Raw genomic sequence first — 72,089 nt, 5'->3', positions numbered from 1 at the left:
TATGTACACAGAACTGCAACTTAATCTCTGCTTGCACTTTCAGTATGACATTCAGAATTGGTAAATTGGTTTCATTTCATCCCTCAGAATGATATGAATCTTTGGCCTTCTGTTTAGGATAGTGGCCTTGGAATTTCCAGCCTGTCAGTTGGATTACCTTGGTAGGAGGAGGCAACAGGCAGGAAATTAGTGATCTGGCCATAGCCACGGCACCAAAGTAGGACTGTTGAACAAATGAAACTCTAAAGTAATGAAGGGCCAAATCACACAAATCCGTAAAATGCATTACTCTCTGCGAATTCCTGTTTAGCAGTCATCCAAAGATACCTCCCATGTGTTGGAATCCTGTGACGGTCCCTGAAAGTCAGAGTTGTTCACGGCAGCTACTTGTTCTACCGTAAATCTTGGTGTTGCATGACTGACTGCAATTTTATGTCTCAGAAAAGGAACAACATGAATGTCTTTGAATGATTTATGATTTCAGCCTGTTATAAATCGTACTGACAAAGAACTGTGTCACCATACCATCTGGAGTTGATGGTACAGCTCTTAGATCCTGATTCTTCAGTTTCTCACCCTTCGATACAGTACATTATAGAACATAGAACATTACAGCATGGGAACAGGCCCTTCAGCCCACTGTGTCTTTGCTGACCATGATGCCAATACAAGCTAATCCCATATCATTAGAGAGATATAGAACTTATAAACATAATTAGGTCATCAGGTGCATACATTTATGCAGAACCAATCAGCGAGACCAGGAATGTTTTTCTTCAATTCAGCTCATAAGGTACACGTGCCCATTTCCTGTGAGAGGTTAAGGCAATGGAATATCAATTGCATGCCTCCCAATGTCAGAACTCAGCAGCAATGAAGGAGGAGTGGTTCATTTCACAACTGAGATATTTCTCAAATATAAGTAATGGCTGCACAAACAGAAACTTTTACACACTATGACACAACCAAATACTTCTTTTTAATGAATTTAGTTGTTTTTGGAGACACGGGGAAGTGGGACACAGAAGCACCTCCCTTGAGATTGATGAGATTATTCTTAACGTAATAGGTGAGGTTTCCGCATTCTTGTGCCTTATTTTATTAAGTACATATTGCATTGTTCTTGATAAAGGGGGAGAACGCTGTAACTCCTGAGACCCTTGAACAATGTCAGGTATTTCTGTTGGCGTTCTGGTTGCTCAAACGGTAAATTAGGGATGGACTCCAGTCACAAACAGTTGCCCGATACACTTAGATGCTGCTTGATCTGCTGACCATTCCCAACACTTTCTGTTTTTGTTTCAGATTGCCAGAATCTGTATTTTCTCTTTTGCTTTTTGAGGAATGTTTGAAACCATTTATTGCCGGAGCAAAAATGCTTCTTTGAAGTCTATTCAATTTGAAAGGTGAGAGCACCTAAAGCTGAACTAGATAGTGTGGTGGATGTTCCTAACAACCTCCTCCTCACTTCAAGTATGTCAAGCTGCTAGTTTCAGCCACACCAGGTAACAGTTTCAATTCCACCCTCTCCCTAAAGCATAAAAAACATCTTATTCCAATTTACCGCAGGGTGTGAGTATTGTGTTTCCATAAATGGATGTAAAGTCAGTTGGTTCCAACATCACAGAAACCAGCGTCCCCTCCGTGGACTCTGTCTATACCTCTTGCTGCCTTGGTGAAGCAGCCAACATAATCAAAGACCCCACCCACCCAGGACATTCTCTCTTCTCTCCTCTCCCATCAGGCAGAAGATACAGGAGCCTGAGGACACATATCACCAAGTTCAAGGACAGCTGCTATCCCACTGTAGTAAGACTATTGAACAGTTCCCTTATACGATGAGATGGACTCTTGACCTCACAATCTACCTTGTTATGACTTTGCTCCTTATTGTCTAGCTGCAATGCACTTCCCTGTAGCTGTGACACTTCACTCCGTATTCTGTTATTGTTTTTACCCTGTACTACCTCAATGCACTGTGTAATGAATTGATCTGTACGATCAGTACGCAAGACAAGTTTTTCACTGTACCTCGGTACAAGTGACAATAATAAACCAATACCAATACCATGTGAACAGCTGGCAGCTCCCAATTATCACTCTGCCTTATCCAATATTATTATGATTTTTCAGCCTCTACACAGAAAGTCAAATAACATGGGCTTGTTTGAGCTCTGATTAGCTTAGAATAATCTGTGACTTGGGAGGCACTGTGTAAGTTGCACACGGAATCAAAGTGACGTCTCAAGGTGAAAAAAACAAGCTCAGGACAAGCCTCAACACTGTACATGACACACTGCTAAGGGCACAAAAAACCTGTAACAAACAAAATAGGTTGTTAGACACATGAAAGTGGTAGATCAGGTCCTGTTAGAATTTCACCAACGTTGACCGCGGGTGGGATCACATAGAACATACTACAGTACAGCACAGGTCCACAATATTGTGCTGACATAGCTAATCCCTCCCACCTACAGGATGCCCATATCCCTCCATTTTCCTCTCATTCATGTGCCCATCCAAGTCCCTCTTAAAAGATCCCAATGAATTTGCCTCCACCACCCTATCAGGCAACGCATTCCAGGCATCCACCACTCTCTGAGTAAAAAACTTACCCCTCACGTCTCTTCTGAACCTACCCCCTCTCACCTTAAATGCATGCCCTCTGGTATTGGATCACTCAATAATGGGAAAAAGATTTTGCTCGTCCACCCTATCTATACCCCTCATAATTTTATACACTTCCAACAGATCACCCCTCAGCCTCTGCTGCTCCAGAGAAAAGAACCTAACTTTGTCCAGCCTCTCCTGATAGCACATGCCCTCTAATCCAGGCAGCATCCTAGTAAACCTCCTCTGCACCCTCTCTAAAGGCTTGACGTCCTTCCTAGAGTGAGGTGACCAGAATTGCATGCAATACTCTAAATGCCGCCTAACCAGAGTTCTGTAGAGATGCATCATAACTTCTTTACTCCTATACTCAATACCTCGATTCCATAAGCCTTCTTAACCACCCTATCTACCTATGTAGCCACTTTCAATGAGCCATGGACTTGCACACCAAGGTCTCTCTGCTCTTCAACACTGTTAAGGGTCTTGGCCTTAAGAGTGTAGTGCCTCTTGATATTAGTCCTACCAAGATACAACACCTCAAATTTATCCAGGTTAAACTCCATCTGCTATTTCTCTGCCCACATCTGCAACTGATCTATATCACACTGTATCCTTCGCCAGTCTTCTACACTATTCACAACTCCTCCAATCTTGGTATCGTCTGCAAACTTACTAATCCATCCATCAACATACTCATCCTGGTCATTTATGTACATCACAAACAGCAGAGGTCCCAGTACAGATCCCTGCAGAACACCACTACTCACATGCCTCCTGCCTGAATAAGTCCCTTCAACCACCACCCTCTGTCTTCTATGGGCAAGCCAGTTCTGGATCCACACAGCCAATTCTCCACTGACCCCATGCACCTGAACTTTCTTGATTAACCTATTATGTGGGACCTTGTCAAGTGCCTTACTGAAGTCCATCTATATGACCAAGTCCCACATAATAAGTTAATAGTTATGATTGTGGCACTGCAGACACATTCTTGGAATTGCCAATGGTTCTGGAGTCTTCTGGAATTAATGCTTAATTTCCTGCACCTGCTGTGAACAAAATCATTGCCCTGGGAGGAAAAAAAATTCTTTTTTTAATTTAGTTTGAGTTTGTTTTTTTTTAACCTGTATTCTATTTGTTTGGAGCAAACAGAGGGGTTGGCAGGAGGACGTGTTATGATCAAATCTTCAGGAATACATCCAGCCAGAGTTAGCAACTCTAATGCTTCTCCAAGCAAATTTGTTCATCGTCTGAGTGGATTAATTTGATGCTCTGACTTAAACTAATTAATTCAGGACAGATGAGTAATCGAACCTGGGATCTTCTTGGAACATACAACACAATGCAATGAATCTGCTAACTGAGATCTCCTCGTCGATCCCAGCGAAGCCAGTGGGAGTGTTCAACAAACTTTCTGGATGAACGTACCTTGATTTCTTGTCATCAACAGTCTTGGCAATAGTGACAGACAACAGGAAATTAAGGTGTGTTCATCCAGAAGGTTTGCTGAACACCCCCAATGGTTTCACTGCTATTCTGAGTGGCTTTGCTCCTGTAAAACAAACTGGTGGACAGGAGAAGCAAGGGTCTTCTACTTTTGACTGCACATATATGGCTAAGGTTCTTATGAAGTGTGCCACATTTAACTGGTGATGACTCAATGAAAACATGCCTGTGGAATACACAAATTTTCTGGGTGCTCGCCTGACTGTGGGACCCTATTTCAGCAGTGGCTTTTGGAGGCCACGTACTCAGAGAGGATGAAGGGAGAGCCAGCAAGCTTTGCCTTAACCCCTTGAGTACACTGGCAAAATAAAACACTGCTTATTTCCACTTTAGCCTCTTTGGTTCTTCTCATAATTAAATAGGTACAGTCTCAGGGCTGAATGTTGCTTCATATTGCCATAAAGAATTAAATGGATAAATTATGATGACATGTTGCATAGACTTGGAGTAAATTCCCTTGATTATAGAAGATTGAAGGGTGAATTATAAGACCCAATTTGAATGATAAAACGATCTAAATACTGGAATTACCAAATGAAAACCGATGGGCTCACAAGTGATAGTATTTGAAACAGGCCTTCTGGAAGGGAAGTGAGGAAGTGCTGTTTCATATAAAGGTTGGTGACAATATGGATGGCCTCTCCCTGGAGAGCTGTGATGGTTAGAACTTCCAAAATGGATCAATAGATGTTTGTTGAATAAGCAGACCAAGGAATATAGAACTTAGCTGTGAGAAGGAACTGAGGTACAGATCAGCCATGTCCAAATGAGTAGTGGAAGAGGCCCAAGGGGCTGAATGGCTTCAACACATTGATGGCTTTGTGAATGCCCATTCCAGTCTGCCTCCACACACTGCAGCCTCAGCCTTTCTCTTGGATACTAATGTTTCAGTAAAGTTGTCTGTAAGTTTTACCAAAGGGTTCTTGAAAGTGAGGCCAATGGGAGGCAGACACAAGAATGCAATTTAAATCGAAATGTATTAAACTCTTTGAAGATGTATACAAAGAAGGTACTTAATAAAACCCATGGGTATGCAACTGAGCTTGGCACTGCTATCTGCCTCGAAGCTCCTCCTGGGCACTGCTCCTGTTCTCCGTTGATCGTAGTCTGATTTATCAAAGGATGCCAACAATGTTCTTCCCCTTTTCTATCCCTTTTCTCAGAGGTTGGTGCCTTGCTGTTGTAGGGTATGGATTGTTCTAACCACAGTGATGGTTCAAATATGGTCTCCTCAGGGCCCAACATGCAGGGTGCTCTCAATCAGTTCCTGTATTCAGGATGCTCACTTCCCCACTTGAGTCTGTTCCACTCTCTGTTGCCCAGTTCCACAAATGTATCCAGTTATTGGGACCATACGTCAATGCACACCACAGCGCAATCAGACATTAGCCCCGACAGCTAAACTTTCACACCCTCTGGTTACAATCCTTAGTTTAATTCGTTGGTCAAAGATACAAATTATTAATTGATTTAGAGAATTTATTTGCTTGTTCTGTACCAAAACCTTGCCCTTGGCCTACATGTCAGATACATCCAAAGGTAAATTCACGACCAAAATACTAAGGCTATCGAAGAGACGATGTTGTCAGATTTATTAATATTAAATCTGCAATCTAATAGTTGTTCTAATTGGTTTATTACCAAGACTTCACTTCTCAATTAGTGTTGTGTTAAATGTTACATTGATGATGTAATTTCTAACGTTGGATTAGTGCCAGTGGTGATATACAACTCCCAAATGGTAAACATTCAATAGAAGGGCATAAGACACAGTTTTGCACAATATTAAGCAAATGAATTATAAGTTCTGGTCATAAAAACAAAAAATGCTGGAAATATTCACCTGCAGTTCTGATAAACAACTATCAACCTGAAATATCAACTCTGTTTATCTCTTCATAAATGCTAAGCAAGTAGATCCCCAGGTGTCTTCTATTTGCTCTTACATTGATTGGTATTGCAGACCTGCTGAGTATTTCTAGCATTTTCTGTTTTATTTCAGATATCAGCATCAGTGGTATTTTGCATTTGTATCCCAGTAACATTGTCCAAAGTAACCAGCACAGCAAACTATTGCTCAGAATTAACTATAGTTTTTCATTGATTCTTTTGCAGAACTGGAGCGAAGAAATAACCAACTGTCCACTTGTGAAAGAAAGACAGAGTGTTGTCAAAAACCAGTTACCTCACACGATCCCCTTTTCTTCCATCCGTACACCAAAGGGTCCCAGATAAAGCTGGATTCATCCAATCAGTGTGCATGGAGAAAATCTGGATTCTGCAATGGGATCACTTTTACCAACCGTCCCATCCTCATCCAGGAGAAAGTGAAAGTGAAGATCACAAAGATGGATGTCGCATGGAACGGAGCATTGCGATTAGGCTGCACTATATTTAACCCTTCCCTCATAGATCCCAATGCACTTCCAAAGTTCATCTGCCCAGACCTGGAGGATGTTCATGGGTTCTGGGCCAAAGCATTACCAGAGGATTTTATACAAGAGGGAGCCATCATTTCTTTCTGGGTGAACAAGCAAGGCTTTTTCATGTATCATGTGAACGGAGGGAGGAAATACCATCTTATGGAAGGGTTGTTGGTGGATCACCCATTGTGGTTGATGGTGGATGTGTATGGAACAACTCGAGGAGTTCAACTCCTAGGTAAGGGATTAATGGGCATTTGAAAGATGTGATAATGCATTGAATTATATTTTGTTATGCGTTGCATCATACAGTATAGGAGTATTTAGTTCGGCTTAAATCATTTTACTTTACTTATGGTCTCATAATGAAATGTGCAGTGCACTGAGCCATATAGAATAAAAGGGTCTGAGCTTAGTTGCTGGTGTGTGCTCAGATAAATCATCTCAGGCAGACCACATGAGGTGGCCCTAGACCTCAAGACAGGAAAAGGACAATTACCCTTTATTCCTGTACAAGTTGCTATCCATTGGTTTAACCTGGTCACTCTGAATGTGGGAGGAAATGTTGACCAAGGATTTCAGCTTTTATGGCCAACACTCCATATTCAGGCGCCTCACAAGGAGACTCACACCTGGACCTGAGTAGGCTTCCAGAGAACCACTAAACTGTATCTTCAATACCCATGGAAGGGAGTGAGGGAGTTACAAAAAAAACTCTGGCGTCTCTGGAAGAACTCAGTGGGTCAATCAGCAACTGTGGAGGCAAAAGGTGTAAGTCGACATTCTGGGTCAAAACCCTGCATCTGCACTGAGAGGGGGGAGGAAAGATTGCCCGTATATAGCAGTACAAGGGGGGAGGGAGGGGTGGGATAGAGGCTGTTGGTGATGGGTGGAACCAGATGGTGAGGGGAGGGGATGGGAAAGGTGAACTTAGGGAGAAGAAAATTAAGTGGACAGGTGAGTGTGTGTTGGAGGAGAACACTGGGGGTGTGGGTTATCTGAAACTGGAAAATTCAATGTTCATACCATTAGGTTGTAAGCTAAGACGGCGGAGTAAATTAATGAAATATAATTTATAGGTAGGTTGATTTATTTCAAATCTCAAAAAGTAATGAGAACCACAAAATGTTGAAGATTCCAGCAAGAAGGTGCCAAGGTTCACACAACATGGTAGCAATTTGAGAGACGGCCATCATATTTATCAAAAGTGTTCAAAGATTTTGAAATCTTATGGGAACCTATCTAAGTAAAGACCACAGGTCAGTGCAGTGTTGAATAGTATTGAACAGAAGGGTTGTTTACTCTCAAACATTTAGTAAAATATGAAAGAATTTAGACCATTAAGCCACTATTCTTCAATGTTGATATGTTAAGAATTCTGTTAACACAAATTTAACTAATGTGAACTGAGTTGGCAGAACACTGATTTAAGTCTCTGACTTTGTTCCAGAAAGATATCTAGGTAATTGCTTGAGTCTTTCTTTCATTCATTTCTAGTCCATCCCTATTGCCCTTGAAGTGATATTGGTGAACCCCCTTCTTGTATTGCCACTGTACTCCCACAGTGGGCAGGAAGTTCCAGGATTTAGAGTCAGAGAACGTGAAGATCTGGTGATATATCTCCGAGTCAGGATGACGTGCATCTCAGACGGGAACATGTTGGCTTTGATGCATCACTGGTCTTTATCCTTCATGATGGCGGAGATTACACATTTTGAATGTGCTATTGGAGTAGTCTGCATGAGTAAATTTTATAGATGGTACACAGCAGTGGAGGGAACAAATATTTAGGGTGGTGAAGGAGATACCATTTAAGCAGACTGCTTTCTTCTGGGTGGTATCAAGTGTTACTGGAGCTGCATTCATCCAGATAAGCTGAGAGTATTCCATCATGCTTAAACCTTGCAGATGGTGGAAAGGTTTTGGGTGCCAGGCAGTAATTCAGTCATTGTGGGGTGCCCATCCTCTAGTCTGACCTTGTAGCTGCAGCATTAATGAATACCTCAGACTGTTTATCACCACACTGTGGAACTAAGTTCTCTTCCTTTCACCTCTTCAGATCCCTGCATGAAATTTGTATCCCAGAACAAGTTACCAGAATGGCCATCTGTCACTGTCAGAAGTGATGAACCTCAAACATTGCAGACTCGGGCACCTGTTTTTTCTGCAATACCCAACAATGGTAAGAGCAATTAGGAGACAACTGGGACTTTACTTAGGAAATTCCTCAAAAAGCTGCTGTTCATAGGACTGAACAGCATTGTGAAAGGTAACAATGTCTCATCACATTTAGAACCTGGCTTCTCCCTTTCTTCACTTCTCTTTCTCCAATGCAGGGGCTAGATTAGTGACCAATTTCCTTAACGAGCTGACATTTCTAATACGGTTCCCTTGACTGTATCCGCTCCCACTCTACTTTCTGTCACAACTCCATTCCATGTTCCCAGATTCCCAATCTCCATTGAGGCTGTTCTGAAGATTAATCTTTCCACACCAGTAAAATGTCTTCCTTATTCCATAAAAGTGGCTTCCCCTCTACCACAGTTGACACAGATCTTAACTGTGTCTCTATTTCCTCGTACTTCTGTTCTAAACCTCTCTCCTCCTAGACAGTTTTTAGTAACTGCTTCCTTGACAACTTTGCTCTGCAGCCTGTCACAGACATTCCCACTGCCTGTTCCCCTCTCTGCAACTTAAAACATGCTCACTTTCTTACCTTTCCAGTTCCGATGATGGGTCCTTGATCTGAAACATTGAGTGTTTCTCCCTCATGGATACTGCCTGACCTGATTCTGCCTAATCAAGATATTAGCTAACACCAGTTCACTAATTTAAATATTGTCTCGTAGAATTCTAGTGGAATTGAATGAAATTATTATTACTTCTAAATCCATGTTAACTTACAAATTCTGAATATTTGAAGTAACTGTTTATAGTGTTTTAGATATTGATGCATTTTCTCATTTCCCCATAATTCCTAAAATGCAAATAATTTCTTGTTTCATACATTTGAAATATTTATGGGACAACTACACAAGCCTTAAAAATATAACTCCAAACTTTACTAACTTGGTATAAAAATAGAAACCACAAAAAATATTATTTCCACCAGTTTTTCTTTCTGTATCAGATTTCCAGTGTGTGTAATATTTTGCTCTCATTAATGGCATGGATTTGCCACAGAGGACTTAAGGAAAGGCATTCCGCACTTATTTAATAAATAATTAAAACTTTGTTTGCAGGCCATTCTGAACCCAGTCCTCGCATTTCCAAGCCACTGACAAATAACCATCCCCAGAGCTCCAAGTCCCTGGATGAAGACTGTGTAGTTTGTTTCTCACACCAAGTGAACTCTGTTATATACAAATGTGGACACATGTGTATGTGCTATGGCTGTGGGCAGAAGCTCTTCAGCAGGAAATCAACATGCCCAATCTGCAGACAACCGATCAAGGAGATCATCAAGACATTCCGCAGTTAATGCCTCAAGACTAATGCATGGACTTGGTCTGTTGGACAGGACAAGTGACCATCACTTGAATATAAGCAGCTTGGATTACTGCAGTACAAAACACATGTTTTGCGGCAGTTGGACACATAATCCAATAAAAGATAATACAAATATGATTACAAGCAGTACACTTTGTTATGGAAGTCCAATCTAAATGTGACATCTTCAGAGAAGGTTGAAACACAGGAAAGCCGGGAGAAGGATGAGATGGAGAGGACAGGGATGATGATGGAGAAACAGATCTGAAAAGAAGGGGCAGGTTGTGAGGGAGAGGGAAAGCCTGAAATAGTAGTAAAATGAAATTTGGATGAAACAGCAGGAAAGATCAAGGAGTGTCAATTTAGTGAGGACATGTCCCCAGTCAGTGAGGTAGTCGGAAAGCTGGAGCAAGCAGCCAACAATGTTATTAAAGAGGAAGCGATTACAACCAATTAATCAAAGAGAAGTTCATGATTTAGAGACTGCTGAAGGGGACAACTAGGAGAGGTAAAAGGTAAAACAAGCAGATTTCACTGGAAATAAATTGCACCCAGTGTCGATATGTGAGCCATAACATTTCTCAACCCTTTCTGGATCAGTATTGTCCAGAATTTCAAATAATACCTATTTATACTCAGTCAGCTCTCTGCACTTGAGAGACATATTTGCCTCCCTCCTCTTTCGATCAAGCAGCTGGTATGTGGGCTTTATGAAGTCCTGACAAAGGGTCTTGGCCTGAAACGTCAATTGTTCATTTCCCTCCATAGATGCTGCCTTACCCGCTGAGTTCCTCCAGCATTTTGTGTGTGTTGCTCCAGATTTCCGGCACCTGCAGTCTCTCTTATGTCTCCAAAAGTTTGTATTAACCTGTCTGGGGCGGATCAGTGTGTGTGTGGTAAACATTTGGGATTTACAGTAGATCACTAGTGAGGGTTGACATTGAATGATGGGCAACTGCAGGACTCAGATATGTAACATTTTGGTTCAGTACTGTAGCTTTAAACCACAAACCAGCCATTACAGCTCTGAAATGTCAACAACTCAACAGAGCCTGGAGATTGCAATTGAGCCCTTTACTACAAGGGCTTGTAAGTAGTTTTTCTGTTGATAATTGTAAATAGTTTTTCTGTTCCATAACACTCAAGGGTCTCTGCACTCATCCAATCCTCCTTCTTGCACATTCTGAATTTTAATCACACTACCAGGGATGACATTCCTTCACTTGCCAAGGCCCTCACCACTACCATTTGCGCCCCCCCCCCCCAAGCCTCTTGTTTTCAGGTACTCTGCACACCCCCTTTGACCAGACTATTAATCATCGTCCTAATGTCTCCTGCACCTGTATCAGATTTTGTTTTATAATGCAAACACATGCAGGTACATCCACAACCTTGCATTTTGCATCTTTTTGGGATGGTTAACAGGGGCCCTGATTATATCTCCACCCAACGCCACCTGCGCAGGCATCTGGCAAATGGTCATATAAATTAAGTTGTTGTGACATTGTAACTGTGTGACCCCTACAGTATATTTTTAATTGAATTGTAGTGTTATAATGTGGTGCTTTTGTACAAAGGATATATATTTTGATTAAATTGATTTTGATACCATGAGATGCCTTTTTTATTACTAAATTCCTCGTTCCAAGTACGCAGAGAAGCACTCTCTGTAATATCAAGGACCGTACACTTGTGCATTCAGTGGTAGTTGTGAAATGGTTGACTTTTATTGCTGTTCTGATTAATTCACACCACTTGTCAAGCTCCCTTGCTCCCCAGCTATCCTTAGTAGGTGAGCGTATTACCAGATGTAACTACCAACCTGTATCTGTCTGAACATTTTAACTTTCATTTATAAATTCAGTCAGGCAATCTGTTGAGTTACTCAGTTGTGCTGCAGAAAGTGACAATTAATCAATTTCCCTGTGTTAACATTTGCTGGGGAATGTCAATGTGTAGATGTAGGGTGAGAGACCTTTAGTTTTGCTAGAGTTGCCAATGATTGTGGACCCATACAGTAACATGGCCAGTTGGACAGGGCTCTGGAAGCCCAGCTTCACATGAGACCCTGATCACTATAAGTCAATTACTGCTTTCGGAGAAGTTGAAAAAAAACATAAGAATTTCCTTTATTGCTTCACTGTGTTTAAAGAGCAAGTGGTTTGAGGCAGTTTAGGTTTCATTTGTGGTCTATCTCCTGACGGCTTATACTCTATTACAGTCATTATTATTCCATTTCATATAGAAATAAGCTATAAAATCAAACTATGAACTTCCTCATACTGTTGGAGCTGCCTCCACAATGAATGCTCACTCTGTTGATTTCGACTCTCTGTCGTTTACATCCCTGGAGGTTACCTCAGAAGTTTTCGCTTCCATTTTCCATTCTGGAATACCTCTATTATCTATAGAATGTGTGTGTGGGCATACAGGCCCTCCCCAGCATACGAATGCCTGACTTATGTACAGCCCGTACATACAAACGAGCATTTGGGGGACCGGCGGGATGGATTTGCTGGCTGCTGCGGGGCTGCAGGCACCTTCTGCTGCGTGGGAACTCTGTTCGGGCCGCATTTTTGACTTGTGAACCATTTGGGTTACGAACAGTTTGCAGGAATGGAACCCTGCAGTAGCCTGGGAAGACCTGTACTGTTTTCTGTGTATGTGGTCACATTGTAATCCTATAGGACAGGAGAGTCAGGTGTTGTGCCTGCTTTGGAACAATAACATTGACTGGAACAAGTGGGATGCAGCAGGAACTTGAAGACTCAAAACAGTTATAGGTTAAATATTTGGTCTTGCAAATAAACCATTCTCTCTTTTAATATATGTTAATTCTGCCTTAATTTGTTTGTGAAGACATATTATGAACTGATGCTGAGAATTCAGGTAGTTGTCCTTTAGGATAGTTGAAGGACATTATGATTCTCGCTCTACATGTTTGAAGTGAGTTTGTAGCAACAATACTGATTTTCAGCGGTGTCTACCTTGACAACTCATATGGAATTTAATTGGTCAAAGGCCTGCAGATATACTGACAAAGCACAAAGTAAAATAAGCCTCAGTGGCAAGAGGCAGTGGTGTTGAGGTGTAACCAGACCATCTCGCACACCCAACTTAGCTGTTGAAAAGGAATAGGACGACATCAACTGATGGGCGATACCAGGAAAATCACTCAGTTCAAAGATCGAGCAGGTGGATGTGTTCTTTAAAGTGAATGATATTGTGGACATTGAAGGAGGAGGTGATACTGTGAGAGATAAAACGTGTGGCATACGAGAGAGAGAAAGCAATACTCCTGAAGGGATTGGTCCATAAGCCACATATGGTGAAAGATAACTCGATTAAAGATGTTCTGCAGAAACTGGAAGATTAATCTGACACCATTAGAATTAGCTGAAAGCAATAAGATTGGGACAGGGAACAAGAAGCTGGTTGATACAATTAAAAAGTACATTACTTTTGCAAAATAACTTATTCTAAGACTACAATTCTGGTGCCACTTGTGTCTCACGCAAAAGGCCTGTTTATGGACTGCTAGATGCACAAATGCAGTTAAAGGTATACAGCATGGAAAACTGAACATTCAAACATACATGTAGATTTGCCATGCCCGTGAATGCTAGAGAATTTCATCCACCACAAGTGACTGCAAAAGCTGCTCTCTATAGTCACAGATTCATAGCAAAGTCTAATGCCAAAAAAAAAGTCCACTGTATATTGACAAGATCATTGCCGTCAGTTACTATTGCTGCAATGGCCTGCACACAGCACAGCACAGCTCTGTTGGTTTAGAACACCCAAGTGTGTCAGTTGCTAAAGGATCAGATTTCAACAGAGGATCAGACACAGATCCAAGCCTGTCAAACAATGAAAGCAATTTCAGAGGCAATTTAAAGTTACAACAGAAAGGATGACTTCATGGTTGGCAAATTCATTCCGACAATAGGACCTGGGATTGCACTGTATCAACGCCCTAAGCATTAAAAGCAGCTGACAGACTTTCAAGGAAAGGTGTTGATTAACAACCAGTGCATTGATACAAATTGGCATTGCCACAGACTATTTGAAAACGCGTCAGGACACTTATTCGAGCAAGTTCAGCTGAGTACCAGCAAACTGAAAACCTATCCTGATGAAGTTTCACAGACATTAAGGCAAATGGAATGCACTGTGCAACATCATGGACAGTGAGTACAGCTACTTATCACTGGCGCAAACTACAAAATTGGTATTGGTTTATTATTGTCAATTGTACCGAGGTACAGTGAAAAACTTATCTTGCATTCTGTTCATACAGATCAATTCATTACATAGTGCATTGAGGTAGTACAGGGTAAAAACAATAACAGAATACAAAGTGTCACAGCTACAGAGGCAGTGCAGTGCAGGTAGACAATAAGGTCATAACAAGGTAGATTGTGAGGTCAAGGGTCCATCTCATCATATAAGGGAACCGCTCAATAGTCTTATCACAGTGGGATAGAAGCTGTCCTTGAGCCTGGTGGTACGTGCCCTCAGGCTCCTGTATCTTCTGCCTGATGGCAGCGGGAAGATGTGAGAATGCCCTGGGTGGCTGGGGTCTCTGATTATGTCAGCTGCTTCACCAAGGCAGTGAGAAGTATAGACAGAGTCCTTAGAGAGGAGGCTAGTTTCCGTGATGTGCTGGGCTGTGTTCACAACCTTCTGCAGTTTCTTGCTGTCCTGGGCAGAGCAGTTACCATACCAAGCTGTGATACATCCAGATAGGATGCTTTCTATGGTGCATCAATAAAAGTTGGTGAGTGTCAAAGGGGACATGCCAAATTTCTTTAGCCTCCTGGGGAGTAGAGGCACTGGTGAGCTTTCTTGGCCATGGCATCTAGGTGATTTGACCAGGACAGGCTGTTGGTGATATTCACTCCCAGGAACTTGAAGCTGTCAACACTCTCGACCTCAGCACCATTGATGTAGACAGGTGTATGTACACCGCCCCCTTTCCTGAAGTCAGTGACTAGCTCTTTTGTTTTGCTGACACTGAGGGAAAGGTTGTTGTCATGACACCATGTCACTAAGCTCCCTATCTCCTTCCTGTACTCCAACTCATCGTTATTTGAGATGCGTCCCACTACAGTGGTATCATCTGCAAACTTGTAGATGGAATTAGAGCAGAATCTGGCCACGCAGTCATGAGTAAATAGGGAGTAGAGTAGAGCTGAGGACGCAGCCTTGTGGGGCACCAGTGTTGAGAATAATCGTGCTGGAAGTGTTGCTGCCTATCCTCACTGATTGTTGTCTATTGGTTAGAAAGTCAAGGATCCAGTTGCAGAGGGAGGTGTTGAGTCCCAGGTCTCAGAGTTTGGTGATGGGTTTGCTTGGAATTATAGTATTGAAGGCGGAGCTATAATCAATAAACAATAGTCTAACGTAGGTGCCTTTACAGTCTAGATGCTCCAGAGCTGAGTGTAGGGCCAGGGAGAAGGCATCCACTGCAGACCTGTTTCGGCGATAGGCAAATTGCAATGGGTCAAAATTGTCTGGTAGGCTGGAGTTGATGCGTGCCATGACCAGCCTCTCAAAGCACTTCATGATGGTGGATGTCAGAGCCATCGGTCGGTAGTCATTGAGGCATGTTACCTTGTTTTACTTATGTAGCGGGATGACAGTGGTCTCCTTAAAACAGGTGGGAACCTGAGATTGAAGCAGGGAGAGGTTAAATATGTCTGCAAATACCCCCACCAGCTGATCAGCACAATATCTGAGGACATGACCAGGGACACCATCCAGGACAGATGCTTTCCTTGGGTTCACTCTCCAGAAGAGTGATCTTACGTCCTTGACGGTGACCACGGTTCAGTTGCATTGGAGGCTGTTGGGGAAGGACTGGCTGAGAAAACTCATGCTAGATTGGAGGAATGTTTTCAGGCATCAATCTTCAATGTTGTACCTTGACACTTTATCGGAAAGGTATGACAATATGTTGAGGACAGCTACACTGCCATATAAGGTATAATATGCAAATCACTATCAGACAGAAGCAAAAACAATTTATTAAAGCCCAGGTGGTCCCATTGGTTCTAAAGAGACAGGGAGAGAAGGAACTGGGTGGCTAAAATGAGATGGTGTGCTTGTGAAAACCAGTCAGAGTAATTGGGCCACGACATTTTGGTTGTGGCCACATCAGGCATGTTGGACAGCTGTGTGGGGACAATGAAGTTCACCAAAATCAGGCTTCAGGAAATGAACAATATTGATTACCCACCTTGTAAAACTTCTGCTAGGAGTTACTGAATCAAACATGTTCACAAAATTGAACCTCCCCCATGCCTATTACAAAAACAGTCAGCAATACATGATCATCATTGCACACAAAGGGCTCCACTCAAACCCAAGTCTTTGCCCAAGATTTTCCAGGGCACCATGGCCTGTGTAACCAAGAGGAACTATTGGTTGACACAAGTACAAAGAAAATCTGATTTTGAAAGAAGTGTTCAGGAGAACACATGAGCACAAAGTATAGTTGAAGTGAATCAAATGTGAATTTTTGCAATGAGAAGTAACCTACCTTGGTTCCAAGCTTGATGCCAATGACTGTTGAAGGAAAAAGCAGAGACCATTGCTGATGTACCAGAATCCGAAAGTAGAGCAGAACTGGAGTTGTTCCTAGAGATGATTGAACATAGTAGGCAATTTCTTCCAGATCTTGCAGTGGTGCTCACATCGTTGCATCACTTGTTGAGAAAGGATATGAAATGGATGTGGAGCAATGAGCGTCAGGGTGCATATGATAATTTCAAGATTTGCAACTGCTGCTTTTGTTGTCCATCATGTTATGATGCACCTGTTGAAGTTGGTGTGTGGCACATCCTGATGGCATAGGTGCAGTGGTCAGTCACATGGTGGTCAATGGGGAAAGGAAACTCATTGTTTTTGCTTCTTGTATTTTTCCAAGGTATGATCATAATTATACACAAATCAAAAACGAAGCACATTCAATTATTTTAAAAACAAGAAATTCCTTCATTTTTATTTCAGTTGATTTTAGTTTCTAAATCAGTGATATCAACTATGGCAGCATCAAGGATGCAAAGATGGGCAATCCTTCTGTCACTGAACAATTATACAATGGAGTACAGGAGCTCCAAGCAGACACCATTGCTTATGATCTGTCACGTGGACGGCACAAGGACTCTACCGTTGGAAATAAAATTGTAACCTGCACATTACTGCTGTCATCAAGTGTTTTCCAGTAAGCGTGTCTGGAATAGTAGACATAACCCAGTATTGAAAAGGGTCAATGCACAGACATTGAAAGAATGGATAGAATTTGACCAGCACTCGGATGAGGAACTGAAACTATTCCACAATTGTTACAGTGAGCTTTCGTCTGAGCAGGACTGTATCAAATGGGGTCAGACAGCAGAGGTCTCATTTACTTTAAGGGAAAAGGTTTTGGCCAAACTTCATTCTAACTACACAGGAGCTTTGTTTACTAGCCTTGTTTGGAGAGTGGGTATGAATCACTGGTAAGAAGATAGTATTTGTGAAACTGGAGGAACAAGCCATCAAAAATCCCTTTGCAATCAAGGTCGTGGCAAACTAAACCTTTTCAGAATGTACATATAGAAAGAGGCAAAGGTTTTCTAGTATTCATCACTAGCCACAGAGTGGATTGAAGGTAAACATATGGGTTTGTGTACCCTGCTGAACATACTATGGATGAGTTGAGGTGGATATGTCTATGTCATGGCTTACCTGGAGAGCTTTCTTCTGCCAATGACACTCAGGGTCAATCTGTTCTCTTCACAATCTTTATGAATTGGAATGGTATCAAACATACATTGCCTTATATCACGTAACTTCAAGTGGAAGAATGGATGTGTCAATCAGAATGGGTAAACAGGCTTTTGAGAATCAAGTTCATTTTTGTACAGTTTTTGGGACGTGGGCATTCCTGGCAATTGCCCTGATTGTCTTGAAAAGGTGGTGGAAAGCTAGTTTCTTGAACTGCTGAAGTCCTTCCCACAGTGTGGTTGGGGAGGAAGTCCCAGGATTTAGATCCAGCAATGAAGAAGTGGCAGTCGATTTCCAAGACAGGATGATGCATGACCTGGAGGGGAGTATGCAGGTGGTGGTGCTCCTATACACCAGTTCCTCTTGTCCTTCTTGGTGGTGGGGGTCACAGATTTGGGAGCTGCTGTTGGCATAGTCAGGGTGAGTGCAGTTTGTAGATAACGCACATGGCAGCCATTGTATGACAGTGGTGGAGGGAGTGAATGTTCAGAGAAATGAACAGGGTGCCAGATGGAGGAGCTTCTCAAGTGTTGTTGGGGTTGCAGGTGGAGAACTTTCCATTGCACTGCTAATGTGTGTCTTGTAGAAGATGGTATTAAGAAGTGAACCACTTGCCAACGGAGAACCCAGCCTCTGACCAGCTCTGTAGTCACAGTATTTATGTGACTTGTCTGACTTGAGTTTCTGGTCAATGAAGCTCCGCAGGAGGTTGATACTGGGGGCTTTGCGATGGCCTTTGGATGTCAGGGATAGGTGACTAGACCATCTCTAATAGATGGAGATGGTCATTGCCTGTCACTTTGTTGCATAAGTACCTCTTGCCACTTATCACCCATGCCTGAATGCTGCCTAGATCTTGCAGCACATAGACATGAGCTGTTTCATTTGCTGCATTGTGAGTGGAAGTAAACATTGTGGAGATGTTCATTGAGGATTGCGCAATGAGAGCTACCACTACTCATCTGCAGCAAGTTGCCCAAAGCCCACTCCTGATTACTGAGGTCAAATGGAGTGAAGGGACTTCCTACCAGAAAGGGCAGGAACTACCCCCAGGATTGTTCTGACTGCCAGAGAAGCCAAAACTTTAAATACTTGTCACCTCCTGTGACAATTATCATGGAATATCATAAACTGGCAGTTTGATGACATACTGTATACTAGAGTGTGGCAGCTGTCTAGTTTTTCTTGGCAATTCCTCTTGGCAAACAGCTTGAATTATTTTTGTTTCATCTCAAGCTTGGGTATATTACTCCTATTAACCATTAATAAATATCCCCAACAGAAGGATGTCTAAGAGAATCATACAGCTGTCCAATAGAGCAAATGCTGAAGGGTAACCAGGTCCTATACCTCATTTCTTCACTTTTGATATCATGAATTCCCTTGAAGGTCAACATTTGTTTCCTTGTGGAGAGATCAGAGCAAATGTCAACATCCCAGAATACAGTGAGGAGACTAACATGTTCCTGCCCACCAACCCCAATCCTATGAGGAAAACTGCTCAAACTATACAGCCACATTTTGCAATTTTTATACTGTGGATTAAAAACAGAAAAGCAATTTCAATCATTCAAGCACTTCAACATATTTATTAAACATCTGTTATATAACATAAATTATATTATGGGCAACAAAATTAAAGTCACGTAACAGTCTAAAATCATCAGGGCACCAAGCTCCCCAAACTGCTGATTGCAGGGTATTCCATGACCTTTCCTTTGCATTCTTCTGGCTTTTTGGGACGACTTGTGACAAGCAAGCTAGGGCATTAAAATTACAGCTCATGAAATGGTGCATTCTTCCAGGTTTTGTTTTGTATTTATACACCATCCAAAAAAAAAGCAAGAATGTGGTGAGGGATGGTCACTTACCACCCTAGTGATTGTGATGTTTCAGAAATGCCAGAGGAAAATTTACCCACTCCTTCCAATTAAAAACTCCGAGCATAGTTTAAGAACCACGTTCCCCACATTTTGCAGGACTTGCCATCCATAAATTTGTTTAGCAACCATGCTATCCACTATTAAACTCATCATCTCTCTACAAACTGTGCATGCATGTTGGGCATCGCTACTGAATCCATTGCAGCCAAGCCTGGGTTGCACATCCTTGTCCATCACAATTGATTCTGACACTCGAGATGGTTATATTTTAATACTTTTGAAGGCTTTAGACATTGTTGACAATGATGTTGAGCACTTTACATTCAGGTTACATTTCATAACCTAGGGAAACCCTAATGTGTGCTGAAACCTCCCATCTTATGCTATTTATCCTAGTCAAATCATTGATTTCTACCTCTGCTGCCCATCTTCTCAGCACTGCTATTGTGGGGGAGGTGAGCAGGACCCAATTTACTTATCCACAGGGATGGACATTACATAGAAGGAAGCCTTCTTTGTAGGACATTCTTCTAAGTTAATATCTGGTAAAAATATTCAGAGGACAAAAAAAAAAGAAGTGCAGGAGGTTCCTTCAGCTTCTTATGAGAATGGTAGAGGGGGAAAGGTTTTCATCTACTGGAGTTTCTGCTCAATGCCATTTGTCTGACGCAGAGTTTGACCTTTACTTAACCTTCTTGATCAAATTGATTCATCTTCACTCCCATTCTATGAAACTGCCGATCAAACCATTGCATGGTGACCAATTATCTGGGATTTAATGCATGCTTCACGAAGAACAGTTAGTGCTGCTGCTTTTAGGGACAACAGGTTTATAATTAACGGGTAACTGGACTTTCTGAAACAAATGATAAACAACCAAGCACTTTCTTCCCCCCCCCCCAACCCAAGATGCATAGTTACAATCAACGTATTGTAGGTCACGACTGACTTGTCAGTACGCCAATATGTAAAACCAGTGCAAGAGGAAATTATGGTGCTATGTCATGGAAAACAACTATCTGCAATGGCACAGTTAACAGGGACATATAACAACCAAATCAGGAATAGTTATAAAAAAGATAAAGTAGACTTATAAATAAAACATCAAATTTAAAAGCTAATTTCTGAAAAACACTGAATAGCCGTCACAGCTGGAGTGACTCCCCGCTCCAACACCATACCCCACCCTAGTCTCTTCTCGGGGTATTCACACCTACAGTCAAGGAAGCAGTACAATTACAATGCACCCTCCCCTCCCAAGTTGGGGTTGCAGCTGGGGAATGGTTACATGGGGCACTAGCAGATCTCTTGCACATGCACGAACTGCTAGTCTGCATAAGAGACCCCAGACAACACAATAGGCAAACTCAACAACTAGGATGGGTGTCACAGGCACCCTGACGCCCTGACCAACATCTCAAGCTGGATAAAGAATGAGAATACCAAGTAACTTCCCTCGTCTCCCAGCTTCAGAACACAACAGTTCTCCTACTTTAGCCCTGGTTATAAATGGGAACATATCTAAAACTTGGGATTTACTGCATAGTTTGACCAATATGTTCAGTGAGTTGCAGTGGGAGTCTCAGAGCAAAATAATTCTATATTGAATTAATTCTACCGAGTTAATTATATGAAACTGCTGCTGACGAAAGTAACAGGAATAGAGAGACAAATCAGTTTTTCCAAGACTTAGGATTCAAAATGTGCTGCAAGTTATTGTCAAATGTCATCACCACAGTCCATAAAGACCAAGGAAAGGGGGTTTGATATGTATTATAGGTCTACGTGTGAAGGGAAGGAGTTACATTGGTGGGCTTCACCTTGCTCGCACTTGGTGACCGATTTCAGGGAATACAAGAGATGGATCAGGTATAATCCACAGCTCCAGCTCCATTACCAAGCCATGCTCTCCAAACCACTCAGAAATATCAAGAGAGCCTTGTGAAATTTCAATATCCTAAAAGTTTGTAATGCTCACTAGCTTTGAATAGCACTGCAATGCACGTCTCCCCAAACTGGGGTTAGTGATGCTGGTGGGGGAGGGAAGAAGGGAATGGGGGATAAAGGCATCTGTGATCGACATTCCCAAACTGAGCAGCGACAAAAAAATGGAACAAGGTGAACTCAAAAAAACGTACATACCATTCAACTTTATCATAGTGAATAGTGTAAATGTATGTACAGCAGTTAATTAATCCACTGGACCACCACTGGCAGGGAACTACTCCACAGCAAACTGTTTATAATGGGTGCTGCCGATATCAAATGGCAACAGTAATTGTACTTAAGCTACCTGATATTTGCTAAGCATTTGCAAGTGGGACAAAAAAAAAGTTAGATAGGACTTAATGGCTAATCCAGGTTCTAGACTAGTGCAAACGAAGTGCAGATCCCACAGCAGCTGGGTGAGCAGGGAACCATCAAGAAACGTCGGCTACAATCCCCTTTAGCCCCATCAGGGCAAGTCACATTCACACCATCTAGCGGGCTAGGCTGGTCACAATTATACAGACACACCCTAGTAACAGCTCTTCTCCAACAGATAGGCACAATGTCCACTGAGCTCAAATATGGTCTTCAGAAATAGATCTGCTTTGCGTCAGAGGGAGCTTGTTCCATTGGACAATAGGGGCACTTTAATCTGTGCAAAGAGAAACATAAAAGAAATGATACAGGAACAGATCACATTGCTCGAAATAAAGAGTCATTAAATTTATGTTAACCGTGTTCTCAGGCAAACATCATATCACCAGCACAATTCTCTTGCAAGCTATGATCAATGCTTTTTCATAAAGCATCATCAGCAGTGGGTCTTTTTTGCTGCTAGTTGGTTGAACTTCTCCTAGGTGAGCTTAGGAGCTCACCAAGGCAAGGATTAATATCATCCTCCCTTAACATCATCTACTGCATTTGGGGCTCCAAGTGTGGCCTCGTCTACATTGGTGAGACCAAACACAGACTGTTTCACAGAACACCTGCGCTCTGTCCGTAACCGCGATCTGCATCTCCCTGTTGCCAGTCACTTCAACTACTCCCTCCACACTATCACTGATATGACAGTCCTCGGCCTCCTCCTCTGCCAGAATTCCAAGCACAAACTGGAAGAACAGCACCTCATTTTCCACCTTGGAACCTTGCAGCCTAACAGCATGAACATTGAATTCTCCCACTTCAGGTAATATTTCCACCCGCCCCCCCCCCCCTCCCCAACACCATGCTTCTTCTTCTTCCCTTTCCTAGCCTTCCCCCCCCCCCCCCTTTTTACCTTTGACCCATCCCCTGGTGGATCTGCTCTCCCCTCCTCCAACGCACCTGCCTATCTCTATCTCTTACCTGCATCTACCTATCACTACCTTGTGCCCAGCACACCTGCCCTCTTTTGTCCACCTATCACTGCTCTGCTTTTCCCTCCTATATATTGGGCTTCCCCCTTTTCCTGTCTTCAGTCCTGAAGAAGGGTCCTGACCCAAAACGTTGACCGCCTGCTTTTCTCCACGGATGCTGCCTGACCTGAGGAGTTCCTCCAACATCACTGTGTTTTTCATCTAGATTCCAGAATCTGCAGTCCTTTGTTTCTCAAGGATTAGGCCTTCTAACCATGGTGGCGTCAACCCAACACATCACCAGGAAACTGGTGAAGAGCCAGGAGGTTCTTGACTAACACTGAAGTCAATGCAGTGCAGAGGTGGAGTGGGACACACAAACACTCGAGGGAGTGAAACCCAATCACTTCAGCCTATTACGTGCAAGGGAAACAATGGGAAGGAGTAAAACAGAAAATATGGAGGACGATGCTATACTTTACAAGTCAGAGGTATGCATTTCTTTATATCTAACAGCATAAATTATTTCTTCTCATCCCCATTAAAGTCTGCAGCCCCTTTCAGAAACTCACCATTTCTACCAACCACAGGTAGTATCAGTCACTAAGATGCAGCACTGCATTGTGTACATTTTTCCACTGAGGTACTTACTTCCCACCGTTTATCAGTTTGTTCAACGCATCTCTGGAGATCACGTGGCCGCAGATCAGTTTCATCGGAGGGTTGGATTCAGTAGCTTGCTGTCGGAGGATGGGGCAGGCGAACACAGAGTGGTACCAGCACTTCTTCCCCAGCTCAATCTCAATCTGAGAGAAATAAAAGGAGAGTTTTAGATTTTTGTTTTCCTGTCTGGACAAGGGGTAACAAAGTCTGCAGAAGATGCTGGCGTTTGCTTCTATCCAAGCTGTACGACAAGTCAGCTGACACATTGGTTGAACAGCGTTTTGTTTTGAGGTACTGACGTGCCACCAATAGGCAACACTCACCGGAAGCTCGTCCTTTTGGCTCCATATCCCTGTGCATTGTCGCTGTTCAATTACTGCCTTGATATTCAGCAGAACCGGTAATGCCAGACATCCAGCAGAAAAGCTGTGAAGGTAGAAAGAATATGGTCAACTGTAGAGAGCGAGAGCACTAACCAAGTCTCTGGACAAGGATCACGATCAGTTGTGGATTGGAAATGTACTCTTGTTTAACACAAATAGTGACAAAAAAACATCACTTCATGGCACTGCCCACTTCAAGAAACCAGAAAAGCCTTGGAACTGCCAAAAGTTCCACCCCCCACCACCCCATTAACTGACAATCTTACCAGGAAGAATGAAACAGGAGAAATGTTCCTTCACTACAACAGTAGGCTGTTCCCCATTTCTTTTATATTTGAGAGGTTGGAGACTCGAATTCTCTCTCGAATCAAAAGTGGATGATTTGTCATTAGATTCAACACCTACTTGCCCAATATCCAGACCGTCTGTGCTTGTTCCAGGGACAGTTCCATCTCCCATATAGTACAGAGCAACAGCAATTGCCGCTCATACTAAAGTGAATCTAACTAAACAATTTTCATAAGCACAGGCAACTGGAGCCTTACAACACAGAAAGCAGCATTTAGCCCAATGTGCCTATCCCTGCTTTTTAAAAGAGCTATTCAATTAGCCCCAACTTCCTTGCTCTTTATGCAAACCCCCTGCAAAGTTCTTTCTATCCAAGTCCTCTTCCAATTCCCCATGTAAATTTACTCCTGACTCTCGTACCAATACCTGGATAAATTCCAGATCTTAACAGCACATGGCATGAAGACATTTTGTCTCGTGTCCTCCTTTGTTCTCTTCCTAGTTATCTTTTACCACTCTCCCACTGTCAGTGGAAATAGTTTATCTTTGTATTGTCTCAACAAAATCTTTGTTTTGAGCACCTCCATTAAATCTGATTGAAAAACCCTGGCTTCTCTGTAGCATCATAAAGTTTCATGGCAGATTTTAGAAGCTTCCAAATTGTTCAAGGCCCAATCACTGGTTTTCCCACAAACTCAAAAACCATTTAAAGGAGAATACACTTTGGAACCAATTTCTGCTCCAGGCTATAATACTACCTGTGCAAAATCTGAAAACCATCCTATAAAGATTTCTGGCTCCTTAACAAATTGTTCCATTGACCAAATTTATCTCATCTTCCTGAGCAAATATTTTTCTTGCTAATTCCTCACTTAGTTAGCTTCCAATCAAGCCTTGTGCAAGCACATTATTTTGCACCCACTTAATCCATCTAATTGCTTCCATATTTCTTGCACAGAATCCCAGAATTCATATTGCACAACACAATTCTGCCTAATTAATGTTGAATTTAAGATCCATCATCACATCATCCCAGTTTTACAAGCATATCTCTCAAGGAAAAAAAACTTCACTCTGTCAGCTATACGGAAGACAAACAGAAAACGCGCTGCATGATAGTTGCAGTCTAAGCCTCTCAATTAAATTGGGGTTACTGAACAAAGTCATTTATTGAGCCCATTGTCTTATTTCCACAAATGTTGACCAGATGCTGAAAGTCATCTGAGAATTTGGATGAAAAGGTTCCAGAAATTATAAGACTTATGGAATCTGATAAAGACAAGTAATATTATGGGAACATATATTGCCAATCTTCTGTTATGATAGACATATGGAGTTATCTCCCTGGAGCCATTCCTCCCTGGAGATTCAACTGCACAGCACAAAGCTCCTGTGTTGGAAGCTGTTTAAATGATACCCTTTAACAATGTACATCGATCATTCATTTCCAAAGTACAGCCAGAGGACATCATTTAGATGGTGACTGGCAGCAGGGCTGATGTTGTGCTCTCTTCCTGTGGATGCAGATTCCAATTGATGTAATCCTTGCTAGATTCAAGATTGACCAACAGCACAATTTAGGTTTACACCTGGGGCCAGGTGGAGTAGATGATTCAGCCCACAATTTAGAGCATTAACCAATTTGTCCAGTGGAGGAGAGCAGCTGGATTATTTGTCCAACAGCCGAGATTGAAGAAGTAGACAGAAACGTGTGCTCATAATATGTAAAGCTGCAACTTCATAACATCCCACTTTGACCTGTAATACCCAATGGTCAACATTCATAAAAGATCAACAGTGCTGAAAGAAACAACTTTACAGTAAAATTAAAGGTTGTGAAAAGAGAAGGAATGAAACACCTACAAGTTTCTGTGCTCTACAACTATAACTCTATAACAAGAGCTCATTCAGATACAAGATGGGACAAGCAGCCTTCAAATCAGAATATCAAGCAGTGAAAAACTGAGTAGCTATTTAATACAAAAATGAAGGACAAGTTGTATGAATTTGGTCTAAAAACATGGAATTTTTACACCAGTTTTTGCTTGAGTCCTGAATGCTAATCATATGAATCGGAAAACAACCTAGAGCAAAAACAGAACCAACCTCAACAGGAATATTAAACTGCAGTGACACACACTGAAACCAAGAACTGATCTTATCTCTTCACCTGCCAGTGGCTCCCAGGGATTTTACCTTCCCTGCTCTGAGCAGGTTTTGAAAAAGAGATTTCAGTTGAAGTCATGGGAACACAAACAAAAATCGCTGTAATATATTCAAATTCAGAAATTCCCCTTCCTATATTTACAATTGTTGGTTTGCCTGCAACTTTTCATTCCAGAACTGAAGCAGTTGATGAAAATTGGCATTTGATTCCCCCTCCCCACCCCCACCTCAGCTGGTTAAACCTCAAGATTAAGCTGGTTACGTGACGGAGTTAATGGTCACCATTGCTGACAGGACTCTCAACGGCTTCTGTTCCATTTCCTACATTTCTGTTCTCAAATCCTCTCCTCCCAATGCAAAGATAGGGTTCCCCTTGTCCTTGGCTTCCACCCACCAGGCTCCACATTCATCCTATGTAATTTCTGATGCTTTCAATGAGATTCTACCAGACAACTAGTCCCCTCTTGGTACTCCAGAGGGACTGTTCCCTCAGAGCACTTGGTTCACCCATCCTTCTCCATCACTTACACCCAGTCTCATGGCATCTTTCCATGCAATCACTGGAGATGCAACATCTGCACGTTTATTGCTTCCCTTCCCACCATCCATTGATCCAAACAATCCTTCCAGGTGAAGCAGCAATTCATTTCCAATTTGGTGAATTGCATCTGTGCTCTCGATACCTTTTCCTCTGTATTGGAGAAACCAAAGACTGACTGGGTGACCACTTTGCAGAATACCTCCATTCAGTCCACAAGGGTGACTCCGAGCTTTCAGAGGCCTGTTACCCGAATTCTCCATCCCATTCTGATCTCTTGGTCTTTGCCCCCCCCCTTACATTGGTCCAAAGGAGCCCAATGCAAACTTGAGTAACAACTTCTCTTCTTCCACTGAAGCAAGCTTTTGTCCTCAGGACTCACACTATGTTCAACAGTTTCAGATAACCAGCCTTTCCAGTTTGTCAGAACAATTCTCCGTAGGAGCAGAGAATTCTGAGTGCGGTCATCAGGTCCAGCAACATCTGTGGATCTGTGGTGGTGGTGAAGGGGCACAGAAGCATTAGAATTTTCATGACGGGGAGGGGCGAGGGAGGTCATCAACCTGGGCTGTTTCTTTTGCTACAGATGCTGCCTGGTCTACCGAGCATTTAATGAATCCCAGTTTCCAGCAACTGCGGATTTTTGCTTTTTAATCCTTGGTCAGTTCTGTGCAACTCAGTTCTTCTCTCCACAGATGCTGCCCGACCTGTTGGGTTTCGCAGCATTCTCCATTATTTTAGATTTCTGGCAACAACTGTGCTCTTTATTTCAGAGTTCCACCACTTTTATTCTCAACTCTGTTCTCCCTCTATCTTCACCTCCTCCAGACAGATTAGCTGCCATTAACAAGCCATCACTGCCCTTTGTCAACACCAACCTGTGTCATCCATTTCCTCTTGGCCTCCACCCAACCACGGATGATCTCTTTGTTCCCCTCAAGTCCTGCCTGTGATTTAAAACATGCCTGCTTTCTGTATTTTCCCCATTCTGATGCAAAGCCATTGATGGAAACGTCAACAGTTTCTTTCTCCACATGAGTATATCCAGCACTTTGTTTTTATTTCAAGTTTACTGCATCTGAAGATTTTTCTGATTTTCCTTTGCATCACAGAGATAACTAGGTCAATGTAATGAATCTTTACGGCCGACATCCTTATTCTGCAGTTTAACAGTTTCATTCTACAGGGAAATTAACTCAAAAGCACCAAGCCCAACAATTAGCTTAGTCCAGTTCCCAAACACTGTTGGACACTCATCACATGAGCCCACTGTGAACAATACACCGGTATGCAACTTAGTGCTCAGGATTTCTGCAAATGAGAGTTGAGAATTGCATTGGCTCCAAGAGGTATTACTACATGCTATGCTCTCACTGGCTGAGCCCCAATGAGGCAATGCACTCTCACTGGCTGAGGGAACACAAGCAACATGGCTGCACTCAGCAAGCTGGTAACTTATGGTGATTTTATTCATTTTTTTTGTTGAGTATTTTAGTTTTTTTCTAGTAAATTTATCTTTCTTCCACTCTAAAAGCACTATCAGCATTCCTTGAGGTGGTGGTAAACAAGGTAAATTAGGAATAGGTAAAACAATTGTCTTGTTTTTAAAAAAGGATGCATATGATGTCAAAAGTTCAATCACAGAAAATTAGAATATTAAAAGGCAGAGATTGCGGCTCCGTGATGTTGATCTTACCTGACGCTGAGAGGGGACTCAACTGAAAGACCGAGGAGGGCACAGGCATCTCTGGTGAAGATGTCACAGATGTCTGCCCACTGATTTGAATCCAGCAGATGGAGGTATGGGGAGTTTGCAATGCCATGCCGCAGGTAAACCAGGCTTCCCATCAACACTTGGATGTCTGGAATGACAACTCATGTATTACCATTGAGCAATTCATAGAAGAGTTAAATGCCTCAGGCCAAAGCCAACACATTGGAAAACAGGTAGAATAGTGTCTTTCTCCCAGGGTGGAAATGTCAAATACTACAGGGCGTAGCTTCAAGATGAGAGTGGGAAAGTTTAAATTTACAGAGCCAGATTTTTTTTAAAAAGTGGTAGGTGCCTGGAATGCGCTGCCAGGGGAGGTGATGGAAACAGATTCAAAAGCATCATGTAATAGGTATTTATACAGACACATAAATAGGCAGGGAATGGAGGGATATAGACCATGTGCAGGCAGGTGTGCTGTTTTAATTGGCATCAATGTTGGCACAGACATCGAGGGCTGAAGGGCCTGTTCCTGTGCTATGTTCTGTTTCCAGTGAGAATAAGTTAGAAGATCAGTAACTGTTAACAACAACAAAAAGAGCTAGAATATGGAAGCCATGGCAGCGCAAGAGTGAATCCAGGTTTGATCTTGAACCCAGGTGTCAAACTCTCTGGAGTTTGCACATTCTCTGTGACTACATGGGTTTTCCCCGGGTGCTTCACTTTCTTTCCACATCCCAAAGATGTACTGATAGTTAACTGACTACTGTAAACTAAAGGGTGGTTGGTGGGTAATGCAAGCGAGGGTACATTGCAGGGTTAGAGTGAAACAAAAAGGGAGAAATGAGAATGATGGGATTACTCTGCCACCATAAACTCAATGGGCCAAATGGCCTCTGTGTCATAGTAAACAAATACAGACAAAATACACACACCACAATCTAAAATAATGACCCTACTTTCAACCATAAATGTACAGTTAACATCTGTGCAGTTCACAACATGCCATTTGCTCCATGATGCAGAAACACTAAGATGAAACCAGATTTTCCAGGGTTGCTTTGTAAGAATGCTACAAACAAAACACAACCCTTAAGATAGACCAGAACCACGCCAGGGAAGGGCAGCTGTAATGAAACAGGGTGTCAACACCAAGTGCATTAACTGTTGAGAAACCAGTAGAGCAAGTGTGGCTGAAATCTGGTTAGGGAGCGATTTGCTTACAGAGACTGCATGCATTGCATACGCAAAGTTCAGGGAATCTGTAACTGACTGTGGCATGGATAAATGTAGAATTAATTAAATTACTGCCTAATTAAGGCAGGTGTAATGCTTTTTGTATAATTCACAGTAGATATACTAATGCTTTCAGAGACCACTGGCAGAGATGGTTATGTATTTTTAGAAATATTGTATGAACTTTATTCCATCAAACATGAGATTACCTTGATGGACAAAAGTCCTGAATTTACTCCACTGTATTTAGGTATTTTATTATGCTTTGTTACATTAAGTTAAGTGACCATCTTTTACTCCAGTGCCTTAAAACATCATTAAGAAACCTTTAAATATTTCAGTGCTGAATGCTCCCAAGCATTTTGGAAGCCTCATTGAATGCTCAAGGTGAACGGACAGTGCCACAGGTAGGATACACAGGCCCATCCCAGAGAATTATCCATGAGTAACCAAGGAAGGGAGACCTTATTCTGCTCCATTAGCTGATCTCAGTCAAGAGGGCAATTGGAACACAAGACTGGCGATGGGTATCACAGATTCAGGAGATGGATGATCTGCCTGCTCCTACATTCTATACTTCAACCTCTCCTGAAAGTCACCCATTTGAACAGGAGGGGAAAAATGGAAAAGCAACTGAAAGGCCTCACTGTCATACATACACACACACACACACACACACACACACACACACACACACACACACACAAAGAGTAAAATGCTCTTCAAAGCCTAGCAATATTGATGTTCTAAGGAGGAGAAAGACAGAAAGACTGAAACGGGAGGATCCGGTATGGAGAGTCGTGCAGTGCTGGTCTGAGGAAGCAGATGAGCTCCTACGTGACTGCTTTGAGACAGTGGACTGGTCCATGTTCAAAAACTCAGCTGCCAGCCTTTGATGAATATGCCACCACCATCACAGACTTTATCAGCAAGTGTGTGGAGGACTGTGTACCAAAGAAGACAATACAGGTGTTCCCAAACAGGAAACCATGGATGAACTGGGAGATCCACTCCCTACTGAAGGAGAGGACTGCTGCACACAAATCTGGTGATCCTGATCTGTACAAGAAATCGAGGTATGACCTTCGGAAAGCTATCACGGATGCCAAGAGGCAATACCAACTCAAAAGAGAGTCCCTGACCAGCCGTCAGTTATGGCAGGGCTTACATGCCATAACAGGCTACAAGACGAAGTTGGGCTGCATAGCTAACAACAGTGCATCCCTTCCTGATGAACTTAACGCATTCTATGCATGTTTTGAACAAAAGGGAAGTGGATTGTCACCATCCACCCTGACATCCATCAACGCAGCTGAACCTGTGATCACAGTGGAGGACGCAAGATCAGTCTTCCGGAGAGTGAACACAAGGAAAGCACCTGGACTGGATGGTGTCCCGGGCCGCGTACTCAGATCTTGTGCTGATCAGCTGGCAGAAGTATTTGCGGACATATTCAACCTCTCCCTGCTCAATCTCAGGTTCCCTCCTGTTTTAAGGAAGGCCACTATCATCCCGGTACCAAACAAAAGCAAGGTAACATAGCTCAATGACTACCGACCAGTGGCTCTGACATCCACCATCATGCAGTGCTTTGAGAGGTTGATCATGGCACGCATCAACTCCAGCCTACCAAACAACCTGGACCCATTGCAATTCGCCTATCGGCGAAACAGGTCTACAGCGGATGCCATCTCCCTGGCCCTACACTCAGTTCTGGAGCATTTGGACAGTAAAGACACATACATTAGACTATTGTTTATTGATTACAGCTCTGCCTTCAATACAATAATTCCAAGCAAGCTTGTCACCAAACTCCAAGACCTAGGACTCAACACCTCCCTCTGTAACTGGATCCTTGACTTTCTAACAAACAGACTGCAATCAGTGAGGATAGGCAGCAATACCTCTGGCATGATTATTCTCAACACTGGTGCCCCACAAGGCCGCATCCTCAGCCCTCTACTCTACTCCCTATACACTCATGACTGTGTGGCCAGATTCTGCTCTAACTCCATCTACAAGTTTGCAGATGATACCACCATTGTAGGCTGTATCTCAAACAGCGATGAGTCGGAGTAAAGGAAGGAGATAGAGAGCTTAGTGGAATGGTGTCATGACAACAACCTTTCCCTCAATGTCAACAAAACTAAAGAGCTGGTCATTGACTTCAGGAAAGGGAGCAGTGTACACACACCTGTCTACATCAGTGGTGCTGAGGTCGAGAGTGTTCACAGCTTCAAGTTCCCGGGAGTGAACATCACCAACAGCCTGTCCTGCTCAAATCACATAAATGCCACGGTCAAGAAAGCTCACCAGTGCCTCTACTTCCTCAGGAGGCTAAAGAAATTTGATTTGTCCCCTTTGACTCTCACCAACTTTTACCGATGCACCATAGAAAGCATCCTATCTGGATGTACCATGGCTTGGTATGGCAACTGCTCTGCCCAAGACCGCAAGAAGCTGCAGAGAGTTGTGGACACAGCGCAGCGCATCACAGACACCAGCCTCCCCTCCTTGGACTCTGTCTGTACCTCTCATTGTCTTGGTGTAGCAGCCAGCATAATCAAAGACCCCACCCACCCGGGACATTCTCTCTTCTCTCCTCTTCCATTGGGTAGAAGATACAGGAGCCTGAGGGCACGTACCACCAGACTTAAGGTCAGTTTCTATCCCACTATGATAAGGCTTATACAATGAGATGGACTATGACCTCACGATCTACCTTGTTGTGACCTTGCACCTTATTGCACTGCACTTTCTCTGTAGCTGTGACACTTTACTCTGTACTGTTATTGTTTTTACCTGTACTACATCAATGCACTCTGTACTAACTCAATGTAACTGCACTGTGTAATGAATTGACCTGTACGATCATTTTGTAAGACAAGCTTTTCACTGTACCTCGGTACAAGTGACAATAATAAACCAATACCAAAAAATAGAAAGACAACCTAATGCACTTTATTAATTCTGTTATCAGTTTGATTGAAAGGTTCATTCAATCATACTGTCTTACTGTAAATATAGCCACTGTAAGCTTGCTACCTAATTAGCTTTCAATTAAGTCAGCCTTTTAAACAATTGACCAAAGACCTTCCAGCTGACCTCTTTGATGTTGTTGTGCAAAGGGCTGAAAGTTCTTGGCATATTCCAGTGCCTCAATTTGGTTGATGATGCCGCCAGTCAGTAGGCTTATGAAATACAACCTGTGCAATTTGAACTCCAACGTGCTGTTCAAAGCCAACAGCCTGTCCCGGTTTGCCATGGCCCACCTAAAGTGACAGAAACAGAGCATTAAAACTAGACTCAAACAAGAGAAAAAAAAACCTCATTACATTAACTACATTGTTCACGAGCACTTAAAAGAAATTGGACTCAAATGCCAGCAAGGCCCTTGACAAGGTCCTGCATGGCAGGCTAGTCTGGAAGGTTAGATCGCAAGGGTCCCGGGGAGAGACAGCTAATTGGATTCATAATTGGCTCAATGGTAGGAAGTAGAGCGTGATGGTCAAAGGTTGTTTCTCGGACTGGAGGCCTGTGACTAGTGGTGTGCCACAAGGGCACGTGCTGGGACCTTTGTTGTTTGTTATTTATACAAACAATTTGGATGTACACGTACAAGGCGTAGTTAGTAAGTTTACTTATGATACTAAAATAGGTGGTATCATAGACAGAGAAGGTGGTTATCACTTGGTAAGTGGGCTGAGGATTGGCAAATGGCTTTCAATTCGGATAAGTGCAAGGTGTTGCATTTTGGGAAGTCAAACCAGGGTAGGACTTGCACAATGAATGGTCAGGGCCTGGGGAGTGTTATAGATTAGAGGGACTTAGGAGCACAAGTACATTATTTCACTGAAAGCAGCATGAGGTAGACAGGTTTGGCACGGTGGCCTTCATCAGTCAGGGCATTGAGTATAGGAGTTGGGACGTTGCGTGGCAGTTGTACGTGATGTTGGTGAGACCTCACTTTGAGTATTGTGTTCTGTTTTGGTAGCCCTGTTACAGGAAAGGCACAATTAAACAGGAAAGAGTGCAGAGAATATTTATGAGGATGCTGCCAGGACTCGAGGGCCTGAGTTATAAGGAGAGGTTGGGCAGGCTAGCACTTTATTCCTTGGAGTGTAGGAGATTGAGGGGTGACCTTACAGAGGTGTACAAAATCATGTGGGGCATAGGTAGAGTGAACACACAGTCTTTTTTCCACGGAAGGGGAACTGAAAACTAGAGGGCATTGATTTAAGGTGAGAGAATGAAAGATTTAAAGAGAGACCTCAGAGGCAACTTCTTCATGTAGAAGGTAGTGCGTATATGGAATGAGCTGCCAGAGAAAATGGTTGAGGCAGGTACGATAACAAGATTTAAAAGACATTTGGACATGGATACAAAGGGCTAAACATGAGCAAATGGGACTAACTTGGTGGACGCCATGGCTGGCATGGATGAGTTGGGCCAAAGGGCCTTTCTCCATGCTATAATACTCTATGACTCTAATACTTAACACAACAGCTACAAAATTAAAAAAAGGGTTTCACAAATATTATGTTATAAATAACCAACCACTGACAATATCTAAACAGTTAAATTGCTGCTTCATTCCAAGCCATTGGTTGGCATCAAGTTTATCTCGACACTGACAGCCCAAGTGCTTCACAAAGTCACAATCAAATGGAAACTGGCATCAGGTTTTAAAAAAGGGAAATATTGAAGGATGTGGCTGAAGAGAGACGGGTTTTAATGTGGCTGTTAAAAGGAAGGAGACATATGGAGAGGATAATGCACCGGAAGAAGGAATTCCACAGCAAGGTGCCTGAACTCTGCCAACAATGATGGTGCACAAAATGACGGTCATAGGAAACCATGGCCCTGATAGGGTTGCGGAGTGGGAGTGGGCACTGAGAAAGGAAGCAGCAAAAAGGCAGCTAAAAGTGCAAAGCTGATGATTTTAAATTGAAGACCATGGTGGACTGGGAGCTGATAGGAGGTCAACATCACTCAGAGGGGCAATGAGTGAAGAGGACTTGGTGCAGAGTTCTGGCAGAGTTGAGATTCAGAGGGTAGTGCACTTCCAGGGACCCTCCTTACAGCTCCTGGAACACATGTCTGACCCTGACCTCGGATGCTGCCAGTGTGGAGTTTGCACGCTCTCTTGATGAGAGAGTGGATTTCATCAGGGTACTCCGGTTTCCTCCCACAAGATGCACTGGTAGGGTAACAACCCCTTAGTTTTGGTTAATGGCAAAAAGAATCAAAGGGCAGTTGATGGGCATGTGAGAGAGAATGTTGCTAGGAAATAAGGAGAGGGTCATAGCCATACCGCACAGAAAGAGGACCTCCAGCTCACCACATCCATACCGACCCTTTCACCCATCTACATTGATCCTATTTCCCACATTAGTACATTCCTGCGTAGGTGGTCCAAATGGTTTACTCCCGAGAGTCAGTATGGACCAATGGACTGAATGCTCTCCTTTTGCATCATTGAGATTCCCTCAGGTGATGCACTGGAGACTCGGTCTTTGATCCTGACCCCAGAACTCTCAGACTTAGAGGTGAGACTGTAGCCACCAGGAGTGCATCCCAGATCAATAGTGTATGCTTGGGAAAGCAGGGGCAGTGGCATCTAACAGAATGCAGAGTCTGTGGAATCAAATCAGGTGTACAGTTGGTGGGATCAAATAGGATGCCAGAGCTGAAAATAATTTAGGTGAACCCAAGACCAGGAATGAAATAGGTGTTGTCTTTGCATACTTAATCAGAAGAAACTGCAACTCATCTGCCACTGAATATTAGACAAGCAGTGCAGGATGTTGTGAGCATATATGTGGATGCTGTCCACATATAGTAGGTCCTCGATTCACAAAACAGATACATTCCTGGAAAGCTTTTCATTAAGCAACATTTTTAAAATTGAAACTGCTGAAGGACATGTACTGTGTGTATTTTGGAACAGTGTATTCCTATGGGCAGAGAGTTGTACATTATTTATTACAGCAAAATAGTAACTCTGCAAATCAAAGACGTGCAAATGGGACTAGCTCAGGTAGGCAACTTGGTCGGCGTGGACAAGTTGGGCCAAAGGGCGTGTTTCCATGACGTGGCTCAAAGAGTCATAGGATTATAGTAAAAATTTGTAAATGAAATAAATGTTCATAAAACAAGGAATTACTCTATTTCTGGATGGTGTCACCAAGAGAGAGCACACAGATGAAGGAGAAGGGGGCGCAACGTGGGAAAAATGTGAAGGAACATGGAGAGGATGTGGCAGGTCATCAGAGGGTGTAGGTGTAAGTGAAGGCCAGTCCCACTGAACTGTACATGGGAAACAAGGCACGGGGGAAAGATCATATGGTCAATTGTGTCAAAGGTTAGAGACTTAAGATTTTTGTCATTTATTATTACAGGCCCTTTTTCAAGCTTCAATAACAACAGTTAACTTCAGACCTCGACAAACATATAGAATAGAAATCCCATGAATGGTCGCCAGCTTTTTGCAGTTTCACTAATGACCATTTGGTGGTGCTGTTGTGCAAGTTTCTGAAATTTCTTTCCCCATCTTTCACTTATTCCTACATTAAAGTAAAATATTGACCGACTGAACACAACATCAGTTTTAGGAAGAAAACAAGATCTGCTCACTTTAGCTGCACACATGGTGTGCAAAGGCAAGCAACTTATCAGGGTGATTGAATAAATTCACACCACAAAATGTCGCGACGAGCTCCTCCTCAGGCAGTGCCTCAGGGTCAGGAATGCTTCCCTTCTACTCCAGTTCTGAAGTGACTGATGAGACCAATGTGGGACTTGCACACCGTCACTTTTGGGTGGGTATTCAGAGAGATGGTGACTCCTTCCATCATTCTTCTTGTTCAAACTTTTTATTAGTTTTCAAATTAATACAGATTAATATATAACATCAATGATTGTTCTCCTGATCTCTTTGTATTACATATACAATCATGGCATGGATAATCATAAAGAACAATAAAATATTTAAAAAATCTGTAGATCCTTCGATCTCTTAGTAAATGAATATAATATAAAAGAAAGGAAAGAAAAAGATTTCTTATATATATAAAAAAAGAAAAGAAAGAAAAAAATCCCCAAGTCAATAAGAAAAATTATAAATAATATGTCAAACCAAACTAAACAGAAAAATTTCAAAAAGAACAAAATAAAGAAAAAAAGATTGGACTGAAATTTCTCAGTAGAAATAGAGCAATATTATGTTGTCAACTCCATTCCTCTAAACTGGAGAATTATTGAAAGGGGATCTATAATCATGTGAAAATATTGAATAAATGGACTCCAAATATCTTCAAATTTAAGCGAAGGATTAACAGTACCACTCCTAATTTTTTCCAAGTTTAAACATGATATAGTTTGAGAGAACCATTGAAAAGCAGTAGGGGGTATTGGATCCTTCCATTTAAGCAAAGTGGATCATTTGGCCATTAATGTAACAAAGGCAATCATATGGTAAGCAGAAGCAGATAAATGGCCAGATTCTATCCTTGGTAATCCAAAAATTGTAGTGATAGGGTGAGGTTGTAAATCAATATTCAATACAGTTGAGATAATGTTAAAAATGTCTTTCCAATATTTTTCCAAAAGAGGACAGGACCAAACCATGTGTCAAAAAAGCCACCTCCAAATTACATCTGTCACATATAGGATTTATATGGTGATAAAAACAGGCTAGCTTATCTTTTGACATATGGGTCCTGTGGACTACCTTAAACTGTATCAAAGAGTGTCTGGCACACATTGAAGATGTATTAACTAAATGAAGAATTTTCTTCCATGTCTCTGTGGGTAAAGATGTCTGGAGTTCACTTTCCCATTCATTCTTAATTTTGTCCAGTGATTCTGGAACCTTCCATCATTTTTGCTTGTGAATTCCTAAAGAGACTCTTTCCTGGATGTTCCTTCTCCATTGTAAGCTGTCAGGGGCCAGGGATTCCCATAAGTTTTTGGGAATGTTACATTTCTGTTTCCCCCAAAGCAGCGTTAAGAACATCCTGGAATCTCCTCCCCACCAGAGTCTGCTTGGTAATCTCTTCCCTCAAGGAGAGCTCAGAATAGAGAGGTCATTTCAGGAGTTTGGGGTCAGCCAACCAAATGATGTGGCCTGCTCACCAGACCCAGCTGAGTGTAATTAGGGCCTCAGCACTGGGGATGTTGGCCTGACAGAGGACACTGACATTAGTTTGCTCGTAGTGTTGCTATGAGGATTTTGCAGACACACATTGGTGGCATCCCTCCAGTGCTCCCAGGTGTTTACTACAAGTTTTCCAGGTCTTGGGATGCAAACAAGGGGGCAGGCAATCACTGCTGCTAAGCAGTGCAGAGTTCGAGGTCACACCTTTCCTCCGCTGGTCAAAAGAAATGCTGATGGGCTGGAGGCGGTGGCAAATTTGGTCATCAATGTTCACCTGTGCAGTTTTATCATTAACCCCAGGGACAATCTACAAGCACGTGTTTAGGATGTGGGAGGAAACCAGAGCACCCAGAGGAAACCCTGGCAGTCAGAGGGAACTTGCAAACTCTGCACCTACAGCACCCAAGGTCAGGATCGACCAGGTCCCTGGAGCTGTGAAACGGCAACACTAACTGCTGCACCACTGTGCCACCCTTGCTTGACAGAGTCAAAGGCCAAGGCCACACCACTTTCATTTGTGCTCATTGGTGGTCTTCAACAGTGCACATTGAGTGCTGAGGGAAGATTGATCCCTGGAGTTTTCAAGGCCAGAGGCAGAAAACAAAACTGTCCCCATTCATACTGCCAGCTGCCATTGTTCAAGATTGTCATCCCATCAGAGACTGCCAACCAGCTACAGGACAAGTAAACGTGGTCAATCACAACTCCAGGTAGTGGTGGCCAGCATGGCATTCTGCATAGTCTTGTTAATTCCCAACTGACCACTAAGAGATTGTAGGAGTAAGATCCTGTCATGATAAGACAGTCAAACATGGCCAATACCAGCACTCAAGTTATACCATTGACAATATTAAACAAAAACTACAAACATTTACACTTCTCTGACAATCACCAACACGTTCTAACCACAACCTTCAGCAATAATCTCATTGCAATGTCCTTGGAGGGGAACTGTTTACACACCCCAGCTGGTTACTGGTTCACGGAGAGGGAAAGAGAGCTGGGGCCTGTCACAAAAGGAGAACTTGGAACTGAATTTGGACTCCGAGAGACCTGCACCACTGAAGTGGTGCTTACAAAGCAACATCCAGCCACTCCATCCTAGTGGCAGACTGACAGGACCAGGGTTCCTCGGAGCTTGTGAGGCTGTTGCCAGTACACAGGAGCCAGAATTAGCAGTGCAAATGCTGGATGCAAGCTTATTGGATGTAGGATACCCAGAACCCAAATTTAAATGGTGTCAACATGAAGACAGTTAGAGATGTACAGGAGGTGCATCACCATACATTCCTGCAAAGAGGAAATGTCAAAGACGTCGATTAAGAATGGGGAATAAAAGTGGTTTATCCACATTAAATATATTTTTTTTCTTTTCCATGCTCCAAGTGTGTAGAAGGCATTGTTAAATCACCTCAAGGAACAGATGCAAACAAATCCTTTCACTGGAAGCCTCCTGGCCCTATCTTACACCATCCTGACTTGGAAATGCATTACCATTCCTCTATCATTGCAGGGCCCGAATCCTGGAACCGGCAGTACTGTGGGAGAACTTTCTCCACAAGGACTGCTGAGGCTCAGGGATGAGGCTCCACCATCGTCCTCTGATTAACAGCCAGGGAAAGGAGTTACTTGCTGCACTTGCCAGCAATGCCCAAAAAGCCTATAAATAAAAGAACATTTTCACCAATCTTGTCAGATACTGACACTTTTTAAACAGGCACTGATAAATGACTTACTTTAAGGCTACTGATCAATTGATCAGCTTTCATCTTGAAAGAGGAGGTCCCCATACCTGTACTTCACATCGCTGTCTGAGTAAATGCAACCATCCCAATGGTGGGGAGCCACTGACTCTCAACAGTTGGGAGAACAGTATTAAATGAGCTTGTACACAGGAAGGGGGAAAAAGGGAAATTTACGCTGTGACTTACTCCAGTGCTGGCCTCAAATCTCGCACCCGCAGTGCCTCCAGGATCCTGTTCAACTCTAGAAAGGGTTCCTTCTGACAGAGGTCAATACATATTCCAGATTCCTGGGAAAAGATGGAAATGGGTTTTACCACGTTTAGTTCTCAGTGACAGCGATCTCAATATCACATGGAGGAAATATTTGAATTTCTGAATTTTACAGAAACGTTATTTATAAAAAAATACAATGTTTAGTGCTAAGTTCTGTCATATAATACAAAGAGAGAGGGGTAAGGGGTAGCTGGCTATAGTTGTTGTGGGCCAGTCTCAACTTCAGTGTGGCTTTCAGTTCTGGGCACCATAGATTAGCATGTTAATGGTTTAGAGGGTTCCACATGATATTTCATATTTATTCTCATCTTTTCTGACAACATAGTAGGCCATTTGACCCATTGATTCAATGGCAGTTCTCAGAGCAATAACAGAGGTGGTCACAATTGACAATGTACAAGGGACAAACCACCCTCACAAAGAGTGGGCCAGCAAACAGGGATGGTGGTTTGAGATAACTGATAAGAAAACCAAAATTAACTTGAAGATTTAAAAAAAAAACAAATAGTCATTACAATCTGAAGTGTATTGTTTGATGGAACCAGCTATCGTTGTAATCTTTCCTTGTGAGGGAAAGATTTACAGGACAACAGGCAAACAGAGTGAAGAGACTGGAAGCAGTATCAAAAGAGCCAGCACAGACATGACAGGCTGATTGGCCTCCTATCGAGATGTAAAGTTCCATTTTTCAATACTTGAATTGGTGGCCCACTAGTCCTGGAAACTAGTCACCATGACGACAGATTGCTCTGCTGGCATATTGTTATTAGGAATCAACCTATTCTTATTTTGAAGTCATGACAAATTTACCGTCATGGGATCTGGGCATTGCTGGCAGGGCCATTCCTAACTATCCTTGAAAAGGAGGTGGTGAGCTACTGTGGCCCCTCTGGTGAGGGTAATCCCACTGTGCTGTTGGGAAACGACTTTCAGGCTTCAGACCCAATGATAAAGAACCAGGGATCCAGTTCCAAATCAGGAAGGTGCACAACTTGGAGGGGGAAGCTGTTGGTGGTAGTGTTCCCATGGACCTGAAACCCTTGTTCTTCTTTGGGATAGAGGTGCTGTTGGAATAGCCTAGGTGAGTAATTGTAGTCCATTTTGTAAATGGTACACAACACATTCACTACACACAGATGGAAGAGGGATGGAAGTTTAGAATGGGTTAGGCTCACTTTGTCCTGGATGCTGTCGAACTTCTTGAGAGCTATTGGTGCTGCACTCATCCAGGCAAGTGGAGAGTATTCCATCAGGGCTATTGCACTCCAGGACTCTTCAAATGTATGTGGCATTACTCGCGGACAGTAGATTCATAAGATCTCTCTACGCAGATAACCTGTTACTTTATATTTCTAATCCGGACAAATCTACCCCCGCAGTACTATCACTACTAGATCAGTTTAGTGTTTTTTCTGGCTATAGATTAAATTTTAATGAGCGAACTTTTTCCATTGAATATGCAAACCCCAATTTATAGGCAATTACCTTTTAGATTGGAAACTATTCTAAGTGTTTAGGTGTTAAAATTACCAAGAAACGTAAGGACTTATTTAAAGCTAATCTATTGCCTTTAATTGACCATGTTAAACAATTATTTACTAAGTGGTCACCACTGTCTTTATCATTGGTAGGCCGATTAAGATGAATATTTTACCAAAATTTTTATATTTATTTCAAGCGATTCCAACTTTTGTCCTGAAATCTTTTTTTGACACTATTGATTCTAAAATTCTTTCATACATTTGGCAGAATAAAAACCCAAGGTTAAGTAAGAAATATTTACAAAAACTAAAAAAAGAATGGTGGTATGGCCTTGCCTAACTTTAGATTATATTATTGGGCAATTAATATCAGATATTTAATTTTTTGGATACAAGATTTAGATGTAATTCAATGCCCCAAATGGGTATGCCTTGAGCATCAATTAGTACTTGAATTTTCATTAGTTTCTATTTTAGGAGCTTCACTCTATTTTGCACTTACCAAATTAAGTAAACATATGACTAACCCAATTATTAAACATACAATACGAATATGGTTTCAATTTCGTAAATTTTTGGGATTGAATAAATTTAACTTGTCAAGTCCCATTCAATCTAATTTTTTTCTTTCATCCATCCAGAGTTGACTCAGCTTTTTCCATATGGAAAAGGAAGGGAATAGTATGTTTTCGTGATCTATTCATTGATAACTGTTTTTCATCTTTTGAACAATTGTCTAACAAATACAATTTGCCTAGATCACACTTTTTTCGATATTTGCAGATTAGAAATTTTTTAAAAGCTACTATACCCTCTTTTCTGACACCTTACAAAACTGAAACTACGGAAAGAATTTTAGGTCTTCATCCTTATCAGAAGGGCTTGATAGCAAAAATCTATGATTTAATTATGAAAATACATCCAGAATCACTGGACAAAATTAAGAATGAATGGGAAAGTGAACTCCAGACATCTATACCTATACAGACTTGGAAGAAAATTCTTCATTTAGTTAATACATCTTCAATGTGTGCCAGACACTCGTTGATACAGTTTAAGGTAGTCCACAGGACCCATATGTCCAAAGATAAGCTAGCCCGTTTTTACCATCATATAAATCCTATATGTGATTGATGTAAATCGAATGTGGCTCCTTTGACACATATGTTTTGGTCCTGTCCTCTTTTGAAAAAATATTGGAAAGACATTTTTCACATTATTTCAAATGTATTGAAGATTGATTTACAACCTCACCCTATCACTGCAATTTTTGGATTACCAAGGATAGAGTCTGGCCATTTATCTGCTTCCGCTTACCGTAGGATTGCCTTTGTTACATTAATGGCCAAACGATCCATTTTGCTTAAATGGAAGGATCCAATACCCCCTACTACTTTTCAATGTTTCTCTCACACTATATCATGTTTAAACTTGAAAAAAATTAGGAGTGGTACTGTTAATCCTTTGCTTAAATTTGAAGATATTTGGAGTTCATTTATTCAATATTTTCACATGATGTAGATTCCCTTTCAATAACTTTCCAACTTAGAGGAACGGAGTTGACAACATAATATTGCTCTGTTTCTACTGAGAAAATTCAGTCCAGTCTTTTTTTACGTTTGTTTTGTTTTGAAATTTTTCTGTTTAGTTTAGTTTGTATAGTTTATAATTTTTCTTATTGATTTGGGTTTTAAATTTATATAATAAATCTTTTTCTTTCCTTTCTTTTATATTATATTCATTTACTAAGAGATCGTTGGATCTACAGATTTTTTTTATATCTTATTGTTCTTTATGATTATCTAGGCCATGATTGTTATCCAGATCTCTTTGTATCACATGTACAAACATTGATGCTATATATTAATCTGTATTAATTTGAAAACTAATAAAGAGATTGAAAAAGAAAGAAAAAAAAGAGTATTCCATCAGCCTTCTGCCTCGTAGATGGTGGGGAGATTCTTGGATGCCCAGAAGAGAGTCATTGGTCACAAGATACCTGGACTCTGGCCTGCTCTCGTAGCCACAGTATTTAAATGGCCAGTACAGTTGAGTCTTTCATCAATGTTGATGATGGGCAATTCATGTTGATAATACCATTGAATATCAAGGGTGGTTTAGACTCTCCCTTGTTGGCATAGTCCTTGGCACTTACGTAGCACAAGTGTTTCTTGCCACATAGCCTCAATCTTGTCTGTATGCTTGCACTACACAAACATGCTCCAACATCAGAAGATATGCTTCTGAGAACGACCCAACCCTACACATATTTTGAACAGTTCAAAATGGAACATTTCCTGATTACAAGACGACTTGCCAGCCTCAGACCTCTCAGAAAGCAGCTTCCAAATTTCGGTTACAGTTTTCCTCACAGTAATCTAAAATAGCACAAAGGCCTTGCTGATAGTTCCAGATACAGTTTTTAAAAAATCACATGGGATGCGAGCAATCTTGGCAAGGTTAGTGTTCATTGCTTCATCAATAAATACCCTTGCGAAGGCAGTGGTGATCTGCCTTCTTGAACCATTGCAATCTGTAGTGTAAAGGTACAGTCACAATGCTGTTCATTAGGGAGTTTGGTCCAATACAACTTTGTATGCATGGGGTGTAATTTGGAGATGATATTTCCATTCACTTGTTGTCCTTTCCCTTCTAGGTGGTCAATGCTCAGGAGGTTCTGTTGAAGCACCGGTGAGATATTGTTGTGAACCCTGCGGACAGTACACGCAGCAGCTGTGATCCACCAGTTTGGGGAAAAAGATGTGTAAGAGGGTGATTGTTGCAAGAGGTGTTGAGCTGCTCGACTATGCTGCAACTCACTCACCCAAGCAAACAGACAGTATTCTATCACATTTCTGACGCGTGACTAAGATGCTGGAGAGGATTCAGTGCATCAGGAACTGCTCAACTTTCCACAGAATACCACCATGAAACATTCCTCAATTGATCCTGAATTCAAGAGAGGACAAATCCAGAAAAGGTGACAGCAGCATCAGCTGGAGTATGTGCTCCTGGATCAGTGCCTCATCCCAGACCACCTGATCACTGCATCCTTCCTCTCCCCACCAAAGATCCCACGTTCTTTCAACCAAAACGAACAGTCCCACCCACTGGTGAGCAGGTCTACTCGTGGTCTTACCTGGCACAGCTCTTCCGCGACATTCAACAACCCTTGTCTGTACAAGTGCTCCACCACAGCCTCGCTCAAGAACTGCTGCTTCTCATGCAAATCCCAGACACCTTCCACCCCGACTCCACTCACATCCGTGTCGAAGTTCTGCACGAAAGGCATGACGTTATTGGACAGTCACATGCAGGGCTACTCAAGGAAGCAATGTCTTTTACGCAGTGTTCACTGACAAAACTACTATTCCAAAGCAACAGAGTGTGGATGAGTACAGAGTAGATGCCAGGGCCAGCACTGATGTACTGTACTCACCGAGGCTACAGTGCAGCCCAATATGTAAACGCAGCATCATTTCAGCAATCCAAGTCAGTCATCTACCTGTAGGTAAATTTTTGTAGAATTTGCTCAAGAGAATGAATGGCCTATTCCATTTACTATTTTAGAGTCATAGAGATGCAGCACGGACACAGGCCTTTCAGCCTACTGACCGTCAACCACCCATTTACACCAATCCTACATTAATCTTTTGACATAAAATATTATCCCCACATTCTCATCAACTCCTCCCAAATTCTGATACTCACCTAAACACTAGGGACAATTTACAGTGGCTAATTAACCTACCAACCTGCACATCTATGGGATGTGGAATGAAACAGGGGCGCCCAGAGGAAACCCACACGGTCACAGGGAGAATGTGCAAGCTCCGGGTCTCTGGTGCTGCAAGGCGGTGGCTCTTTCAGCTGCCCCACTGTGCCGTCCCAGATAATCTTTCTATTATAGTGATTAATTCATCTGAATTTCCTGCCATATCCATTTTTCTGCTGTACAGAATTTTTGCTGAATCATTCTCATTTTTCTCTCCTCCCATCTGCCACCTCACTCCAATTTACTGGAGCTTCCTGTACATATCAGCAGTGCTTCAGTGAGTGGTTTTTGACAACTCAGGTGGCCAGCATGTTCTAATTAACAACAACCTACAGTCTGATTTCCCTTTAATCTGCAAGAAATAGAACTGCAGTAATTGCCCTGTGCAACTATCAGGAAGTTTGAGACTCTTATATAAACACATACACAAAATGGCAGGGTCCTTGCCCCATGTTAATGCCAGGACTTGTCTGCAACAGCCCTTGGAAGCCCCAGTTTCCAGCACCGGTGTTAGTTTAAATTGCCACATATATTACCGGCTGTTCCTTTGTCACGGAATCCAACTGGGAAGCGTGATCTCCCACAGACTTCCCAGCTCTCAGGCAGGGATACCAGCCCAGGTCAAACCTGGCGCAGGGATGGGTTGTCTCCACACATCAGTTCCCAGAAGAAAGAAAGTAGTATACTTTCACCAGTTTTAATATTTGAATTGGTTTCTAACATGCAGATGTGCTTTATAGTTTTTTTAAATGTAAAGAATTTTTATTTAAAATAATTTTAAAAGATTTTTAAAAAATTCTTTGTAGGTTTTCTTCGTACACTTCCTAAGTGTTGCTGTATATTTGTGAAGGTCAAAGATACTCACAAATATTCAATGGTCCCAATCACAGCGACAGCTTTGACAGTCTGTGAGCCTGGGGGGAGACCAGAGAGTCTGGCAAAGCTGCCATGCGAATGCAGCTGGCTAGCTGGCTGCCTGCACTGTGACAGCCCTCGTGCTGCACAGGACCTTGCTGAAGTACTGGGAACCGGGCTCCTCACAAGAGGTTGTGCCGGGTGCCAGACCAGAACAAAGAGCCTAGCACAGGGGCTGGTAGACAGCAGTTCTGGGGCAACAGAAGATTTGCCCCCAGGTCCTGAACTGGTAAAGCTGGTTAACAGAGTGGTAATAACATAAGGATTGTGTCACTATGGGAATGAATATTTCAATTTGATACCACAGGGAGGTCAGCATTTAATAATCATCTCCAATCTGCAAAGTGGTGAGGAAATACCTTCTTAATCTGCTGTAGGTATCAAAATGCCTTAAAACTTTGTACTTACCCTGTCGATGGCCTTCCCTACTTTGGAAACACTGCCGTGGATATCTTTATGATCCAATGCCAGCTTCTGAACAGTGTCCTTTATCTTCTTACAACACTGTGACATAACTAGTGACAGTGTTGCTGACAACTGTGAATCAAGGTGGCCTAGAAAACAAAATAATAGGAGCCAATAATCATTCATACCTAGTTCAAATGTACTTTTACATAATGCTTACTATTATCAGTTTGGTATCGACACAATGAATACTGCTGAAGTATTAACAGATCCTCTAATGGGATAACTTGGCACAATGCTGTGAATTAGTGCCCAAGATTATTGAATGTTACTTCTTCCTTAAAAGTCACTGTATAGCCATCTCCTTGATGAATAGGAAAACAACATACTTGTAAATGTAGCTAAATGCTCACGGTTAATGAAGGGGAGATAGACTTTGCTTATAAATGTCTGACTTTACTTCAGAGACAGTCAGGATGATGCAATTTAACATTTCAAAAAAGATTGTTTTTGCACAAGCAAGTGCTATTTTGAAACTTAGTAGATGTGCTCCTTGTAACTTGGACAACAAGCCATTATCATAGCAACAGGAATGTTTGTGTGTAGCAAACAGTCCATTATTCTAGAGTTTAATGAGGCTGAGATTTGAGGTCATATTCTCTTGCTGATGTTATGCACAGAGCCTACCGTCAGGATCAATTGCTTTTTGGCAGGGCAAGCTTGAAAATTTTTGGGAACGTGTAAATGTCCAGAAAAAAATAAATCCAATGGCTGGTATTCTGTTCTCATGTACATTTGGCATTTTAATATTTTATGCACGAAGTTCTGAACTTTTACATATATAGGTAATTAGATGGCATACGAGCAGTAGTTGGAGATTTTGCATTGAAATATTCTAAATGCCAATCTTTGTTTACAATGAAAGCAGGAACAGGCAGAAGGTACAAAAGCCTGAAAGTATGTACCACCAGGCTCAAGGACAGCAGCTATCCTGCTATTGAACAGTTCCCTATTATGATAAAATGGACTCTTGACCTCACAATCTACCTCTTTAAGGCCTTGCACCTTATCATCTACCTGCACTGCACTCTGTAGCTGTGACACTTTACTCTGCATTCTGTATTGTTTTACCCTGTACTACCTCAATGCAATGTGTAATGAATTGATCTGTATGAACGGTATGCAAGACAAGTTTTTCATTGTAATTGTGACAAGTGAGAATAATAAATCAATTCAATATGGGACAACTGAGGATCTATGTATCATATTCCAATAGTAATACTAAAAAGGATTCAAAGACGACATTGCCTTGCAGATCTAAAATGGCACCAACTTCCAATAACAATTCTGGTCATCAATCAAGGAGACACACCCACTTTAAATGCAGGAAACACAGCACATTAGTTCCTCTCTACCTTCTACATCCCTGATGGAATGCATTATTAATTATATAATTTCAACAGAGGGCATTCACCCAAAGGCCACTGAGTAGCAGCAAGAGTTGGCCCTCAAACTAGATATTTTAACTTTTGAACTTCCATCCAATATGAAATATTTACTTTTATTGCAGATATGGATTCTAACAACCCAAAGCCAATAATGGAAGTATAGCATCTTTGAAAAAATAATAAGTAAACATTCACAAAACTGGAGAATATTTCTGATCTGTCATAAAAGGAGGGATTAAGCAGACTGGTCCTGTACTCAAGCCGAGAAGAAGGAAGAGCGATTACACGGAGCGTACAAATTTTTTTCAATGGGGCTTCAAAGGGTAAACAGAGATTGGCATTTCCCCTGGCTGAACGCTAAGAACAAGGAGTCACAGGCTCAAAATTAATGGCTGGCCATTAGGGACAGAGATAAGAATAAATTTTTCCACCCAGTAAATGTTTGGAATTCTCCATCAAAGGCGGCTGTGGAGACTGAGTTGCTAAGTGTATTCAAGATAGAAGTCAATAGAGTTTTGGATATTGATAGGATTATGGAATACAAGATTAGTGATGGAAAGTGGCACAAAGGTAACAGATCAGCCCTAATGTTTTTTTTCTGGTAGCACTGGAATAAGGGGCTGAGTGGGTTATTTCTGCTTCTGTTTATCTTCTTACATCTTTACACATCATTCAGAACTGTGATCAAGCCACATATGATATATCAACAACCAAGTTCCATGGTCAACCATGACTTTTATCCATTTCAAATATTAATGTTGACCATCTAATTTTGTTTTCAGCAATTCACTAGCAGAATGCTGTGATATACAAGTGTGATAACAAGTAGGATACACATTATAATACCATTTTATATTAAGATGAATTGCTTTGTTTCCTCAGTAAAAAACCTCCTTCTTATGTTTGCACAGCCACCAAGCCACTGGGAACAATGTTTATGCATGCTCAAAAAACAGTAAAAACAAAAAACTCATTGCACAAATTAAATTCAGTATTATAAATGTAGTGCTCTTGCAGGATTCACGGTACCTAGAAATTAGTTGAGAGCAAGTCTCGTATAAAATTATGAAAGCACCATTTTTAGTACAAGATTGATTTTTAAAAAAAGATATTTGTGAATACTTATTTAAAGCAATCTAAATGCTTATTTTCACAAAAGCATAGACATGTTTATTTAAAATAAAAACTTAAAACAATGCAAAATTAGCAAGCAGAAATGAAGGACCAATGGTTACTTATTTGTATACATGTGCACAGGAGCACAGGATCCTGAATGACTGTGGATTATAATATGCCCAGATCATAGCATTATCAATGACCAATATATGTCCACAATTCCTCACTGTTTTTAAACCAATTTTCCAGTTTCTTGGAAAAACAAAATGTGAAGGATACACAGGACATCAACCACTGCCACAGCTGGGGACAGATATGGGGAATACAAGTGAAAGAGGGTTACTGCCCCTGATTAATATCCAGCAATATCTGGACAGGATGACTGGTGCATGAAGAGACAACCATGCTTTGTTTGGATGGCCTCATTGGTTAAATAACTTAATGTTCAAGGCTTCCATTCCAATGGAATCAGTTAGATGTTGGGAATAAGAGCTGGTCAAGTGATCCCTGGCACCCTTTGAACACTACTGCATCTGGTCAGGACCTAGATGGGAGCCCATAAGATAAGTAATTGAACAATTTAACCAAATTCCACAAATGAGCTGGATTTAAATCCAGGTTACAACATTAAATATAACAAGGTAATAGCCCAGCAGTGCCAAATAATTCCATCTGCTAAAAATACAGGTTCCAGAATACCTCAACCATCACTTTTCCTCTCTGCACGATTCTTTGTGGGACATAGTTCCAGATGGGTCTTATGGCCGTTTAACACAAAAATTTAGGCTGTGGTCCATTTGACTGTGCAGTTCTTTAAACAATATTCTTGGAACAAGCAATTAATTCACAAGCAGTGCTGTACACAGATGCCATAGTGGCCTCACCTGTATTGGAAAGCTCCTGTCGGAGGCCACTGACATAATGTAGCAGTTCCTCCAGGCTGCGGTCACAGTGCTGCCCATACATCAGGAACTTGTGCAGCACCTTTTCCAGCTCCCGCTCCACACACACACACTGGTCCATGGGGCAGAGACACAGTGGGACAGACACACACAGGCAGGGCTGGGGTACCTTGGAGGCAGCCAGCAGAACCTACAAATGAACCCACACTAGGTGCAGAAAACACAAACGCAGGGTCAGGACAAAACCCTTGCAGACAGACCAACAGTATCAGGGAATGACAGAAACAAAGCAATAAACCCTTCAGTATGAGATTCAAGGCGGCAGAATGCAACACGGGGGGGGGGGGGGGGGGGGGGGGGGGGGGGAGGACAAAAGAGGTGGACCAAGAGCCAAGGCTTGGCCGCAGTGGGGAGTTGATATTAAAAGTTTAACACCATGCCCCAGTCACAAACCCTGGCACTCCGGCAACACAGGAAGCCTGACAGGCAAACATCCAGCACCCCAGTGGCTGGCTACGCACGGACAGTCACAGGCAGCAAGGACAGCGGGAGAAGCGCAGGCAGGGCGCCGGCTGGCCGGCCGGGGGGGAGGAGCGGAGGGGCAGCGGTGGGCGGCCTGGCCGCAGCAGCGGTGCCCAGCGGCCCGCCGGCGGCTCCCCACAGCTGTCACCGCCGCGGGGCCCGCCACTCCCACGCAGGGCGACACGGAAGCCCGGCGCCCCGCAAGCCGCCCATTCACGCGGCGCCCGCCGGCCCGGCCGCCGCCCCCTCCGCTGCCCACCGCCGCCTCCTCATCGGTGCAGGTCACCGGCCCCTCGCCGCCTCCCGCCCGCCGCCTCTGGCGGCTGCTGACGTCACCGCTCCCCCCCCTCCTCCCCTTCAAGTGTAACAGTCCACCAGGAAGTAACAGGCTCGGGGGGGGGGGGTGGTACCACTCGGCGGGAGGGGAGGGTCCAGGGGCAACCTGACCTGAGGTCACTTTGTGGCCAGGAGCTGCGGTGCAGACGTGAGTGTCTAGTGGGTATTACTTATAGTCGTGCATCTTTGCTTTATTTTGGTGGACAATTGAAAAATAGTGGAATTGCTGTGGGATTGCGAGCGACTGATATCCCTGTTTTCCAGCAGTGGATCAATCCATTGGTGGTTACAATGAGGGTTTCGGTGTCGGAGGTCAGAGTGTTCCCTCTCCTCCCTCCTCCCCTCTCCCTCCTCCCCTCTCCCTCCTCCCCTCTCCCTCCTCCCCTCTCCCTCCTCCCCTCTCCCTCCTCCTCTCTCTCCCTCTCTCCCTCCCTCCCCTCCCTCTCCCCCCCCTCCCCCTCCTCCCTCTCCCCCTCCCTCCCTCTCCCCCCTCCCCCCTCTCCCCCCCTCCCCCCCCCTCCCCCTCTCCCCCCTCCCCCTCTCCCCCCTCCCCCTCTCCCCCCTCCCCCTCTCCCCCCTCCCCCTCTCCCCCCTCCTCCTCTCCCCCCTCCCCCTCTCCCCCCTTCCTCCCTCCCTCTCCCCCTCCCTCCCTCTCCCCTCCCTCCCTCTCCCCCTCCCTCCCTCTCCCTCTCCCCCTCCCTCCCCCTCCCTCCCTCTCCCTCCCTCTCCCTCCCTCTCCCTCTCCCCCTCCCTCCCTCTCCCTCTCCCCCTCCCTCCCTCTCCCCCTCCCTCCCTCTCCCTCTCCCCCTCCCTCCCTCTCCCTCTCCCCCTCCCTCCCTCTCCCTCTCCCCCTCCCTCCCTCTCCCTCTCCCCCTCCCTCCCTCTCCCTCTCCCCCTCTCCCCCTCTCCCTCCCTCTCCCTCTCCCCTCTCCCTCCCTCTCCCCTCTCCCTCCCTCTCCCTCTCCCTCTCCCTCTCCCTCTCCCCTCCCCCCCCCTCTACCCTCTCCCTCCCTCTACCCTCTCCCTCTCCCCTCTCCCTCCCTCTACCCTCTGCCTCCCCTCTCCCTCCCTCTACCCACTCCCTCCCTCTACCCTCTCCCTCCCTCTACCCTCTCCCTCCCTCTCCCCTCTCCCTCCCTCTACCCTCTGCCTCCCCTCTCCCCTCTCCCTCCCTCTCCCCTCTCCCTCCCTCTCCCCTCTCCCTCCCTCTCCCCTCTCCCTCACTCGCCCCTCTCCCTCCCTCTCCCCTCTCCCTCCCTCTCCCCCTCTCCCTCACTCGCCCCTCTCCCCTCTCCCTCCCTCTCCCCCTCTCCCTCTCCCCCCTCCCCCTCCCTCCCTCTCCCCCCTCCCCCTCCCTCCCTCTCCCCCCTCCCCCTCCCTCCCTCTCCCCCCTCCCCCTCCCTCCCTCTCCCCCCTCCCCCTCCCTCCCTCTCCCCCCTCCCCCTCCCTCCCTCTCCCCCCTCCCCCTCCCTCCCTCTCCCCCCTCCCCCTCCCTCCCTCTCCCCCCTCCCTCCCTCCCTCTTCCCCCTCCCTCCCCATCCCTCTCCTCCCTCCCTCCCTCACTCACTATCCCCCTCCCCTCCCTCCCTCCCTCACACTATCCCCCTCCCTCCCTCCCTCTCCCCCCTCCCTCACACTATCCCCCTCCCTCCCTCCCCCCTCTCTCCCACGGTCCCCCCTCCCCCCTCCCTCTCCCTCCCTCCCTCCCTCTCCCCCCTCCCTCCCTCCCCCCTCCCTCCCTCCCTCCCTCCCTCCCTCTCCCTCCCTCCCCCTCCCTCCCTCCCTCCCTCTCCCTCCCTCCCTCTCCCTCCCTCCCTCTCCCTCCCTCCCTCTCCCTCCCTCCCTCTCCCTCCCTCCCTCTCCCCTCCCCCTCCCTCCCTCCCCCTCCCTCCCTCCCCCTCCCTCCCTCCCCCTCCCTCCCTCTCCCTCCCTCCCTCTCCCTCTCCCCTCTCCCCTCTCCCTCCCTCCCTCTCCCCTCTCCCTCCCTCCCTCTCCCCTCTCCCTCCTCCCCTCCCTCCCTCCCTCCCACTCACCCTCCCTCCCTCCCTCTCCCTCTCCCTCCTCTCTCCCTGCCTCCCCTCCTCCCCTCCCTCCCTCTCCCTCTCTCTGCCTCCCTCTCCCTCCCTCCCTCCCCCTCCCCCCTCCCTCCCCCTCCCCCCTCCCTCCCCCTCCCCCTCCCTCCCCCTCCCCCCTCCCCCTCCCCCCTCCCTCTCCCTCTCCCCCTCCCTCCCTCCCTCTCCCCCCTCCCTCCCTCCCTCTCCCTCCCCCTCCCTCCCTCCCTCTCCCTCCCCCCTCCCTCCCTCCCTCTCCCTCCCCCCTCCCTCCCTCCCTCTCCCTCCCCCCTCCCTCCCTCCCTCTCCCTCCCCCCTCCCTCCCTCCCTCTCCCTCCCCCCTCCCTCCCTCCCTCTCCCTCCCCCTCCCTCCCTCCTCTCCCCCTCTCCCTCCCCCCTCCCTCCCTCCCTCTCCCTCCCCCCTCCCTCCCTCTCCCTCCCCCCTCCCTCCCTCTCCCTCCCCCCTCCCTCCCTCTCCCTCCCCCCTCCCTCCCTCTCCCTCCCCCCTCCCTCCCTCCCTCTCCCTCCCCCCTCCCTCCCTCCCTCTCCCTCCCTCTCCCTCCCCCCTCCCTCCCTCCCTCTCCCTCCCCCCTCCCTCCTCCCTCTCCCTCCCCCCTCCCTCCCTCCCTCTCCCTCCCCCCTCCCTCCCTCCCTCTCCCTCCCCCCTCCCTCCCTCCCTCTCCCTCCCCCCTCCCTCCCTCCCTCTCCCTCCCCCCTCCCTCCCTCCCTCTCCCTCCCCCCTCCCTCCCTCCCTCTCCCTCCCCCCTCCCTCCCTCCCTCTCCCTCCCCCCTCCCTCTCTCTCTACCCCCCCCTCCCTCCCTCTCTCTCTATCCCTCCCTCCAACCCCCTCCCTCTCCCTCCCCCTCTCTCCCTCCCCCTCCCTCCCTCTCCCTCCCCCCTCCCTCCCTCTCCCTCCCCCCTCCCTCCCTCTCCCTCCCTCTCCCTCCCCCCTCCCTCCCTCTCCCTCCCCCCTCCCTCCCTCTCCCTCCCCCCTCCCTCCCTCTCCCTCCCTCTCCCTCCCCCCTCCCTCCCTCCCTCCCTCTCCCTCCCCCCTCCCTCCCTCCCTCCCTCTCCCGCCCCCCTCCCTCCCTCCCTCTCCCTCCCCCCTCCCTCCCTCCCTCTCCCTCCCCCCTCCCTCCCTCCCTCTCCCTCCCCCCTCCCTCCCTCCCTCTCCCTCCCCCCTCCCTCCCTCCCTCTCCCTCCCCCTCCCTCCCTCCCTCTCCCTCCCCCCTCCCTCCCTCCCTCTCCCTCCCCCCTCTTCCCCCCTTCCCCCCCTCCCCCCCCTTCCCCCCCTCCCCCTCTTCCCCCCTCCCCCCCCTCTTCCCCCCCTCCCCCCCCCTCTTCCCCCCCTCTTCCCCCCCTCTTCCCCCCCTCTTCTCCCCCCCCCTCTTCTCCCCCCCCCTCTTCTCCCCCCCCCTCTTCTCCCCCCCCTCTTCTCCCCCCCCCTCTTCTCCCCCCCCCTCTTCTCCCCCCCTCTTCTCCCCCCCCCTCTTCTCCCCCCCCTCTTCTCCCCCCCCCCTCTTCTCCCCCCCCCTCTTCTCCCCCCCCCTCATCTCTGGGGCAGTCGGTGGCTTCTCTCTAGTAATGTGTCATTTAGGGTGAAGGTCTCCTTGCAACAAGCTCCAGAAGCGGGAGGGGTCATTCCTGCGTGTGGCCCAGAAATAACTTGTAAACAAGTAGCCAACTTCAGTCCTGGGGAGGCAGTGACCCAGAATCTGCTGCTGACACTTCATCACTTTGTTCTGATCAGCCAATGTTGTACCTCTTGCAACTTCAAAATTATTGTCAGAGGCATACAAACAGGGTATAAATGCCATGAAAATCAGCTTTTTGCTGCAGCATAGTACATTATAAACATGACAAGCACAAGATAACATAAGTTTTGCAGAAGCTGATGACTGAGTTCAGGGTGAATGCAATTAAACAGCTGGGTGGAATGAATGAGCCCAGATAGCCTTAAGAATTTGGAGTCAGGGACCTGACCCTTTGAGCCTGCCCACAACTCAAATACGCTTTTTCTCATAATATTCTCTTCCTGATAAAGGACACACAGACTGTGCCTCCGATTCATCAAGATCAAAGCTGATAATGTCTCTGCTCCATTTTCCTGCATTACCCCATTTCCATTGGTTTCTTTAATTTCAAGAAGTCTATTGATTTCTCTTTTGAATGAATTCGGTGACTGAACCTCCACGGCCCTCTGGGCTAGAGAACTCCAAAGATTCACCAGCCTCTGAATGAAGACATTTTCCCTCATGTCAGTCCTATGTTCTGAGTCTGTGAATCTGCTTCTAAACTCCTCAGTCAGGGGAAACAACGTCCCTGTATCCATTAACACTGTAAGGATTTCCTAAGTTTCACTAACATAACCTGACCTTCTCCCCTTCGCAATGCGTCAATGCAATTGGATAGCACTCAAGGTTGGCAGTTTTCTCCTTTACTCAGCCAATTTCAGCAACCACACTACCATTTCAGCTTTGATCCGCTAACTCAGCATGGACTGGGATTTTAACTGTTTGAATTAGTTCCAGTTTTGAGCAGCACACTTTCCATTTTGGCCATCAAGCTAGAATCTTAAGTGATGGTAAAATAGAATAGTGACATTCATATCATCCTGACCTGGATAAGTATCCTCAAAACAGAAAGGAAAGGGAATTGTTTTTTAAAAAAACTTTTCACTTGGGTACTCTCACAACATTTAAGGAACATCGAGACTTGAATTAGGTGTAGAAGGCTAAGGGCCAAAAGTGGGTAAAAGGGACTAGTATCGATATGTAAAATGACCAGAATGGATATGATGGGCTGAAGGGCCTGCCTCTCTGCTGTATGACTTTATATTGGTGATAAATGGACTAAAATGCGTTAATTCAGCATCTTGGGTTTGGCCAGCAGGAATTTTAAACTACAGTGACCTCTGGTTTAGTAGTAACTCTCTGTGAGTCTGTGACTCCTAGTCCAGGGACATGAAGGTGAAAATCTAGCCAGACGCTTCAGTATAGTTCTGAGTGATAGCAGCAATGTTGAAGATCCCATCTTTTGGATAAAACACTAAAGGAAGTAAATGCTGTAAAAGATCCCATTGCTGTTTTGTAGAAGAGAAAGGGAACAATCACATGCAAGATGGCAAATTATTTATTTCTCAGTCAAAACCTAAACACATTTTGTTCGTAGACAGAGCCTTGAGACAGAAGATAACTTCTAAAACATATTATCTGCACATTATCACTTGCAGTTTGTGGGAGCTGGTTTTGTGCAAATTTACTGCAGTGTTTCTGACTTTGGAACAGTGATTACATTTCAGTAGTATTTTATTGGCTTTAAAAGTGCCAAGGGGCATTGAAGAGTTATGAATGAGACTATATAAATACAAGCCTTTCCAATTTTACTGGCATCGACTTTGTCCCAGATTATACTATCAAATTTAGCTTGGATTCAGGAAGGAGCCTAGCCCTCCCTCAGTCTGCATACTTCAATGATGCACTAAGACTAGTACATCACAGAAATGGAATAAAATATAAATGGTAAGCTGGCACAATGCAATTTATATTATTCTTTTAGTGACTAAACTATTTAAGAACAGAAGAAAGGAACTTCTTGTTTCACTAAACACTTAGTGTATGATGAGTCACTGGTCCGTGTCGGCCTGAAAAACCTTGAAAGACCAGTTTGCATTGAATTTGTGAATCTCAGTTGAGATTCTGTCAGGGCTCTTACATTTGGACTTGGTTACAAATCGAAGACAGGCCAGAGTCCTTCCCCTCCTGACTAGAAATGTGCACGTGAGCACGTTTCCATATCCTCTGCCTCCACACCTCACCTCCAACAGCAAATGCAAGGAGCTCATGCATTCAAACTAAAATTGGTGATCATCCATTCTGATGCACCTGTTGCTTCCTTCCTTCCACTGGTGTACTAGGTCAATCTTGGCCTGAGGTTTTCCCAGCCTTCGCTCTGGATTTATATTGTTCTCTCCTTTCTCACACCATGCCCTCCTCCAGCTCATCTTGTGCATGAGATCCACTTCCTGATCCTGTTTAGGCACCAAAGGACTGACCACCCAACTTCCTGGCTCCCAAGTAACTTGAGACTCTCAGTGCAGATAATGTCCTCCTCTCATTCAAATCTGCCACTATCAAACTTCTTGAAAAATTCATATGACCCCTCTGTATTGACCCACCTTGAATCTTCCTTTCCTCTCTAACCTTCTTGAAAGTGAAGTTGTAATATTTGAACAAGTCCAGTTGGGTTTCCACCTTAAAACTGTTAAAGCTATCCCCAAATATCAAACTCGTTAATGGCATTCCATCATAATTTTCTCCAACACATTCATCATCCATTGGTTAAGACAGTCTATCAGCAGGTAGTGCTGCTGCTTCACAGCTCCAGTGAGCCAGGTTCAATCTGGTGCTGTCTGTGTGGAATTTGTACATTCTCCCTGGAACTGTGTGGATTTCCCTCAAGTGCACTGGTTCCTCCTACATACCAAAAGAAATGTTGGTGGCTTAATTGGCCACTGTACATTTCCTCTCGTGTGGGTGGGTGGTAGAATCTGAGAAAAGTTGGTGCCCTTGTGAGAGAGAATGGGTTACAGGGAAATAAGTGGGGGAATGGAATTGATGGGATTGCTCTGAGACTTGGTTTACGTTTAAGCGGCCCCCTATGTCTTAAAAAAATACAGGATGGGGACTACCATTGTGTGGTTCTACTCATGTCTATCCAATAGTTGGTTCTCTTCCCTATCATGGGCTATTATATTTGAAGTCCTTCAAGTATTTCTCCTTGTCCCTCTCCTATTTCTCATCTACATCCTGCCCCTCGGTGACATTCAGCTAAAACACCACTTCAGATTCCACTTGACACCCAGGTGCACCTCACCACTACCTCACTCAACTTCTGTGCCATCCCTGATTTGCTACAATGTTTGTCAGGCATCCAGTACTGAATAAGAAATAATTTCCTCCAGTAATACTTTGGGAAGAACAAAGCCATTGTTTTCAATCTCCACCACTACCTATCCTCTCTTCACTGACTCAGTGCCATCCCTGGTTACTCTCTGAATCTGAGCAGGACTGCCCAAAATCCTATCATCCTATCTGACCCTGAGGTGAGCTTCCATCCACATCAGTAAGACCACCTAAGTTTACCTGTACGTTTCATCCCTGTGCCTTTGCTTCTGTTGCTCAAACCCTTATCCATGCCTGTGTTGCCTGGACCATTTTGATGTTCTGGCTGGCCTCCCATCTTCCATTCTCCAAAACCTTGGATGTCTAAATCTTTGCCACCTGTCTCACGCCTTGACCTGTTCGCTCATCAGCTCTGTGCTCTATGATCTTTGTTGACTTCCAGTCTAGCTGTGACTCAATTTTAACATTTCACCCTTGTTTCTAAAGCCCTTCATGATTTTGTTCATCTCTGCAACCTCCTCCAGCTTTGCAACCCCTTGAGATTTTGATGTTCCTTCAATTCTGGATCCTTGTCCCTCTCTTAGTTTAATTGCTCCACCATTCGAGGCTGTGCCAAAGCCCCAAGTACTGAATTTCCTGCCAAGACCTCTCACCTCCAAAACTCATGGGGTAACAGAGCACAGACACAGACTCTTCAGCCACCATGTCCTTTCCGATCATTGTACCCAATGATACTAATCCCTCTTACCAGCACTGGGTCCGTAGCTTTCTATGCCTTGCGATTCAAGTGCTTATCTAAATATTTCTTAAATGTTGTGAGAGCACCTCCCTTCTCCACCCCCTCAGAAAATGCATTGCAGATTCCACCCTCTGGGTGAAAGAATTCCTCCTTAGATTCCTTCTAAACCTCTACTGCTTATCTTAACCTGTGCCTTATAGTTTCAGACACTTCTCTTTACCTTTTTAACATCTAACTCTTGGACAAAACCTTTAGCCACATGTCCTACCATTTCCTTATGTGGCTCAGTCAAGGTTATATTAATGTTATCATTCCTAGGAAGATCCAGTTGAATTTTATTGGGCTGAGGGACAATTACGCATCAATGTTTATGCAAGTTTATACTTAATTATTAAATCTGTCTCAAATAAACAGTGTTTTAAATGTATTCATCCTGACCCAGGACAATTACCTACATGGTGAGATGTTTAACTTATGAATTAAAATAAATGGTGAGAGAAAGAATTTGTTGTTCACACCTGCAGACAAGCTCAAAAAAAATGCAGCAAAAATAAATAAAACTCAATGCTTTTTGTGTGTAGCAGAGGTGGTGTCTGTGGTGTCCTGCTGCAGTGAATCCAGTCAGCCATAAGATGGCAGTGCAGCTAGCTGCTTTGAGGAGCTAGACCAGTAAATTTTCAACACATAACTGCGGAAGCTGGTAGTTTGAAATGAAACCTGAAAATACTGGGAATGCACTACAGGTAAGACAATATCTTTCTGCAGAGACAGAAAAAAACATTGTTATGTTTCACCCTCTCCACAGATGTTGCTTCATCTCCTACTTACAACATGTTAGCTTTAAGTAGACAATGCGATGTATGTGGATGTTTGTTGAAGAGACTCCTAATTTACACAGATTTCCCATATACAGGACAGGAAATATCTCACAGCCACAGGATGGACTGCAATCACACAAGTGTCTGTGCAGTTTCTGGAAAATTTTATAATCTTTGTAATTGCATTATAATAAAAGTATGATTTTGAAACTGCAGTTGAAGCTCAACCAAAGCTTGGACAATTTAAGGGACTTAAGTAGTTGGGTAGAATTTCTATTTTGGGAAAAAGAGTGCAAATTGTGTTTGAATTTTGTTGCTTTTTGGAAGTGAGGGTATAGTTTAAGTTTCCATATAAAATCATTTCAGTAATCACAAATGCAAAATGCTCATTGCACCACTATGTTTAAATATAATTGCTCATTGTAATTTAAAAAATCATTAATTTATTTAAGAGTGATAATGGTGCAGTTTTATTAATACATTAGTAATATATTTGTCTCAAAAAATAAGCTTTTTCAGCAAGAACGTGCAGACCTCAGTTGGCAAAAAAAAAGACAAATTTAAAATCACTAAAAGAATGTGGAATAAAAACATGCTAAACTATTCACTAATTTCATTGGTGTGCATCAATGTGAGTTACTCTTCACACTGCTAAGTACTAATTTTGTCACATCTTTCATTTGTCAAGTTGTTGGATGGATTTTTTTGTTAGCAAGATAATTTTAGTGCAGAAAAAATTTTAAACTGTGTTACTCATTACTGTCAAAGGAAGGCTGCTTCCTATGGTGAAGGAGCTGAGGACCAGAGGTCATGTATAAAACAAGGGGGAAGAGAATTAATAGTGACCTGAGAAGAAATCTTTTCTTATGCAGCCAATTTCACCAACTTGCATGAATAGTCCCAACAATGACAAGGAAACTCTGCCCTGCTGTCTATGTAAAGTAAAGGTTTTTTGGAGTGTGGTGTGGTGGATGTGCAATTCACCATTGTAGATTATGAATGTCCTGCCCGCTGTTGATTGACTGTTTCCTGAAAGTATGCACGTTTGCTCATTGGTTGAAGACTGCATCTAGCTGACTGCAAATCTCACACAATCAAATAGACCTTCACTCAGCATTTCCTGGAAGAAAGAAACAACAAATAAATATTAGGTGATACCTACAAAAATCAGAATCAGAATCATTATCACTGACATATGTTGTGAACTTTGTTGTTTTGCAGCAGCAGTACAGTGCAAAGACATAAAAATTACTATAAATTACAAAAATAAATAGTGCAAAAGAGGAATAACGAAGTACTGTTCACGGGTTCATGGGCTGTTCAGAAATCTGATGGCGAAGGGGAAGAAGCTGTTCCTGAAACATTGAGTGTGGGTCTTCAGGCTCCTGTACCTCCTCCCCAATGATAGTAATGAGAAGCTGGCATGTCCCGGGTGGTGAGGGTCCTTAATGATGGATGTTGCCTTCTTGAGGCACCGCCTCTTAAAGATGTCCATCATGGTGGGGAGAGTTATGCCTGAGATGGAGCTGGCTGAGTCCACAACCCTCTGTAGCATCTTTCGATCCCGCACATTGGATCCTCCAAACCAGGCAGTGGTGCAACCAGTCCGAACGCTCTCCAACGTACATCCGTAGAAATTTGCAAGAGTCTTTGGTGACATACCAAATCTCCTCAAACTCCTAATGAAGTAGAGCCACTGGCGTGCCTTCTTCATGATTGCATCAATGTGTTGGGCCCAGGATAAATCCTCTGAGATGTTGATGGCCAGGAACTTGAAGCTGTTCACCCTTTCCACTGCTGACCCCTCAATGAGGACTGGTGTGTGTTCTCCCGACTTCCCCTTCCTGATGTCTGCAGTCAACTGCTTGGTCTTGCTGATGTTGAGTGCAAGGTTGTTTTTGCAATACCACTCAACCAGCTGATCCATCTCACTCCTGTACGCCTCCTCATCGCCATCTGAGATTCTGCCAACAACAGTGATGCCACCGGGGAATTTATAGATGGTGTTTGAGCTGTGCGTAGCCACACAGACATGAGTGTAGGGAGAATAGAGCAGTGGGCTAAGCACACATCCTTGAGGTGTGCCTGTGTTAGTTGTCAGTGAGGAGGAGATTTTATTACCTATCTGCACTGACTGTGGTCTCCCGATAAGGAAGTTGAGGATCCAGTTGCAGAGGCAGTTACAGAGGCCCAGGGTTTGAAGCTTGTTAATTAGTACTGAGGGGATAATGGTGTTGAACATCGAGCTGTAATCGATAAACAGCAGCCTGACATATGTTTTGCTGTTGTCTAGGTGCTCCAAAGCTGAGTGGAGAGCCAGTGAGATTGTGTACACTGTAGACCTGTTCGAATGGGTAGAGGTATAGGCCTCCATTTTGTTCCTTACCACTCAATAACTGCTATAATTGCTCTCAGTTGGCAATTAAAATTGACCACTCCTAATTGCTTGCTAATAAGCGTGAGCATATATGACTATTGAATATAGGTATGATTGAGCTTGGCTCTAAATCATTCCCCTGTGGCTGAACAGTCAGAAAATAATCACCTCAAACTTCCATGCATCCCACTAAGCCGCCATCCCCCAGACAAAGAGAAATAAGGACTTTGGCAGGAAAAATAGATGGCGAGAAAATGTTTATAAATCTGTCATCCACCAATCCCCAAATCAATGTTTGAGCTCCTCCAACTGAACCTGAATAAATTTATTCTTGCCTGCAAAAGAATTATTTTAGATCAACTGAACGCTAACTTGCTGAACGTATCAGTGTTTGTGGATGTGAAATGTAAATCTATCTGAAACGTGTAGGGTTAGTTGTTAACTGGGCTGATGGCAAGTTCAATTGCATTTAACCGGGTGAAGGAAATTAATCATTGATCAAGATGTCAGTGACAGTTTGCATTGTTTGGGATGTCAAGTCAGAATGACTTGGGCTCAACCACAGGACCAATCAATATTAAGTAACACATGAAGAGTGGTAGTGTTACCAAGTGTGAAAGCTGGGCCAGCTCACAAGCAGGAGCCATTGCATTAATTGGAGGTGGGAGGGTGAGCAGGGGTGGGATTGCCTTTGGGGGAGAGGGGACATGGTGTTGGTGGTTGAGAATTGAGAGGGCAGTGAATTAGCATCTGAAATGCTGGGAGATGGCTCACTTACATCAGTCTCCCAGATTTCAATTAACGTGGCAACAATATAAAACTAGTGGATAATTCTTCATTACATCTCACTTCATTCTGACTATTCAAATGTTAATTTGTTAATCCAGTGAAGTGCAGACAAGGAATCTCTCACTGTCTGAGCCCACTGACAGGCCTGAACAAGTCTGTCCATAGTGCCTCTTTTTTTAAACACTACATGAAGAATGAACATCTGAGAGGCAAGTGAATATCGCACACATATATGATGGACGTGCTGTCCAAAATGGGCTTTGGGGAGGGAGTGTGGAATTGGATACAATTGCTCTACACAGACATCAGTAGTGCATCCAAATTAATGGGTGGGATACAGAAAGCTTCCCCCATCAAATCCATAGTCAGGCATGCTTGCCCACTCTTCTCCAGCTTGTTTATGTTTTGTATACAGTCTTTTTGCTGAATCCATCAGGAAGGACATGGGCGTAAAATGGGTGACGATGCCAGGTAGTGGAGGCAGTCAGATCAAAGCCTCCCTTGTACTTGGATGATGTCACCGCCTTCTGCTTGGACACACAGTCAGCCCACAGAATAATTAGCATCAGCAACTGGTCTGAGCCGGCCTTGGAGGCCAGGGTCAACCGCAGGAAGAGTGAGGAGCCTGAAGACCCACACTCAACGTTTCAGGAACAGCTTCTTCCCCTCCGCCATCAGATTTCTGAACGGTCCATGAACACTAACTTGTTATTCTTCTTTTGCACTATTTATTTATTTTTGTAAATTATAATAATTTTTTAAGCCTTTTATGTCCAGCACTGTACTGCTGCCGCAAAGCAACAAATTTCACGACATATGTCAGTGATAATAAACCTGATTCTGATTCTTTGGGAGCAGGCCCAACTGATCCTCTATTCCTGTTACCCTCAAGTCTGACAACCTAAAGGTGCTGAAAATCTGGGTCAGAGGATCTGGGGCTTGTGTTGAGAATTAGCTGGAGCGGATAGCCAATATAAAGGAAAAATTGGGGTTTTGGGAGCAGTGCTTCCCCTCGATGGCAGGCAAGAACCTGGTCATGAAGTGCGAGGTGCTGTCAGTGTTTCTGTACATGGGGCAGGTGTGGCCCATACCCCGCTCCTGTGTCATGGCAGTCATCCATTCCAGCTTCTGTTTCATCAGGGGATCCAAGATGGAGTGTGTCCAATGGATCACAATATAGAAATCCCCAGAGAATGGAGACAAAACATTGCCCTTGTCCAGATGGCCACCTTTGTGTTTGTCTGCATCAAGTTGTGTGCAGTACCAAAATATGCAAACACTAAGTGTCACCATGTGCTGGGGTTCTATCTGTCCCGGTGTTGAAAAGAATGGGCCTGGCCTCATTGCCACACAATGTTCAGTAGTGTAGCGGTTAGCATAAAGCTTTATAGCGCCAGCGACCCGGGTTCAAGTCTGGTCACTGTCTGTAAGCAGTTTGTACGTTCTCCCTGTGTCTGTGTGGGTTTCCTCTGGGTGCTCCGGTTTCCTCCCACATTCCAAAGATGTACAGGTTAGGAAGTTGTGGGCATGCTATGTTGGCGCCAGAAGCATGGCGACACTTGCGGGCTGCCCCCAGAACACTCTACGCTAAAGATGCATTTTACTGTGTGTTTCGATGTATGACTAATAAAGATATCTGTCTGTCTGTCTGTCTGTCTGTCTGTCTGTCTATCTATCTAATCATTCCACACTACCCATCCTTCATAGAAGAGTTTCTGCAGAAAAACAACTTTGACCAGAAGTCCATCAAGCAGTGGTCAGCAACGAATATCCTGCAGGCCCTGTGGGAGAAGAAGACGGTGTATCCTGTGGGATGGTTTGCAGAGCAGACTGTCAAAGCCATTTGGCAGAATGCCACATCACCACTACTCACCAACATGGTAGGCAGTGAGAGTTGCCCTCCATCAGATCCTCCTTGCGTGCTCGGAGTTTCACTCCCAATGCATGCTGCCCACGAGACAGCTGGAATGCATATGGGATGATCATCCACCTCTTTGCGGACTGTGCATTTGCCAAGAAGGTCTGGAAAAGGATGCAAGAGTCCTTGTCAAGGTTCACCCCAAGCAGCTGCATAACACAGGACTCCCTGACCTACATACTATTCCTAGGGATGCATAGCAAGGCAAACGTCAACTGCTCCTGGAAGATCACCAACAGTGAAAGACACACTGTGGTCTGTCTGAAAATTGTTGGCCTTCAAGTGTAATGAGATGTCCATAAGGAAGTGCTGTCAATGGCACATTCCATGCTGCAGGAGTACATGTTAACCAATGCACTGAAGCTCGGTGCAGCCGACACAAGGGGTTTGTGGGAAAGACCACATCTGAGGGTCCAACCGCCATGGGATATTCAGGTTGAAGACCCTTCATCAAAACTATGAGAGAGAGAGAGAGAGAGAGAGAGAGAGAGAAAATGTGATGATGCTCAACTTGTTGAGTTCCGAGAAGCCTGCTGGTTGTTAATGGAGTAACAGCTACTTGCTGTTGAGTTCCTCCAGCAGTTTGTTTCCTGCTCCAGATTCCAGCATCTGCATTCTCTTGTGTCTGCAATTTTCTGTTTTTCATTTAATAAGGAAAAGGCTGGATTCCTGTGACAGGAGAGATTCTGCAGACACTGGAATCTGGAGCAACACACACAAAATGCTGGAGGAACTCAGCAGGTCAGGCAGCACCCATGGAGGGAAATAAACAGTCAACGTTTTGGGCCAAGACCCTTCATCAGGACTGGGACTTGACCCGAAATGTTGACTGTTTACTCCCTCCATTGATGCTGCCCGAACTGCTGAGTTCCTCCAGCATCTTGTGTGTTTTGCTGGATTCCTGTGCTGCTTGTAAGGTTTCTCCTCCTGATTCATGTCCTCTGTCCATAGTTCCCTTGGTCCCATCATATCTTGGATTGGGTAAGAAGCTTCAAAAGGTGAGGAGAAACAGTTATTTCTGACCTGGTGATCTAGGCTGAAATAGGTGTGTGGCAGGTAAGGAGAGGTCTGGCTTGGAGTGATGGTCTTGTGATCTCACACACTCTGAATACTCATTTTCCAGTCATGCAAATGGACACTGGACTAAAGCACCAGAGGTTGACAATTGTTTATGAACTCCCACCTCAGAAAGGAATCCAAGCCATCAATAGTAAAGGAGAATAAAGAAGATAAAACAAATGCTTATCTGTGGGCATTGAGTGAGGACTGGCATTGATTTACCTGTGATGCACCACCCGGTCAAATAGCCTATTACCACTCTAAGCAAAAACAACAGCAGATATGGGAAATCTGAAATAAAAATAAAAATTGATGGAGATGCTGGGCAGATCAGGCTGCATCTGTGGAGAGAAAAACAGAGTTAATGTTTCAATGAAGGTTATTGACCTGAAAATTTAACTGGGTTTCTCTCTGCTTAGATGCTGCCTGACCCGCTGAGTATCTGAAAGTGTCATGCTGCCAGTTAGCTAAAATTGTTGTCAGATGGAATTCCACAGCCAGACTTTGATATTACAGGGAAATTTTAACTTAACCCTACCCATCAGGAAGCTGAAGTGTGTCCGTGCAGTGCTGCTTTTATACTTGCCTGATTTAGTGTCCATTGAAATCCAATTGGTTGGGCTGTAAAACCCATCTTCCCTGCCTGGCAGAAATCCTGGAATGCTGAATTAGATTTAAAATGCCTCCCCTCGTTTACGTTCCAGAAATTTTGCAAAGTTAATTTAATAACTTAAAATTAAGCTGTTTCTGAAATGCATAATGCTTTACAGTGCCAGCGACCTGGGTTCAATTCCGGCTGTAAGGAGTTTTCACGTTTTCTCCATGTCTGCGTGGGTTTCCTCTGGGTGCTCCGGTTTCCTCCCACATTCCAAAGATGTACGGGTTAGGAAGTTGTGGGCATGCTATGTTGGCGCCGGAAGCATGGCGACACTTGCGGGCTGCCCCTAGAACAGTCTACACAAAAGATGCATTTCACTGTGTGTTTTGATGTATATGTGACTAATAAAGATATCTTATAAACACTTAATTGTAAAACAAAAAGAAAGCAAGGTAGTTACAGTTTTATTCTACATCCTTGTGGTATAGGATGTGTGTCAGGTAAGAAGAGGTCCACTTTAGAGTGACGGTCTTGTAACATCTCTTTCCCCACCTCTTGTTTTCCCCCGACCATGAATCCCCCATCTTCCTCAAGTTTAGTGATGAACTTTCAGTAGATAACTAAACCACCTGGGGTGACACTGGGTATATAGACATGGAAGGTCCCAAAACTACAACTGACATCCTGATGCAGGGTTTCCACCCGAAACGTCAACAATTCCTTTCCTCCCACAGATGCTGCTCAACCCGCTGAGTTCCTCCAGCAGATTGTTGCTGCAACCAACCTTATTGTTCTAAGCAAATGAATGACAAGATCTGCCATGGTTACTGCATTTTGATCACTATCTAGAGAACCTTGTTTGGGTAGAGACGCCTTAGGGTGATGTAAACTGCCAGTGTTCACTACTGTTACTCACAGGGAAAGGTTGGCAGTTCAGCTGAGGAGAAGCGCCAATGTCTGTAGAATTGTGCCACAATACAAGTTTCTATTAACCTGAAAGATTTTCAGTATGATTATACATTAATTGAAGTGATTCATCAGATTCCTGCACCCTTATCTCAAGTGTAACATATGATGTCCCAATGAATAACATATAAAAAAATTAAGATGGCACAGTGGCACAGCTAGCCTCTGCCTCCCTGTTCCGGTGCTATAAGTGTGGAACTTGCACATTATCCCTGAGACCATGTGGGTTTACTCCAGTTGCTCCGATTTTTTTTCCCACATCTCAAAGACATGTGGGTTGGTAAATTAATTAGCTACTGCAAATTGCCTCTAATGAGTAGGTAAGTGATAGAATCTCAGGGTGATTTGATGGGAATGTGGGGAGAATAAAATGAGATAATGCAGGATTAGTGAAAAAATTGGTGTTTGAATGTTAGCACAGACTCAGTGGGCTCTGAAAGTCCTGTTTCAGTGCTGTATCTTCTCTGTGACAAACCTGAGCTGGGTTAGCTGATTGAAGCTGAGATACTAGTTACCGTGCTACTGTTGAGGACATTGCCAGCCAGGGAGCAAATAAATCAGTCAAGGTTCTTGTTTCACTTTGCTCCCATTTGGTTCATTTCTGTAACATGGCTGTGGAGACATCAGGAGGGATTAGGATCAGGTTCATTGTGATCTCTGTTCACAGCTAATGATCTATCGTCCAGTCTTAAATTAGGTATGATTTTGGGAGATAATGGTTGGCTGTGGAATCTTAATCCACCGTGAGTTAGTCCGTCTGGGAAAAAAGGTACCTGTTAAAAAAAAATCTATTCAATGATGATTCAGCTATTTTCATAGACCTGATTAGAGGATGTGAGGTATCTGAGAGTAAGTTAGTGACCAAAATGATCAATGAATCATTGAATTAATTGTTTAGTGACGTGTCCTCAGCATATATTTGGATGAAAGTAAGCACTACAGTTCTGGAGACAGTCTAAACAACTTAAGGTATCATTGTAATAGCACCTTTGTGCATTGAAGGGTGCAAATGACATGGCGCTGTGTCTGTGCTATTACATTCTTGGTTTCTCCCACATGGTCCAGAAATTATTCAGAGCAAGACCCCGCTCTGGATGTGAAGTTATGCTGGATTGGAAAGCATAGCCTTCTCTGAGGGGCTGTGGGTAACATCCCCATCAACTCATGGCAATCCCTGACTGCACAAAGTGGAGGAGCATTTGGGATGGCACTGAGAACCTCAAGTCCATTCTTTGGGGACACACAGAAGCTCAGCAAAAACAGACAAAGGGTTCCGCCACCTCCTAATCTACCCAGATGCCTGCCCTGAGCATCTCCTGCCCCATCTCTGGCAGAGCTTGTAGGGCCAATTGGCCTCATCAGCCACCTCATTACCCACAGGACGGGAAGCAGGTCATCCTTAACTGCCTAAAAAGGAGTGTGTTTTGCAGCAGCCATCTCCTCTCCCATTCACTTTCAGCAACTCATAGAGATCATGGGTGTAAAGGAACATGACAGAACTCGGGGCAGCTATTCAGCCCATTGCATCTCTGCTGGCTCATTGAAACAACCATTTCATTTATAGCAAATGAAAGTCAAAAACTGGAATCTGTAACAACAGAAAATGCAGTTAATTGTTTCTCTCTCCACAGTTGCTTCCTGACCTACTGAGTTTTCCCAGCATTTTCTGTCTGTATTCAATTTACACCATTCTTCCCTCATATTCCTGCAATATATTTTTCTTTTAATATTTTATCCAAGTTCCTTTGAAAGTTACTATTAAATTGGTTTCCATTCATTTAAGTAGTACATACAAGGTATGCAAACCGTGTCCACTGTGGGAAACACGTGATCCTCATCTCTTTCCCTGTTTTAGTCAATCATACATCTGTATTTTCTGGCTACTGAATTCTGGCTGTGGAAACGGTTTTTCCTTGTTTATCCAACAAAATCTCTCTCTCCACCCCCACAAAACAACACTGGAACACGTCGATGAAGTTTTCTCTTCGGTACTTTTTTTATATATGGGGAGGTTTCAACTTCCCAGTGTTCAATAAATGCAGTTTAGATTTTGTTTTCCACGGGAATACAGTCAGATTGAACATCATCGGTCCCAAAAGCACAGCTCCTAAGACTATTTCACGGATTTTTTACACACAGCCAGCCACATTACTGGAGTCACGTAACATAAGCAATGGAAACAGGAGGAGGCCATCCGGCCCCTCGTACCTGCCCCGCCTTTCAATGGCTACACCAGGTAAGAAGAGAAGATACCCTAAGCATCTAAAATATAAACAGAAAATGCTGGAAGTACTCAGCAGGACAGGCCACATTTGCGGGAAGAGAGACAGAGTTAACGCGCCAGGTCGAAGATCATTCCTCAGAGCTGGTTTGGCCTCACTTTAGATTTCCGGCATCTGCAAGGCCCCCCCCCCCCCCCCAAATAACTAGGATTTTCGTTGCAATTCGGTAGTTCTGCGACCACCATTACTAATATTAACTTTTTTTTAATTCCAGATTTATTGAATTTAAATTCTAGGCAGCTCAGCAGCATTACTGCTGTAAATAGGGGTCACTGTTATTACAGGACGTGCTGCGTTAACACTGACATCAGGATTTACTTTTCCCCAGCAACTAACCGGAACAAGTTACTCAAACAATCCCATCACCAGAGTCTTCGATGATTCAGAAATAAAAGCCCTTGGAAGCACTTTGCATATCACAGGTCAGGGCGGGGTTGGGGCAGTGTATAAGTGATCCAAACAACCCCCATGTAGATCAGATCCGTTCTCATGCACGATCTTGCAACACAAAACAAGGATCGATCGCCGCCACCCAAAATGCAGCCGAGGTACTTCGACTGGGCCCTTTACCCGGCTTTCATCCCCGACCCTTGGGCGCTTCACCCGGCCCTGTCTTCCTGTCCGGAGACCGTTCGCCAGGCGGAGACTCCGGCCAAGAAGAGGCCCTTCACCGTTGAGTTCCTGCTATCCAAGTCTCCTTCGGAGGTCCGGCGCGGGCAGCCGCCGGAGCGCCGGGTACGCTTCTACCCGGGGGCTGGATGTGCTCCAGTGCCCGGGGTGTATCCCGTTCTTTGCCAGGGTGCAGGACACAGCTGGCCGCGTTACAGCGCATGGGACATGTGCTGTGCAGGTGAGGGCTCGGTCTTGTGTCTTATCCACAGGCGCCTTGTTCCATGTGCACCTTGTAATTATTTTCCTGCTAACTCTGCCCAAGCCGTGTTTTATCCAACTGTATCCCATCTGAGTTAGTTTTGGATATCCTTGAAGGGGACTATCATGTTGGTAGTTGTGGGGTGGGTGATAATGTCCTCGGTGGGGTCATGGTTCAGGGGTAGGTAGGAGCGAGTGCCCCTGGATTTTTGATATTGTTGGGTCGACTATTCGGAACACGAGAGATGGCACGAATGAAAAACTCTGTAGTTTATTCCTGTAATTTTGTAGTTATTCCTGTAATTTTGAAATACAATCAGAAAATGCTGGAAAGGAGCAGCATCTGTGGAATGAGAACTAGTTAACGTTTCAGGTGCAAGACCTGTACCCTGACGAAGCGTAACCCACCTGAAACACTAACTAGAGACAGAAGAGATTGCAGATGCTGGGATCCGGGAGCAACACACAAGATGCTGGAGAAACTCAGTCCAGATGAAAGAAGAGCGAGACGTGGACTATTCATTTCCCTTCGTAAAATCCGCCTGGCCCCCTGAGTTCCTCCAGCTTCTTGTGTGTTTGAAGCATAACTTTTTTTACCTGTTGTCTGACCTGCATTTTCTGTTCGCATTTTATATTTCTGGCATCTGCAGTTTGTTTTTGCCTGCCGATCGTCGCTTTTCGTGATGTCTGCGAATGTTTGTGAAATGGTGACTCTTCCGGTTCTCTCTTTCTCTCTCTCTCTCTCATACACACACATAGACTGGAGAACCTGGCAGTCTGCTGTGACCCACCCGATCCCCGCCACAGATCGCAAGTTAAAGCGTTTCAGGGCCATCTTCACCCAGGAGCAGCTAGCAGTCTTGGAGGGCGAGTTTAAGAAACAGCGCTACATCGTCGGCCCTCAGAGAGTAGCCTTAGCCTCTGCCCTGGGATTGACCGTCCTCCAGGTAAAAGGCTTCACTGAAGCATGGCATCTTGGAAATCACAAGCTGTCACTTTAAAGTGTCCCACCCCCCCCCCCCCCCCGAAGTTAGCGAACTCTGTTTTGACTCGCTGTTGATTTTTATTGCAGGTGAAGGTTTGGTTCCAGAACAGACGAATCAAATGGAAAAAGGACGCCGAAAAAAGTCAGCGGGTTAAAACAGCTGCACAGGGCGAGTCCCAGGGCAGGAGTGTCAGTGCACCCGCTGAGGACGCTCCTTCCACGGAGGGAAGCTCAAGAGATCTCTCCGCAAACCAGAAGCTCCCGGTCTGCTGAATGCGTGGCCGTCCGTGGGTTGCTTCCGACCACTGTTGGCCACCGGGCTCTTGTGAAGACTTCTCAGCTCACATACTTATGTACACGATAACGAAAGGCAGGAACTTGTTGAACGAGACTGATGGCATTGTCAATCTTTCCCTTCGTTTTATGGAGAAACGGATTGATTTAATGTTGAAATCACGGATTGACCTAACTCGCGAAACTAGTTGGACGGATCCATGCACGGCGGGTCAACCATCAGTGTGAAAGTGGCGGTAAATAACTCCAACTGGCGGGGATGTAAAACGTTATCGCACGCCGGTTGGAGCCGAACCAGGGTCGCGACAGTGGATCAGTAATGGCTTGGTTCTTCTGGTAGCAAATCCATCGGAAGTCGCCCTCGGTG

The 72,089-nt window shown here is 44.2% G+C and overlaps 3 protein-coding genes and 1 long non-coding RNA gene across 4 annotated transcripts in view; 3 read left to right on the top strand and 1 right to left on the bottom strand.

Annotated features, from left to right (window-relative positions):
- Positions 1-11,619, top strand: part of LOC127569249 (E3 ubiquitin-protein ligase NEURL3-like) — a 21,021-nt gene extending 9,402 nt beyond the window's left edge. Inside the window, exons 2-4 of the mRNA XM_052013698.1 lie at positions 6,235-6,780; positions 8,602-8,724; positions 9,785-11,619. Of these exons, the coding sequence (XP_051869658.1) occupies positions 6,235-6,780; positions 8,602-8,724; positions 9,785-10,023 (908 nt within the window). The 3' untranslated portion in view covers positions 10,024-11,619. The remainder of the gene's footprint in view (positions 1-6,234; positions 6,781-8,601; positions 8,725-9,784) is intronic.
- Positions 11,620-19,373: 7,754 nt separating this feature from the next.
- rmnd5b (required for meiotic nuclear division 5 homolog B) lies at positions 19,374-50,559 on the bottom strand. The gene is made up of 9 exons (XM_052013694.1): positions 50,196-50,559; positions 46,751-46,896; positions 44,792-44,929; positions 40,085-40,185; positions 33,101-33,267; positions 28,745-28,910; positions 23,997-24,099; positions 23,662-23,816; positions 19,374-22,328 (listed from the first exon to the last, which is right to left on the bottom strand). Exons 1-9 carry the CDS (start codon positions 50,332-50,334, stop codon positions 22,265-22,267), a joined length of 1,179 nt encoding a protein of 392 aa, XP_051869654.1. The 5' UTR covers positions 50,335-50,559; the 3' UTR covers positions 19,374-22,264.
- Positions 50,560-51,177: 618 nt separating this feature from the next.
- LOC127569620 (uncharacterized) lies at positions 51,178-60,678 on the top strand. The gene is made up of 3 exons (XR_007956230.1): positions 51,178-51,219; positions 59,348-59,509; positions 59,680-60,678. It is a non-coding gene; the product is annotated as an uncharacterized LOC127569620 (long non-coding RNA).
- Positions 60,679-69,954: 9,276 nt separating this feature from the next.
- LOC127569619 (homeobox protein notochord-like) overlaps positions 69,955-72,089 on the top strand; it is a 2,291-nt gene continuing 156 nt past the window's right edge. Inside the window, exons 1-3 of the mRNA XM_052014413.1 lie at positions 69,955-70,423; positions 71,203-71,390; positions 71,516-72,089. The exon at positions 71,516-72,089 is cut by the window's right edge and continues 156 nt beyond it. Coding sequence (XP_051870373.1) covers positions 70,063-70,423; positions 71,203-71,390; positions 71,516-71,701 — 735 coding nt within the window. The 5' untranslated portion in view covers positions 69,955-70,062 and the 3' untranslated portion in view covers positions 71,702-72,089. The remainder of the gene's footprint in view (positions 70,424-71,202; positions 71,391-71,515) is intronic.

The sequence above is a fragment of the Pristis pectinata genome, chromosome 4 (assembly GCF_009764475.1).
Source record: "Pristis pectinata isolate sPriPec2 chromosome 4, sPriPec2.1.pri, whole genome shotgun sequence".
Lineage (NCBI taxonomy): Eukaryota > Metazoa > Chordata > Chondrichthyes > Rhinopristiformes > Pristidae > Pristis > Pristis pectinata.
The sequence above is the reverse complement of the archived record's forward strand: the minus strand, read 5'-3'. Positions and strand labels throughout refer to the sequence as shown.

What these genes read in the sequence shown, in the direction of transcription:
- rmnd5b (XM_052013694.1), bottom strand. Translation starts at nt 50,334, where the DNA reads ATGGACCAGTGTGTGTGTGTGGAGCGGGAGCTGGAAAAGGTGCTGCAC. An exon ending in TCGCGGAAGAGCTGTGCCAG is followed by an intron (nt 40,186 to 44,791) that starts GTAAGACCACGA and finishes ATCTTTTCCCAG; the next exon opens with GAATCTGGAATATGTATTGA. An exon ending in TGCACAACAACATCAAAGAG is followed by an intron (nt 28,911 to 33,100) that starts GTCAGCTGGAAG and finishes TTGTCATTCCAG; the next exon opens with ACATCCAAGTGTTGATGGGA.